General features: G+C 42.6%; 4 protein-coding genes and 1 long non-coding RNA gene across 6 annotated transcripts; 4 read left to right on the top strand and 1 right to left on the bottom strand.

Moving 5' to 3' along the window:
- Window positions 1-11,982: 11,982 nt before the first annotated feature.
- LOC134462252 (high affinity immunoglobulin epsilon receptor subunit gamma-like) lies at window positions 11,983-20,913 on the bottom strand. Its single transcript, XM_063215177.1, has 6 exons — window positions 20,795-20,913; window positions 16,292-16,383; window positions 15,273-15,302; window positions 13,580-13,612; window positions 12,646-13,070; window positions 11,983-12,378 (listed from the first exon to the last, which is right to left on the bottom strand). Exons 1-5 carry the CDS (start codon window positions 20,847-20,849, stop codon window positions 13,008-13,010), a joined length of 273 nt encoding a protein of 90 aa, XP_063071247.1. The 5' UTR covers window positions 20,850-20,913; the 3' UTR covers window positions 11,983-12,378; window positions 12,646-13,007.
- A 7,751-nt stretch (window positions 20,914-28,664) lies between these two features.
- Window positions 28,665-29,792, top strand: LOC134462250 (gamma-crystallin M2-like). The gene is made up of 3 exons (XM_063215176.1): window positions 28,665-28,676; window positions 29,089-29,331; window positions 29,514-29,792. Exons 1-3 carry the CDS (start codon window positions 28,665-28,667, stop codon window positions 29,790-29,792), a joined length of 534 nt encoding a protein of 177 aa, XP_063071246.1.
- Window positions 29,793-38,742: 8,950 nt separating this feature from the next.
- Window positions 38,743-40,905, top strand: LOC134462251 (uncharacterized). Its single transcript, XR_010037503.1, has 4 exons — window positions 38,743-39,786; window positions 39,891-40,122; window positions 40,224-40,484; window positions 40,725-40,905. It is a non-coding gene; the product is annotated as an uncharacterized LOC134462251 (long non-coding RNA).
- Window positions 40,906-41,618: 713 nt separating this feature from the next.
- LOC134462249 (gamma-crystallin M2-like) lies at window positions 41,619-43,332 on the top strand. The gene is made up of 3 exons (XM_063215175.1): window positions 41,619-41,653; window positions 42,626-42,868; window positions 43,042-43,332. Exons 1-3 carry the CDS (start codon window positions 41,642-41,644, stop codon window positions 43,318-43,320), a joined length of 534 nt encoding a protein of 177 aa, XP_063071245.1. The 5' UTR covers window positions 41,619-41,641; the 3' UTR covers window positions 43,321-43,332.
- A 9,806-nt stretch (window positions 43,333-53,138) lies between these two features.
- LOC134462248 (gamma-crystallin M2-like) lies at window positions 53,139-57,879 on the top strand. Of its 2 annotated transcripts, XM_063215173.1 has the most exons (4): window positions 53,139-53,180; window positions 54,321-54,323; window positions 57,176-57,418; window positions 57,601-57,879. In XM_063215173.1, the coding sequence occupies exons 1-4, from the start codon at window positions 53,139-53,141 to the stop codon at window positions 57,877-57,879; spliced, it is 567 nt and encodes a 188-aa protein (XP_063071243.1). The 2 variants fall into 2 exon arrangements, with proteins under 2 accessions (XP_063071243.1, XP_063071244.1); XM_063215174.1 differs by lacking the exons at window positions 53,139-53,180; window positions 54,321-54,323 and adding an exon at window positions 55,891-55,902.
- Window positions 57,880-65,423: the final 7,544 nt, after the last annotated feature.

Raw genomic sequence — 65,423 nt, 5'->3', positions numbered from 1 at the left:
GTGGTGTGCTGTGCTGTGCTGCGTTCTTCTCTTTTCCTCCAGGTAAGCTGCAGTAGAGGCCTAATTTGCCTGGTGAAGTGGCCCACTTCAGCTTATAAGATTTGAAATGAAATTAAATTAAATTAATTGAGTTGAATTGAATTGAATGGAACACCACTGGGTTGAACTACACATACTGTAAGTTGGCATATAAGGTGGAACTAGGCCTAAATCATCAGTCAAAAAGTCACTTGTGGACATCTGACTCCCGCAGTCCACAACATTTTCCACAGACACTATTCTATCCAACGACTACTCACCTGACAATAAAAGAGTCAAAACACTCACACAAAGACACCACATCTTACACTGATACTACAGTTTGTTGGATTGCAGAAGGTAATTATAGAGCAGCAGACAGTCAATCTAGTTAATAGGCAAAGGAGGATTCCCCGCTGAAAATCCAGCATAGCCATGCAATCTCCCTGACATACTTTTTCATAGTGGTAGAAGTCCCATTGGAAATATAGCTCAATAACTTTCATACAATCGAGCTTTGGGAGACTTACGTCAAGAAATGACAGCCCAAGGATCTAATCTAGGGTTGTCCAGGCCACCTACCTGTAACCAGAGTTGACAGACTGGGAGGTTTAGGATGACCATTTAAGGGTGAAAATGCCTTGAAAATGTTTTTCCTGTAGATTTATAACCCTAGAAATCAATTACATTTTGTCTTAATTGGATGACATTTCATGCCTCCAGGCGGTTTTTGAGCATTTATTGAGCTGGCTGCAAATCATCATTCACATCTCATCTGGCAACCCTAGCAGTAACAAAACCGTATATAACCGACAGGTGTCACAGTGACCTCATTATAACTCGTTAGACATGTCACTCACATGCATGACACAAGTATGGCATAACGTGACCTAGATATGCCATGCTAACCTGAAGAGAGAATGTAGCCTAATCATTGAGAGTATGATGAGCTTAATGGATTCTAAAACCAAACTTTCAGGTGGATCATGGGAAAGCACTTGTAGCTCCAACAACGGGACAGAGGATTTCTGGAGAAACAGAGGTGCAGTTTACATTACACCGATTCCGTATCGCTTTTTTTTTTTCAGTTAAGCCAGCGAGCAACAGCATGGGAGTTGCAAAAAAGGAAGCCCTCCTGACTGACATGGACTGATTAGTTGTTGTTGTTGATTTTTGTTGTTGTTGTTTTCAAAGCCTGCTGGGCCATATGAGAAAATCAGATAGCCCTGCTGGTCTGGAGCTTCACATCCCGGCTTGGTTAGTGACACCGTGAGCTCCTAACGAAGCGAGATCATTATGCCAGTTAGCTGGACTGGAAGCTACTTTGGGCCAGAACAGCACAGTAGAGCAGAGCACATTGCAGTAGATGCACTAAGTGGAGGCCTGAGCCAGATACTAATTAAAGGCCTGGGAATAAGAGCAGAGGAGGAGAGGAGGAGAGGAGGAATGGAGGATGTGGGCAGAGGAGGGGTACCGGGTGGGGAGAGAGAGAGAGAGAGAGAGAGAGAGAGAGAGAGAGAGAGAGAGAGAGAGAGAGAGAGAGAGAGAGAGAGAGAGAGAGAGAGAGAGAGAGAGAGAGAGAGAGAATGAGAGAATGAGAGAGAGAGAGATGTGGCCGGTTGGTAGAAAGGATGGAGGATCATGAGATTGAGGAGGATGTACAGGAAGAGAGAGAGAGAGACACAGACAGAGACAGAGAGAAAGAGAGGGATTGAGGAGGGGGTGTAACTGTGTTAAAGCCAGCTTTGGACAACTCAAACACTCCAGCATGTCTATTAAGTGACACATCTCTCCGGCAGCTTGCCATGGAGACGAAATTGGCACTAATCTGAGGGAAAAGTGGCACTTAATGGAGTGGAGGAGAAGAAGACAGAAGACAGGAGCCAATCAAGTGAAAACCAAAGAGGCACACACATATGCTTGCCAAACTACACTTCCTTTCCTCAAGCAAACTGATACAGTAAAGAGACAAATAGCCATGAGAGGATAGCTTTAAGTATATGAAAAGAAAAGTACCACTGAGTCACTGTTAGTTTCTCACCCTCCAAGGGCAACAGCTTAGGCCACATAATGAGGCCAATTACAGGCCATGGTAGTAGTGTAGTGTAGGCTAGATAATATTAGATGAAGATGCAAGATCACCCATGCAATGATTAGCTGTTGTTTACTCTTAAAGATGCTATAAGCTAGGGCTGCTCGATATGAGAAAAATCAATATCACGATTATTTCAGTCAATACTGATAGACGATATTTCTTTTAAAGACAAATAATGGTGCTGAACCATTCACAATCTTCCCTCCCTTCAGCAGTGTGAGTGGAGGCCATAGAGAAACACTAAGTGGTGTTCTGCATGTGTGTTGGGTAGCAAGACTGCTCTGCGCTCGCAATGGCTCAAGTGGATTGGAATGTATTGCTGTCAGCGTAACCTACCTTTTGGCAGTATAGACAAATGACAAAAATGTTGTTTCAAATCGATATTGTAAAATTTGATATTGTTTGACAGCAATATTGATATCATAATATGATTTCACAGCCCTACCATAAACCCACCACAATTTTTCAGGCAATTTTCTTCACAATTTTTCAGGCACTTCCCAACTGAATGTACTACCTACTCCGAAATGAGTAAGGCTGAGTTCAAACAATCACAACAATCACTATCGTCACCTCACCAGCAATCATGCTCCATCATCATGGATGGAAAAACTTTCCATTCAAGACTACCCAAACAAAAAAAAGGCAATCAGGAAGAAAAGAAAACAACAGCCCAGGTTGGTTGGTTGTTTGGTTGATTCAGTAGGTTGGTTGCGACGCCTTTCTTGTCACTGTGAATTCCCGTTCCTGGCACAGGAGGGTCCCTGTGACTCAGAGAAGATCAGTGACTGCATAATGAATGTTACAAGCAGGCGAGGCGAATCCTGCTGGTCACATCACAGGGCCCAGGGCTGGACTGGCCATCTGGCATAGTGGGCATTTCCCGGTGGGCCCTGCACCCTTGTGAGCCCCTATTTTAAGAAAAATATATTTTACATTTCTGAAAATAGGGGCCCACGAGGGTGCAGGGCCCACCGGTGAGTCAGTTATGCGCCGCTAATGATGAGGGGCCCCTTTAAGCCAAAAGCGCCCGGGCCCCATTTCTCCCCCAGTCCAGCCCTGACAGAGACTAAGGCCTTGGAGATCACAGGAGAGAAAGGCAGTGAGGCACATAGTAAACGGAAGAGAGGAGGCAGTCAGATAACCGTCTTGTAGCCTCCATCTTCTTTTTCTCATGCGTTGGATCGCAAGGGACGAGCGCCGATCGAATCTAATCGTATCCGACATCACAGCTTTGAGGCCCTTAGTCATGAAGCTTTTTGGGGAGCCTTGGGCTTTGGCTGGTTTGCTGTGATCTCTCTTCTCTGTAAACAAAGCTTCTAAGGGGAAGGAACATTAAGTGATAGCAAATCAAAAAGTAGTAGTGATTAAAGTCATGTTTCTCAAAGGGGGATCTACAGCCCCACCAGAGAGTGGGGGTTACGTGGGGGGTTTGGGAAGGCCCATCAAAGTGAATGGAAGCCCTCACATCATTCTAGAAAGCTTGTCAATAATCATACAGCATAATCAATAATAGGGCAGGGGCAGGCCGGGTGTCGTTTTTGGAGACGCAGGAGTATTAATCCTATTGCATATTGCAAATATTGCATTTCTTCCGGCCGGGCCTACCAGCAGAATATTTCCCATAACAAGAAAGCTGACATGTTTCTGTGCAGCAAACGATTAGCTTGCACCTTTACCTGGGGAACAGGAAGAACCAGAGCTAAAACTTGGCCTACACAAGGAAGTCAGAGGTTATTACGGATGACTGCGGTCAGGGTCAAGCTCTACTTCTTGTGAGAAGCTGAAGTTACAGAAAAAATATGCAAGAAACATTGCCCCTTGGGTCCTTTGGTTCGGCCATTTCTCAACCCTTCCCAATAAAAGCCCCCCAAAAATATGGGTACTTAAAAAAAGAAAAAAGGATACTTGTGCTACTTGGCCTTGCTATCTTGTATGATATCAGTAGGAGGGTGGCCATCGAACACGCACAATTAGTAATGGAAACGGCAAAGTGGAAAAAGTGCTTGACTGGAGATGGCTGGTTGCTGCTGGCAAGTGATGAAAGGCTCAAGTTCAACAGTGAATCGCTGTGATGACACTGGAGGCAAAGCTGATGATCTACTGATAGCACAAGTATTCACACACACCCCTCTGACTATAGCATTCCCTTTCAAGACACAAGCAAGCCTATGGGGGAGGAGGAGGAGGAGGAAGAGGACGAGGGAGAGAGAGAGAGGGAGTAGGAGGAGGAGAAGGAGGAAGAGGGGGAGGAAGAGGAGAAGGAGGAATATGAGGAGGGAGAGTGGGAGGAGGAGGAGGAGGAGGCCTTTGAAAGCAAGAAGAAGTGTGTAAAGGAGTAGAGGAAGGCTGTGGAAGCAGGAGAACAAGGAAGTCATGCTCACGCTAGACCAGTAGACCGCGACCAAGATAGACGCTCCTGTACTGTTAGGACGCTAATTAGGATACTACGTTGGATCTGGTGGAATCTGGTTTTCAATGAAAATTCAAATGAGCTTTACTGAAGCCATCTGAAGATGATAAGATATGGAGAGAGACTTGTAATGACTGACTGACTGACTGACGAATATTTTATTTGCAGGCTACCTCCATAAAGTGTATAGGAATAAACCTGTAATAAAGCTGTAAGAGATGGGAAAGCTGGCTTTTGCCACAGTGTTGTTTAAGGCTGGATGCTGACATGTTAATTATGACCTGATATGAAAGTAGGGGTGTAAATCAGTCACGATCAAATCAAATCAATATCGATTTCTTAGGCCAGGGTTTCCCAAACTGGGGTGCGTGCACCCCTGGGGGTGCGCGGCCAGCCACAAGGGGGTGCGCGAGCTGAATAGAGCAATGGCTGAGATGTGTGTTTTTATACAGAATTAATGAACATTACGTGGTTTTTAATTGTTTGGTGAATTGTATTCTGGGAGGATCCATCTGAAGTATAATTTATAACTCCTAGAACTGTCATGCAACACGTTCCATTGTGATTGGAAATTAGGGTTGCCCAAAATGTGCGGCTGTGCAACATTCGCTTAGGGGGTGCGCGAACCACAATGAAATGAAAAAGGGGGTGCGCAGGGGAAAAAAGTTTGGGAATCAGACTTAGGCCAACGATTCGATTATTTTCATTACTTAAGAATGCTCCACTGGCGACAATATTCTGAGGATGATGGAAATGATGATGGCTACCGTTGGTGTTAATATTATTATAATTATTATTATGAATCCCAGAGGGTGCTCCAACCCAAAAAGTACCAAGAGAATCCTCACCTATGCTGTGAAGTCAACATGGCTCCTAATTTAACACAACACTGACAACATGCTGCGTCCTTTTGACACCCTCACAGAGATGCTCCTGAAAGCAGCATCACTGTAATTAAGTGGAAGTTTAATAAAATGGTTGCCAGGCTGGCTTTGTGTTATGTTATAACAGTAGGTTATTTTAAAAAGTGAGAAACATGTCAACTTGCAGAGACTGCTAGAGATTTGGATCCAACTCTTATCACAAAGCACGCAGTTATTCTTCTTCGCTTGTCAAACAAAACATTTCAAGAGCTTTACTTGGCATAATGCCTGTAATCATTTCTGTAAAAAAACTCATAAATCCAAAATTACTATGGCAGGGAGAGGGAAGGAGAGTGGGAGAGACAGACAGAGACAGAGTGAAAGAAAGAAAAGGATGAGAGAGGGGGGAAACTGTATATTGAATTAATTAGTGTAAGTTCCCGAGCAGCAGTGTGTTTGCTATGGGTGGCTTCTTAACTCACAAGGCCTTCCCTTGGCCTTTGGGGCTGAACAGACTCCAGAGCCTCATGTGTACAGCTGTGTTAACACTCAGGGCTGAACAGAGAGAAAGAGAGAGAGAGAGAGAGAGAGAGAGAGAGAGAGAGAGAGAGAGAGAGAGAGAGAGAGAGAGAGAGAGAGAGAGAGAGAGAGAGACCTAAAAAGTCTGGACAGAGACCCCCCAACAAAGTGCAAACTTACTGTACCAAGACACAGGCCAAATATACTGTACATGGGGACTGAAAATAGAACATTAAAGCAATTACATCATTCACATGAGTTAGTTTAAGTTGCGCATTCACAGCCACCGTGGAGTTTCAATGATTCTCTCTCTGTGCATTTGGTTTGTGAAACTGCGCTGCAAACTATGTGCCGCAATTTTAAGTTAACCATTTAACTTCGTTTAGCGACGAGTTTTCTAATATCGCTTGAATTTCTTCAAAATGGCCCAGGGTGTGTGTCCAATTATTCAAAATAGTGTTTGGATCCTGACAAAATTGCAAGAGGGAACACCATATGAATACCAAGACACAGGGACCTAATTGAGGAGGCAGACATGACATCTATCACAGTAACAAGGAACAATTCACACAAAAAATACGAGATATGCAGTCTGCGAGCAATTTAATTCTATTTTTCACTATGGCTAAATTGCCAACAATATTCAGCTTGCTCCATTCTCCTCACACCAAGGCACCATCCACAGGCATGTGACACAATACAACACTGCCATCTAGAGGTGAAAAGTAGGCCTGAACTGTCCAGCTTTAATTTTATAAAATCTAATCTAACCTGAGGGCATTGATGAATACAAACTGTTTCCTTAAGTTTGAAGACGTCATTAATAATCAATCTTGTTGAGAGATCGATATGGCAGCTGGCTTCAACAAACTGGACTGTGTCCTTAGACTCCAGAGGGTTAATAAGGCTATAAGCGTACTGTTAAACTAGGCATTGATGGAAACAAATCCTACGTATTCTCATATTTTTCCAGGGCTTAACTACAAGCTGGGCCTGAACTCTCAGTCTTCTCAGCTCTCCTCACCTTCACTTCAAGCTTCTGGCAGCTAGTTTTATGGGGGGTGGCATGTTGTTCGAGTCCAGACAGGGTAATTTCCCAGTCCTGTCCCATATCTCTCTCCTGCTCATTTCCTGTCTCCTCTCACACTTTTGGTGCATCTCTAATGCTGAGCTACCTTTAGCTCAGTGGTCATACTGTGCTAAAGTGATCATACTGTGCCTTGTAAAGTGGAGGAGACACCCTCACACTATCGCCAAATGATTACCACAGTTCTAAACTGGGCGCTGAACCCCATATAAAACATAGATAAGAGAGTGAAGCGAAGGACAACACTCTTCAGATTTTTCTTTCTTTATTCGCCTACGAACATTTCTGGCAGAGCCCTTCTTCAGTGTGTAATGGCCCGAAAAGTTCATAATTGAATAAAGAAAGAAAAATCTGAAGAGTGCTGATGTCCTTCACTTCATTCTCTTATCATACTGTGCCTCCCATGCTGAACTGTACCATTAACTGGTAGGTCGCGGGTTGGAGCCCTGAGTGGCGAACTACCATAGGATGGCATTGGTTACGGTTAAGCTTACATCAGAGTATAGAAGAGAAAACACACACACACATCCTACTGCAAGCTGGTATTGTCCGTTAATCATTCAGGTTATTGCTCAGATTGTCATCATGTTCAGTTGCTGCAGTTGAGGTGGCCATGGTCTGAGTCAGTCAGCCACACACACAAACACACACACACGCGCACACACACACACACACACACACACACACACACACACACACACACACAGAGTCTTAGGTAATTGATTGAAGCTTCAACCAGTACCTAGTATAAGGAGGCCTTTCATCAACGTGAGCTACATACGCCCTTGCACCCAGACGTAAACCCATAATGCACGCCGTACCACCAGTGGCACGCTGTAATAGCCATTGAACGGTAAATTACCATAGTACTACACTGCTATGACAGCCTTAGGCTAATGCACTATGACTCGATCATTGCCATTCTAGTAGGCGTTAGCACATTTTTAACACATATTTTAATGGGTTGAGGTAGCCCAAATAGAAAGGGTCATTGCAATTCTGTAAGTCTCTAAGAGAATAACCAGACTAGGGCTGGCTGGCGATACACATTCCTATATTGCCAATTGTCTTGATGTGCTGTGGGATGAAATGATGGACAGGTGAGGTGACCTATGTTGCTGTCAAAACTACATTAGGCCTACTATTAGCCTACAGCTGATGCGAGCAAGTCATTTTACAGGGTATTTGATACAGTCCCTAGTACTGTGGGTTTAGGTGTCTTGCTCAAGGGCACTTCAGCCATGGATGGGGGTGTAGGGAGAGGTAAGGGTGGGATTCGAACCTCCTGCATTAGGCCACGGCTGCCCCACTACTCTTTCATAAATCACACATAACGTTTTACAGTAGGCCTAATAAAGTTGTCATATTGAACAAAGTGAAATAATAAGGTAGGCTAAAACAACTGTTCTGCACACCTGCATTCTTTTGAAAATATTTTCATATGACATGACAAAGATTTCCAATACTTTTTTGATGATGACATCCCTTGAAAACGCACTGTCGGACTCTCACCTTTTTTGGATCATCGTAGAAAACCCCAATGGTGTTGAGCTTCGGACCGAGCTTGCTACACTCTGTAAAGAGCGCCCCACAGTCTTTGTACGGTCCTTGCTTGTACTTGTAAGCGATCGTGATGTTTCTCATTGGGGGTGAACCAGTCTGGATGTTGATTTTGAAGAAAAGGCCAGAGTACATCACGTACACGACAGCCACCAGCAGCAGACATAGTAGTGAAGTGCCGATGGCTCCAAGTAGTTGCCATCCTGTCCAGTCGTACATGTCTCTCAGTGGTTATTTACAATGGAGATCATTTAGTCACAGGCACGGCGTGCTCCACTGACCTAAATCTGAGTAAACCGGTGGAATTAACCAGCGCTACGTGTTAATTCAATTACTTATTCAGGGGCTAGCGAGACTGTTGTGAACTGCCTTGGCACTCTGGAAGTATTTGCCTGACTAAAAACGTTATCATTAAACAAGCGTTGAAAAGGCTAGTTACTCAAAATTGGACATGAAGAGCACATTAAAACAGCGATGTGCCTTCTGGAGTCTGGTACAAATGTTTTTCCATTCATGTATGCCGACAGTTCAACTGAATGAATCGGACAATACTTTTCCTCCAGCTGTGACTGAAACAACAAAACATTGCAAACCAAAGTTGATTTCACTTCCGGTTAGTCTTGGTTTTCCATAATAAAAGTGCATAATAATCTATTTATAAGATTAGAGAGATGATACCACGCTTAGTAATAAAGTAATAATAACGTGTTACAGTTTTTCTCAATTGGTTTGGCACATTTCTCATATCAAAATAATTCTCAAAAGTTAAATTGCGCAAGTCAAAAAGTCAGTTCGGTTTCAGCAAACTGCTTTTGTCCATGCAATTAATTGTGAACAAACAATGCAGGGTTTTTTCATAGATAATCAATTGCTTTTGTAATGTTACTAAAAAAATATTTAAAAAAAAACATTTAGGCCCCATCACTTATTGTCTAGGGCTATAATATGATCTGAATTGACAAATAATAACCTATTAAGATCAAAGGGTGTAGGCCTATCATACTTAGGCCTACCTGACTCTTGCCATCGTCGCCGAACGCAGCCAGATGATGTAAATCAGTTTACTATCATACCGGTAGGCCTACATATTTTTTTAATCATTAAAAAAAAAAAATCGTTTTGGTGCCCATGTAAACTCATTAAGGTATTGATTAATGTCTCAATCAAGAAGTTTGGGTTGGGGGTGCACGACTTTTTGTCTTGGGCACAGGTGGGGGTGCTTTAAGAACCACTGCACTAATCAACCAGTGTGGTGAGACCACTGTCACAACCTTATTTAAATCTCAGGACTGTGGGAGACCCTCAATTTGACCTGGGGGTGGTAGGCCTATATATATGTATGTATATATATGTATGTATATATATATGTGTGTGTATATGAGTGATTCTCTAATTCGCCTACACTTTTAAGTCCGTGGATTTTATTTGGCAATTCCACTAACTATTAACTGCATCCAATGATGTTTTGGACATTAGAAAACATTTATCTTTCATATAATACAGAAAGTGTAGACATAGCATTATTTCCCTCAGCAAGAATGAATATTTAATAGGCCTACTGGTTTTGGGCGTTTTCATGCCGTCCTGTTTTCCAAATGTCAGATTCAGTCTTCATATTAGCATGTAAAGAAACTTGTTTTGCCCAAGACGATCGCAAATGTTGATTCACAGTAATCATCACAATATGACAAAACTGTCAGAAAGACCACTGTCCTTTCCATTATACATGAAATTTGCCATTTTGTGTGTGTCCACGAAAACTGTGTTAACCGTGTCACGGTCTGAAACCTCCTCCATAAATCAGTAATGGTTTGGTCTTAGGCCATACGAATAACATCACATGATGTCATAACCTCTTTGGCAGGATACGGGAAGACTTTTTGGTAAATTTTGAGCTCCATCCTTCCATAATTTAATCCATTCTTTTTCATGTTCTCATAGCGGGAAAATTGCCTGTCAACTGTGTTATCAACATATTCATAAGAATCTGAATTAGAAATCACATGTAGAAAAACACAGATAAAGCATGCAGATACATGAATTGATTAAGGTGTTGTGGTGGAACTTCTGAGGTCCTCAGTTAGCACAACACCATAAAAATGGCTGAAATGTCAACGGTGTTACCGTCAATGGTGTTACAATTAAGTATGACAGTCAGGGTTGCCAGATGAGGCTGATTTCCAGCCCAAAAAATGATCAAAATCCGCCCTAAAAACCCGCCCAATTCTATTGATTTATATGGCAGTGGGAAGGTTTTTCTGATAGATGCCATTTTTACCCGCACACGGCCATCCTAAGCAGCCCAATTGGGCGGGAACCAGCCCAATCTGGCAACACTGATGACAGTTGAGGAGGAGTATGTTTTTGCCAATTTATATCCATATTGACAGACAAACAAACAAAATAATTTGTGTTCTAGGGAGATGGGTTTGTCTGCTCTGTTTTTTCTCCTAAAAAAGTGCCGACTTGTTCCCCTGCACTGTTGACCGTAACACAGTTGAGTAACACGGTTGACTATTTTGAAAGTGTTTTTGCGCTATTGATCCCTTATGTGTTGGAAAAATCCTATGAACATACACTAGGAATTATCTCTGGAGAAGGAAGTCTTATGTAAGGAGGGTGACTATATTCAAATCAGACGTTACAGGGATTTATGATGAAAAATGTGTCAGTCTGTATCACAGTGACTCATAAAATCCTACTTATGAAGCTCAACAATCACATTTTCTATATCAGTTGCACAGATTAATGACAACATTACTGCTAAGGGACATAAGCACTTTCAAACATATATTGTTTAAACTCTGTAGTATTTTTATATATGTTTGAAATGACATAGTATTTGTCCATAACACTGTTGACAAAATAATTAAGCAAATGTTCACTTTCATTAGAGTATTTATCAAATGATTTAAGATTAAGCTTGGCAATTTGTTTGTTTGGAAACTTAAATATATACACTATGTAAACATCTAGGTCATTTAGTTGAAAAAAAATACTGATAATTGACATTTTGCTTTTGCCAAAAGCGTAGGGGAATCGTAGAATCACTCATATATATATATATATAGTGAAAAAGTTTTCCTGCATTTGGTTGCACGTAGCAGCTGTAGTCTGCAGTCGCCATCGAAAGATTTCGGCCAAAGTGCAATAATTCACTGGATTTTTTTTTTTCAATTCAACACAGAGGACTTGACTTGGTCATTTTGGTTTGGGAACTATTTTCCGGTGCTGAGAAATCACAGCCATTGCACACACAATGGAACATCATGGGAACCCCCCACCCCCCACTTTGTGTGTGTGTGCGCGTGTGTGTGTGTGTGTGTGTGTGTGTGTGTGTGTGTGTGTGTGTGTGTGTGTGTGTGTGTGTGTGTGTGTGTGTGTGTGTGTGTGTGTGTGTGTTTGTGTGGTAAGAGGAAGAGAAATGTGAAAAGAGGAATGTGCTCTTTTTATTCCTCTTCAGTCATAGAAATCACAGCATGACATATTATGTTCATACAGTACCATAGGCCTATGTACAGTCCAGAAGGGCACAAGGTCAGGCAGAATACAATCATTGCATCTGATATAAATCCAATGTATATATATTTATATTGAAGAAAGTTTGGTTTACTGCTCAACTTCCTCAGACATGGGCCTGCAGAGCTCACAAAAGCACACACACACACACACACAAGGATAATACACAAAAAGCTCTCTCTCTCTCTCTCTCTCTCTCTCTCTCTCTCTCTCTCTCTCTCTCTCTCATATGGCACAACAAAGAGCTGGAAATGTGAATGTGCTATTTACTTTTACTTCCGTGTTTACTTTTACTTCACCAGTCCTACTTCCAATACCTCCTCTTAATGTATGTTCTCTACAAGTCTTCTGTTGTCCAGTCTTGCACTTTAAATGTCTGTATGAGCAATGTCTACGTCCATACTGTCTATGTCCATGTATGAGTACTGTCTATGTCTATACTGTCTATGTCCTTACCTAGATTAGTCTATGTCTGCATGGGAGAGCAAGAAACGCAATTTCAAATTCTTTGTATGACCAGTGCATGTAAAGAAATTGACAATAAACTTGACTTGACTTGACTTGACTTGACCTACTGCTTTTGCTTATTACTTATTTCAAAAAGTGCTGTAGAACTTGTCACAGAACAATGGCTGCCACGTTTGGAGGTCTTTTCATTTCTGACCAACACATTACTGATGTTAGGGTGAGGCCAAAGAACACATTGTTATGTCATGCAATGGCAAACTGAGCCATACACTTAAAATTGCAATGAACAGAAATAACACCACCAACAACAACAGATACCGTACGTCTATAAGAAATAGAAAAACAATACAATAAAAAATGAGAGCATGTGGATATGGATGTCATTATAAAAGGTTTCATGTTATGGCACCAGACGCATGTCAGTCTGTTTAGGGCAGTTGCAGCGCCTGTCCAGGTGAGGGCGCTTCAGGCCTTCTTGTTGGGCACCTGGATAGACTCATAGGTGTCCTGAGCACGAGGGGTCAAGTCCTACCACAGGGGAGAGAGAGAGAGAGAAACAGAGACAGAGACAGAGAGAAACAAAAAGATCAGATGATTGATAAAATCATGGTGCACATAAAGTATGTCAGAAAATTCTCATACATCCAGGTGATATTAATCGTAGGAGTCTAGCTATATGAACTACATGAACATTTCAAAGACACTGATGAACCTGAACGTGTGTGTGTGTGTGTGTGTGTGTGTGTGTGTGTGTGTGTGTGTGTGTGTGTGTGTGTGTGTGTGTGTGTGTGTGTGTGTGTGTGTGTGTGTGTGTGTGTGTGATTATTATTATCAATATGTTTAGTCTAACTGCACATTGGAGGCTGGTCAAACGCAATTTCAAACTCCTGTGCTAACCTTGTTAGGCTACATAGATTTTTGACAATGACGAAACCGCTTGGTGGAAAAGATCGTATTGTCCTCAAACTCAAAGAAGAAGTCCAGCTATTATTTTCAGTGTGGGTGACTTTGGAAGGTGAAGAGGCCTCTTTGCTTACCTGGTAGATGCCATCCCCTGCACCAGCGCTGCCCTGCCAAAACAGCAAACAAGAGACTCAGAGAAAAGAAGGCACAATGCTTACCATGGACATGTATACACTACAACGGTGGCTTACCATGGACATGTATTGTATACGACAACAATGCTTGCACATGGACATGTATAGGCTACTATAACAATGCTTACTATGGACATGTATATACTACAATGGTGGCTATGGACATGTAGGCCTATTGTAACAATGCTTACCATTGACATGTATAGGTTACTACACCAATGCTTACCATGGACATGTACAACGGTGGCACACCATTTGTTGGTGGCACACCTGGTTGACACAGTCCAGTATGTTCCTTTTTAGGACTATTATTACCGTGTGTGTGTGTGCATGTGTGCGTGTGTGCAATGGGCGCCATGCGGCAGCCTCCAGAGCTGGTGTGTGAATGTGTTTGTGTGTGCACATTTTGAAAGCTCTTTGAGTCAACTTCATAGTTGTAATACTGTGCTATGTAAATACACGTTATATTGTTGTATTTTATAGTAAATCTATGTGTGCAAGTCAATCTAAGTCCTGCTCCTGTTCTTCTCTGTGGCCTCTGGCCTACTGCCTCAGTTACTATACTGCCAAAGGCAAAGTGAAGCAACTACACATTTTGTAAAAAAAAAAAAAAAAAAGTTCAGACTGAAAATGGAATTCATTACACCTTTTTATCTTTTGAAAAAGCCTTATGGTCCCATTTTAGAGATATTGTTGAGTCAAATGTGCAGTAACCACAATATCCAACCTAATACCAAAGCTTTGAAGGATTTTTTCCTCACTTCCAATGTTGGCATAATTACTGCATTTTGCCTTTGTTGCTTGGCTCAATAGTTTCCCTGCTTTAACCAGCACAGGGCAACATGGGAGTGACATTGTTCTGTTCAACATCCCAGTTGCAAATGAGAAAACGACCTTTGAACTATGTTTTTGCAAGATTTTTGAAGAAAAACGTGACCAGGCCGGAGGCCCTAAATTACAGGAGGACAAAGATTGGCTTGTGCCCTACATGTATCACCCTTAGATGTATGGCATTCATTATGTCTAAAGGTTGAATCACTTTTTAAAGTTTTTTTGTTTCAGACGTGTAAAAGTTTTATCTTTCACCTGACATGTTTCGACGGTGAGTCCGTTGAAACACCTCAGGTAAAAGATACAACTTTTACATGTCTGAAACAAAGAACTGATGTGTCAGTGTTGTTTCCAATGATATCTAAACAGCATGTTGCTAAATGTTACCCCTGTCCTCCATGTTATTTGTAGACAGACAGACAGGATGACAGATGCACGGAAAGTGTTCCTCTTTCTGCCTCTATAGCCTCAGCATTCATCCCCCCCCCCACACACACACACACACACACACACACACACACACACACACACACACACACACACACACACACACACACACACACACACACACAACCGCGATACACATCGCGTCATACACAGGGCTGGCGCTAAAAATGTTTTATTTCACTTGACGTACTAATTCTGTGGGCCTTTCAGGTGGTGCTGACACCCTCTAGACACACACACACACACACACACACACACACACACACACACACACACACACACACACACACACACACACACACACACACACACACACACACACACACACACGCACACACGTTAAATGTTATCATACCCCTGGTTTTCCACCTCTTTCCGGGCGCATCTATGGGCAGAAAAAGATACAATTAATAAAGGATCTACAGCAGCTACTGAGGCATTTAGAACACATACACATATATTCTACCGGGACAAAGAAATTCTAGGTTGTTTCGTCCGGAGGCGGTATTACGTGCCTACGTCACAATAGCTATGCGCGTCCTTGTTGGCGACGACGTTTGATTCGTCACCATGACAACCGTCCATACCGTCCCTAATCTTAACCCTAAACCTAACCTTAACCCTAAACCTAACCCTAACCTTAACCCTAAACCTAACCTTAACCCTAAACCTAACCCTAACCCTAACCCTAACCCTAACCTTAACCCTAAACCTAACCCTAAATCGCTTGTTGGGAACTAGTGAGTCCCAGTGCAGTGCCCAATACAGTTCGGCAACGAGGACGTGCATCACTAGTGACGTAGGCACGTCCGGACGAAGTACCCTAGTTTTTATGAGTCCCATATTCTACCACTGCCACTGGAGCCCTTTGAGGAGTAAGGTCCCGTCCGTCCCCCAGCCCCCCCACCCCCACCCCTCTAGAATTATTCCTGAGCATTCTATAACTCCCATAGAAGTCTGTGTTAACATTCTACAGAGTATTTGTGACATCACAGTAAGAACTCAACATTCTAAACACATGCTGTATATTACATTACATTACATTACATTTGGCAGATGCTTTAGAACTAAAGCGACTTACAAACGACGACATAATCGTAGCCAACATCATTAGCAGATACAAAGTGCAGAGGAAATACACAGAATAACAAGTGCAGATGCAAGGAAGAGGTGTATGCAGATGCAAAGAAGGGTTGTATTATGTGATGATACTCCTCAAAGGGTTAATAAAACTATGCATGCTAATGAAGGACATGTAGCCTACTTTAATGCAGCTAAACATAGAGGTGATAACAATGTCACACAAACAGGAAATTAGTCATACACTGTAGGCCTATATGAGATGTGAACACACACACAACAAAGCTATCTTACCCTTAGACGAAAGTAAAGCACTGTAAGCACAATGCCATACAGGACAAGGACAGCATCCAGAATGTAACACAGTTTTCCATCCTCCAGTCCAGCTACACACGCACGGACGTACAAACACGGACGCGCGCACACACACACACACACACACACACACACACACACACACACACACACACACACACACACACACACACACACACACACACACACACACACACACACACACACACATACACAATTTCTTTATTTATTTACAGTTTCTGGTTAATGTACAATGTTACAATGTTTTCAGACACCTTCATTTAATAAAAGTAGGCCTACTCTACTCTACTCTATACATTATTGTGTTATAATAAAGTTGTACTTTTTATGCTATCTATTTGTAAACCTTTGTTCATGTTGTGGAGTTAGCCAGTCATGCCACTGCAAGCTGTAATCTAGGTCAAAGTGGTGTACAGTATGTGACGAATAAACTACTCTACTGGACTGTCTCTATGAGTTAAGTACACGTAGCCTCTTATTGCAGATGAGGTCGCTGGCGGGCCTATTCACTATTTGCTGAATATACTCAACAGGCCTACGTCATAACAACATTGCTATGACAATACAGATAGCCTTAAATAACAGATTAAGACATAGCCATTACAATTTTGGTGACAGTAAGGTTATTACATATAGGCTCTGTGTTAAGGGGTTGAATAAAATCATCACATGTGAGCGTGTGAAAGACTTGATGTGCAGATATTCACAGCAGCACTTATTAACCACACGTCTAGTTCCTCTCATTGCAAGTCAGCACACTGAGCTACAGTATGCTATTCACATCTCTCTCAAGACCGCTAGCTTATATAGCCTGACTGTAGCATGGCTGGATTGGCCATAAGGCATGCAGGGCAGTTGCCCGGTGGATTGACGATGATTTTGGACTGGACTGCCGTACACAACAAGAGTGCGGTAACTGCGTATCTGATCAAAATTGAGTTTGCATACTTTGAAATACCTCCTCTGTCTTGTGTCAAAAACTGTGGTCCAACATTGTTCCATCTCAGAGAAAAATCATGTTGAAAGTGCAAAAACTACAAAAAAAGGAAGTTATTGCTGTGTTTTGGTTTGAAGAGGTGTCAATTAGAAGCCAAAAACACAGTAAGTCACGTGTATACTGCACTTTCCATTGAAGCAGTGGTTTGGGAGTAGACAGTAATACACGCCAAGAATGCAGTAACTACATTTTTGTGGAGAACGACATGCATGTTGTTGTATGTTTTTTTCTGTGCGTTCATAAGTTTCTATCCTAAAAAAGTATTACATGGAAGTGTCACCACCACTTTAACGACAACACAGTTGTCTAGCCAGAAAGGAAACTTTGAAGCCTTTTTTCTCAGTTTGCCAGGAATCGGAGTTACTGCGTTCTTGTTTTGTACGGCATTGTTCCTCCCCTCAATGTAGTGGTATCAATGCACATGCCACTATAGTTGACGTCTCCGAGTCATATTTAAATGTTAATTTTGGCTGTTGTGGTTAAAATAGCTCGTAATAGATGGTTAAAATAATTGACGCAGGCTTCATTGTCTCTGTCAATGCCTGGCGGACTGGTCTTGACTGAAAGTGCCCGGCCTGATTTTTTTTTGGTCACAGCCCAGCCCTGGACTATAGTGACTCATTTTGCGCAGCATCACGGTTGAGCCCATGCAGGCAGGCTCACCTCAGCCCAACCTGAGCGGGGGGCAAGCGCTATTCAGACATACCGCTATTCAGACATACCGCTATTCAGACATACCGCTATTCAGACATACAATTATTCAGACACCAGATATTCCGTAGGGTTAGGAGTTAGGGTCAGGGTTAGGGTCAGGGTCAGGGTTAGGGTTAGGGTTAAAGGAACTGCATGCACTCTCCCTAAACTGAAAAAACCTGAGCAACGTAGCACAAACCACAGAAATGGCAGATTTCGGTGGGAAACGTGCCAGTATTCAGAAAATAGACATCAATGTCTGAATAGCGGCATGACTACATAGCACCAGAGACGGTTAGAATGAAAGAATCTTTGATAGCACCATGTAGCCACTCAGAGCATCTATCTCTCTTCCTACCTCCACATTAACTCCAACAAGGCCCTTAGTGTTGCTCTTCTTTATGTTTTGCGATCAAATTTTTTGTTTTCATTTCATTTCATTTTCAGACATAGGACTATATAGACCAGGGGAGGAGAGGAGAGGAGAGGGGGAGAAAGAGGGAAGGAAGTTAGGCCGTAAAGGACGCACAGCCAGTTAAACACAGCAATTGCAATTAGCAATTGTGTGTGTGCGTGTGCGTGTGCGTGTGCGTGCGTTAGACCTATGATTTTTGGCCCAGGCCCGAGCCCGAACCCGAACCCGAGCCAATTTCGGGTCGGGTCGGGCCTGAAATGTCACTCATTACGTTCGGGTAGGGTCGGGTTCGGCTTCTCTATCGTTGACAGTTTTTTTTTTTTTTTTTTTTTTTTTTTTTTTTTAAATAAATAAATAGGCTATGTAGGCTGTGCGTTAATAATATTCCACGTCAGTTGATAATCCAGCAGTGCAGTGCCTGCTGCTAGAATGCACGCGCTTTCCCTCGCCTCTCCCTCCCATCACAGTGCGCTGAGGCATTTCGGCCGTGTTTTGGCCACGAGAGACGCGTGGTCTGCAAAAAACAGAGGTCGCCTCATCAACCCGACACATACTGTAGCCTAATAAACTCTTGCAATGGCAATTCAAGAACTCCTTCATTCCTGTTCTGCTGCTCGCGTCGTTGTTCTTCTTTGTCTCGCTGTCTCTCTCTGTGAAAGTGCCGCGCTAGATTTTTAAGGTCGTACTGCTGCTGTGGCTTATGGCCCAATGATCAGCCGGTCAAAATGACGGACGCCCTTAAAATTTTCCGCCAACTCTTAAAAAAAGCGTCAATGATGGATTATCGCTTAATGTAACCTCTGTGCACTGCAGTGCAGCATACACAGAAATATAAAAGATGGCCTGCATGTTTATACAGTCTATTTAACTTAGATTTCGTAACAAAATACTTTAATGGCTTTAATTTAAGGGCTTTGATTTGTTATCATAGATCACCCCTCCTTATAAATAAAATTTTAAATTTCGGGCTTCCCTCGGGCTCGGGCCTACACATCCAATAATTAGTCGGCCTCGGGCCGGGCCCGGCCCAATTCCCATGGGCCCATGTCGGTTCGGGCTTGGATTTTTTTACCCGTTCTTACCTCTGGCGTGTGTGTGTGTGTGTGTGTGTGTGTGTGTGTGTGTGTGTGTGTGTGTGTGTGCGTGTGCGTGTGCGTGTGCGTGCGTGTGTTGGAGGGTGGGGGTTGGGGGTTGTTTCTTTATCTATTTATTTTTGTCATATAGGCAAAATCCCATGTTCAGGGGGGATCTAGCATCTTTTTCAAGGAGACAGCAAGTTTGAACCAAGTGTCTAGTCTTTGATGCAACATTAGCCCACGCCTACACCTACACCCTCCCCCCACCCCTGTGCATCTATGGTCAGCACAGCCACACAAAAGGGAACTAGAGCACCACAGAATGAAACCAGATGAACTTCTGTGTGTCTCATTTCCTTACCCCAACAACAATTGCTAGCTGGCCAATGCTGGTCAGTTGTGGTTGCTGTTCAATGTTGTATATAGTACACGTTTATGATAGATAGGCAGTCATTTCCTGTGTTGTGTCTCAGCCCTTTATCACACAAACTGTTATCATCACACAACAGTTATCACACAAATATCCACAAATGAGCACATACAAATGTATTGGACAGTTTTGATCATATATCCCTATATCGGTTCATCTAATATCACACTGACGGACCAGGACATGGGCCTACGTTGGCATCCCCAAGTGGACAAACACACACACACACCACACACACACACACATACACACACACACACACACACACACACACACACACACACACACACACACACACACACACACACACACACACACACACACACACACACACAGAGGCGCATCTTGTCACCAGGCAAGGCAGGCAGCCGCTTGGGGCCCCCAAGCCTATAGATGGTGAATAACAGCTTTATGCTAACAGACTTTAAACTACAGTAGTGACGATTTGTTGTGAATGTTCAGTCTATTGAATTTTCGCTTGGGGCCCCAACTTACCATAGAATCGCCTCTGCACACACACACACACACACACACACACACACACACACACACACACACACACACACACACACACACACACACACACACACACACACACACACACACACACACACACACACACACACACACACACACAATGTGCAGTGGAAAACTAACATACACTAACATACACACATACACATGGCAGCAGAAAGTACAATCAGTGGTCACACACACACACACACTACCGGAGGGCTCCGTGTGGGGTGTATGGGAGAAGGATTGGATCAAGAACCCGAAGCTGATTCTGCTCACATTAACCGTCTTCACACACCTCCTCTCTGACTGATCAAGAAAAGAAAATACTTACCAGAAACGCCGTGGACGTAGAGGGATAACAACACGATGACCCCTGCCAGCTTCATCTTCACTGCTGATAAGATTGTGAAGGACTGACTAGCTGTCTGTTTGTGCGTATGTGTGTGCGTATGTGTGTGTCTTCTGCTTTCAGGAAACTGTGGCTGCAAGCTTTTAACACACCCCTGGTCACGTCACATCCAACACACACAAGAGGGGAACAGGAACATGAGGGTGTTATATAGGCCTACTACTATATTAAGTTGAGTGTACAGTATATATGCCAATGTTTGTCAATAGGCCTCTATAGTTTTCTGTGTGTGTGTGTGTGTGTGTGTGTGTGTGTGTGTGTGTGTGTGTGTGTGTGTGTGTGTGTGTGTGTGTGTGTGTGTGTGTGTGTGTGTGTGTGTGTGCGTGCGTGCGTGCGTGCATGCGTGTGTGTGTGTGTTTGTGTACAATACATATACAAATGATATGCATATGTGTCTTCATGTGTGCATAGGCCTACTTGTATTTGTGCATATAGTATTTCTAATTACTATTAATTTTAAAACTAATGATTCCTACCTACTGTGTGTTAGGGCTGCATGAAAATGGAAAACATAATAATCATGATTATTAATCATGATTATTAGACATGAAATAAACAACTGAATTCCGTACAGAATGTTATTTAAAATCACATAATGAAATATAACCAAGAATGTATTATATAAGGGAAGGACAAAATAAAACTGAATTGTGATAATTATGTAAAAGGCAATAACATGTAGCTTAGGTGGGCCCACATACTTTTGGCCTGAAATACCAGCCTGACATCATGTCCTGGCTTCAAGGACTCCCGAAGGCATGTCACTACATTGCCCCCTGTGCAATGGTGATAAAATCGTTGCAGCCATGTTAATCTGTGGCAGGGCCGCTGCCTGCCAACTTTGACTGGGCCTCGGGACAAAGTAATTTTCACCCAACACATAATATGTAATGAGGACCGAATTCTGGGCCCCCTTTCTATCTGGCCCCGGGCAACTGACACGTCCAACACCCAATGCACCACCCCCCACCCCCACCCCACGCCGGCTTCCAAGTTGTGTGGGAGTGCTTACGTGTAAAAGGTCAGAAAAAAGGAACTAAGCACAACTGGTGTTACCAAATCTATTATTATCAAATTTCAATCTCACTTTCAGTAACTGCTATTTCATGTATGACATGTCATTCATTAGGTTTCATTTGCTTTTAGGATAAGTTTGCTCTACCATGTTATGGTCAACGGCCTGAGGATGAACACTAATTGTATGTTAGGCCTTGAGCCAGGACCCAAAAATTGACCTCTCGCAATCGAACAGGTGGGCAAGTTCTAATCTGTTTTTTTTACTTCTTGGACATCTCAAGTAAACAGTTTGGTATGATAACCATTGCAAATAGGTAGCTTATTGGTAGTTATCATGTGTTGAAATGGTGGACCAGTAAAATGGAAATGTGAAAATCGGTATTGTGGTTCTTTGCTATTATGTAGTTTGTTGACCACACAGGGTGCTTGAATTACCTCAGGGATGCTTCCCCTTCTATTAAGACCCTACAGGGGTTGTTAGACCACACTAATAGGCCTAATAGAATCACCTCAGCAATATGTGAATGACAAAATGTGATAAAAAGGATAACATATGAAATCCGTTTTTTTATTTTTACTTTTTTACTTTTCCCCCAACAGCAAAGCAACACCAAAAACATAATGAATTAACACATACTAACATGTGACAACCATATACTGTACATTAATATGGCATGATAACCATTGTAAAGAGGTAGTTAGTGAAAGATCATGCGTTGAAATGGTGGACCAGTAAAACGGAAATGTGAAAACTGTATTGTTGTTCTTTGTTATTATGCAGTTTGTTGACCACACAGGGTGCTTAAATTTCCTCAGGGATGCTTTCCCTTCAATCAAGACCCTAAAATGGTTGTTAGACCATACCAATAGACCTAATAGAATCACCTAAGCAATATGTGAATGACAAAATGTGATACAAATGACATATGAAATCTGTTTTTTTTTATTATTAAACTTGTCCTGCAATAGCAAGAATAACACGAACAAACACCATGAACAAATACACATTAACCATATTAAAATAAACTAAAGAGCATTATTTCAGTCCTCAAGATCTGACTCAGTCCAGTAAGCATCTGTAAATATGTCAGCATGATTATCCTCTTCATGCTGATATATGCATGTCTGAAGTTTTTAGAGGGTTGTGCATTTTGAGCTTCTTCTCAGACATTGGCAATCCGACAGTTTACATTGATGGCTGCACTTGCAAGACATCAGTTGTAGCGCTGCCTCAGGTGCTGGAGATTGCCGCATCCACTGTATTGAGCTGGTCATTTTCATAGTTGGCCCAGCCATGGTCAAGTGGGCTTGGGATTTGTGGATGCTGCTGAAGACTTGCTCTCAAGATGCCAGCCTGATAGTTGGCAAACATAGCATGCATGAGGAGGCAGTCCTCACATGGTGGAAGTTGGCCTGATTTACACTCCATGCTGAGTGCAGAAAAGCTGGTAGCGGGTTGTATTTATGTTCTACGTATTTGTCGATGCTATGTAGAGTTGGCACCTAAATGCTTCATGAATACATCCATGGACAGCTCCAAGTCCTGTCCCAGCTTATGAAAAACTGCTTGAAAGAGCTCTGATCTCATCGTGAGCTTTAAGGCTCTGAGCTTTCCACGGCCTGCACTGTCCTTTTGTGTTTTTATGATTATTTTTTGTATTTACTTTACATTATTTTTCTATTGTAGCCCTAGCCTCTTCCCCCTTACATTAGATAATGTGTATTTCATGTTAAGATATTCCCTATCAAATAACCTGATGGCTTGGTAGTACTCGCACTGGGTACAAAGTAGTTCAAGAAAACTGTCATGTAGTGTACCCCGGCTGTCATGTGGTGTACTCCGGCCGGCTGGCTTTAACGTCCCTCTGTTATAACCGTATTGTCACCAAATGGTAATGGCCAAGTCTCAATCGGTTACCTAAGACTTCCTGCATTGTTAGCAATGTTGTTCTAATGTAGTTGAGTGTTTTCAGCTAAGAGTGAATTGGCTTGTTGCCAGGCCCATTTGCAGTAGGAGGCTATCAGAGATGGAAAGAATACTAAAAAATGTAATTAAGTAAAAATATTGAAATACCATTACTTCTCAAAGTAGAAGTAAAATTACCTCTTTAAAAATCTACTTGAGTAAAAGTTTAAAAAGTACAAAAAAAATGTAATTTGAGTAAAAGTTAGTTTTCAGTTTGTCTTTCTATCGCTGTCCTTAAATAGCACCCTTCATGACCTCTGTCTATCTCTACACAAGTCATCTTCCAATAACCTGGCGATAGTGACAACAAAATGATGTGTGACCTGGTGTGGCAAAGTTGCAGGCCTAGGGTCATCTCATTGATACAATAGCCCATTACTCTGAATTTAGGGGTCTGGATTTCATTGTGTTTGGGTCTGGGATCTTCAATTTCAAAGGCTGGGAAGCCTACCAAAGGAAATAGTCTGGTGGATTTCATTTAATTCCATGTTGTGAGATTACATTAATGAACAAGTTTTGTTAATAAATAATAAGACTGTTTTCAGGCTGCGTTGCTACTCCCTCAGATCTAGTCCCTGGAGTGTGCTCTACTATTCTCAGCCAGTCGCTTGCAACTCTATTGTGTCCCACCGTCTGTGGGCTGTCGGACTAATGGTATGGGGCCGGCGGGCCCTAGATAGTAATCCAATAGATTAGTCCAAAATAGATAATTTATGGTAAATGGTAATAACACACAATTTCCCTTCATGTCTGACAGATTTTCCCCTTTATTTCCATTTTGCCTTCCTCAGTACTCAAGGTAGATGTGAGTAAAATACTTGGGCCAAATTGTAATTTGAGTAAAAATAAAATCACCCATTTTAATAACTACTTTAGAAGCTACAAGTTATACATCAAAGTACTCAATTACAGTAATTTGAGCAAATACAATTGCTGGAGGTTATAGAACTTAAGTATGAGATGGCCCCTTGTCAGTATATCAGGAATATACACATCACCACTAAAAGTGTATAGGTCATTTCCTCACACATGTGTTATGTTTAAGCATGCATGTACAAGAAAAGGTATTGTACAAACTTGAATTGATGTCTATCTCTGATATTGTCTAAAGGGTGCCTCGTACTTAAGTACTACATATTTCTACTTAAGTGTTTTTGTGAAACTCAGCCGAAGACGATATTATAAGAGTTACCAGCAGGGACAGCCAGATGAAGGTAGATATTTGAGCAGAAGGAGACAAATGCAAGCAGATAAAGCTCATAGAGTCAACTCCATCTGTCAGGCACAGACACACAGCCACTGCCACACCAACACACATGCACATTATTTGTTTTCTCTGGGTTAGGCCTATGTGTGGAATGATCAAAATTTGAGAATAGCATAACATATAAATCTAGAAACCACCACTTATTTTCACATAGTAAATGTACTTTCATTACCAGACACTGAAGCAGTAACTGTAAGGGAATGCAGATTGATTGTTAATAATCGTGAAACATGTAATCTGTTATTCCCTGTTACTGGCCTGCTCTCTGGACTCTTCATACAGTATGTTGCTTTGAAGGTGGGGTGATCCTTCACCCCCACTAATTTCAGTGCAGAGCGGGTCGGTCTGTTGATTTGGGACTTTACTTTTATGGTTAGATTTCCAAACCCAAGTGATTGTATCATAGGCATGCACAGACTTGGTGGTGCTAAAGCACCTGCCCCTTCGCAGTATTGGACGAAAAAAAGGCCCTTTTTGAAAGTTCCCTTTTTATTTTGTCACAATGTGTTCCATATTGGCATGATCATCTACGGTAGAAATTCTTGAGATCAAAAGCATGTGACAATTCCCCCTGATATAATATAGTTTATAATACAAGGAATCTAACTTATGTCTCAAGGGCCGTTTACGGCCCCTGATGTAATTTTAATCTTTAATCTTTAATCTTTCCTTGCTTTGTAAAGAACTCTTAGAAATTTCATTTGCAATACACTTAAGTTGTTTTCAGGGGACCTAGTGGAGGTGGGGTCTGTTGTGAAGGTGCCCACCTTCAATATAGGCCTAAACTGCAGGGGGAAATCCTGATCTGTGTTCATAGTGCAGCCTTTTATAAAATTTGAAGTGGCCCACGAATGAAAACGGCTCCCCACTCCTGCTCTAACCTAGCAAGGCAACTGGAAGTTCCACACGCCCCCGGCCCCCACCTTGAGCACCTGCCCCCAAAAATGTCTGTGCATGCCACTGGATTGTATAGTGTAGTACACTCTCAACAACAGCATGGTACAAAAAGTTACTTTATCCTCTCCAAACACCCTTAGTTGATGTAAAAAGTGAAGTCTCTGCTTCATCAAATAGATCTTTCTCTACATATAAAATTCGAGTGTGTCTGTAAATTAGTTCACATTTAAATACATTACACTTTGTTTGGATAATGAAACATAACGTTTAAGGAAACTTGTAATACAAAACCCACCTGTATTGTAATGTACTGGGAAAATTGTGTGGTGAGGCATAGAGGCATTATTTTTTACCGAATCTACCAGTATTTTCACTCTTGAGAAATAAACCCTCATTTTTAAATGAAAAGTCAGTGAAAATGGGGGCCTGAACTAAATTAAGTGGGAAATATGTGTAACGTGCCCTTTGAACTATCCAAGAATTTTGTATAACATCTTTTCCTATAAATATATTTATCTCACAGTAATTTTTATGTTCAATTTATCAAGATATTAACAAATTAGCCTAGGCGTTTTTAGTGTAAAATGGTTCAAATAAGAAATGCATGATAAATATGATAAAGCTACTGTTCTGCAAAGGTTATCATACCAATTCATAAACTGGACATATATAGCAATAATAAAATACCAACAAGACTTTGCCCACCCTTTCGATTGCGATCGGTGGTCTGGCTCATGGACTATGTGACGTGTTGGGGTATGTTGTTTGTTATGGGTACTGCTGCCAAACAATTGCACATACTGTACAAATGACGCTGTTGCTACTCCTATTACAACAGCATTACAGCACTACACTGGACATGCCCTGGTCAGTCACCACATAGTCAACTAGAAATACACTCAAAGAGTGCAGACCGCCACATAGGAAGCTGTTTGATAGAACATTTGACTATGTTACACCCCATTTTTATTTTTTAAGTCTTTCAGCCCTCTTTTTGTGGCGTTGGAAACTGGAATGTCAAAATTCGCCCTGTCTCGCAATTCAATTTACAGTCACTGGGGGCATCTAGTTAGAAATGGTGAAGAATCTTTATTTAAAAAAAAAAAAATAATAATAATAATGATAAAAACTGGTTCCGGATTGTAATCCAGATGACCACCAAAGTTGAATCACTTTTGGCATTTCCAACAACTCCACAAAGTTTCATCCAAATCCGTTCATAACTTTTTGAGTTATCCCGCTGACAGACAAACAGACAGACAGACAAACAAACAAACCAACGTGACCGAATACATAACCTCTTTGGCGGAGGGAATGAAGATCTATGAGAGGTAGCATTTCTGTGATCAGATGCACAGACACTCCATCATGTACTGCCTGGTTAAACTAATATAAACTATTTTAAAACTATAAATACTAGGCCTACTAGGCTAAGGGATAGTTCCTTGTGCTTCTGTTTTTTCATCTGGTGCATCAACGGGGGACAGACAGGTAATCGTGGAGAGAAGACACCGGAGCAGCACAGATGAGATTCTTTTCTTTTTTTTTTAAAAAATCAAGTGCACAACTAAAGGGACTAATGTTTTAGATGGATAAACCATCTTCATCAGAGTCTGTGGACCCATGTGCTTGAATAAAAAAAGAATTTAATCTGTGCTGCTCCGTTGTCTTCTCTCCTGTATAACTTCTGTTTTGTCAGCCTCAAAAATGATTGTTTTCGTGGCATACTTCCATATCAACTACATGTGTCTGTTTCTCTGAATATGTACAGAAAATCTTTTTAAAATGCTGACCACATGCTTTAGGAGTATTAACATAATAAATAATAAAATGTTCATCCTACGTTCCATGTTTACAATGTCAGTAAATGGTAGGGGACAAATAAAGTGAGTGAATGAACATAATATGTATCTCCTTGCATTAAAGGGTTATGCCACTATTTTGGGACTTAATACCGTTAAAATCGTTGGCTGCTACAGCATGCTACACGGATCCATTGACTTTCACTAGCTTAGCAACATGCTCCCTCTTTTAACTTGTCTAAAAGCAAGACAACGGCTTACATGAAAAATAAGACACTTTACCACCTTTATAAACCCCAGCCAACGATTTTAACGGTATTAGGCCCCAAAATAGTGGCATACCCCTTTAAACATACATCAAACAGTCAATAGCTACATATTAAAGGTGCACTGCACTGTGTAATATTTTTAGTAGATAGATGTTTAGCTACAAAACTCACTACATGTGATAAAAAAATTGCCAAAATTTTGAGTTCTCATTATGATATCATAAGGACTTTGCGAGATTTTTTAACACTTCTATGGGAGCTGTAGAGTGTTTGAGTAACATTCTAGAAGAACTGGGGGGGGGGCTTTACTCCTCAAAGGGTTAATATTCCCATACATCCCCACTGCACAAACACACAATGTATACCTAAACAAACCATTTTTGCTGCATACTCAATACATAGTCATAACCTTTAACTGCTTTGAAAACGCGGCCCAGTACAACATGACTGGGGTGATGACTCAGGGCTTTGACACAAAGGTAGGCTACAACAAATGGTGGGAACCAATGGCCAGTATAAAAGCTGCCAGAGGTGAATGTAGTGGCAAACCAGGTCAGACTCAACAGCTGCAAACATGATGGGCAAGGTAAGTGCTATTAGTGAAGATAACAGTAACATTTATTTTGTCATTTGCTACCTGTTTTGCTTGGAAGTAGATGTGTGCTGTGGTAATGGCATCAGTAAATTAACTTTAATGTTTTTAAGTGGTCTTTACCTGTAATACAAATGGTACATATAAAATCAGAAGACAAAATAGGCTATCAATTTTAGGTTAACCACACTCAGAGAAATTAAAGTATCACTCTGTACCTAAGAGGGTGCAAAGTTTGTCACCGGGCCAGTAGCTTTTTCTGGAAAAATAAATGAATAAATAGTAATCTGGGGACCAATGTAATAGCAGGGTCAAAACTACTAAGTTTGGTTCCAAAATGGACACTTTAAAGTGAATACACAATTGAATAATCTGAATAATAACAAAAAAATGATTGTCTCTGTAGGTGACCTTCTACGAGGAGAGGAACTTTGGGGGCCGTTCCTGGGACTGCAATGGAGACTATGCTGATTTCTCCTCCCACCTCAGCCGCTGTGGATCCTTCAGGGTGCACAGTGGTTGCTGGATGATGTACGACCAGCCCAACTACATGGGAAACCAGTACTTCATGAGGAGGGGCGAGTACCCTGACTACATGAGCATGTGGGGTTGGAACAACTCCATCAGATCCTGCCGCTTCATCCCCATGGTAAATACATGGCTAAATAGAAGTACATTTTATGAAATTGTTTCTCTGACTTTTGCTTGACTTTTGATATGAGTGTTGAGTATATAACGTTTTTTAATAACACTTATGATTATAAAGCACAGCTGCTATTATGGGTGTGGGACTCCTTTCTAACCATGTCTGATGTCTACTTGCACTTACAGTACAGAGGAAACTACAGAATGAGAATCTACGAGAGGGAGAGCTTCGGTGGTCAGATGCACGAGTGTATGGATGACTGTGACTCCATCATGGATCGCTACCGTATGAACCAGTGCATGTCTTGCCATGTGATGGATGGCCACTGGCTCATGTATGAGCAGCCCCAGTACAGAGGCAAGATGTGGTACTTCCCTCCTGGAGAGTACAGAAACTTCCAGAACATGGGATACCACAACATGAGATTCACCAGCATGAGGCGTATCATGGATTCTTGGTACTAAAATGCCATTCAATTGTATTGGGGGAAAAGTTTGAATAAAACTGTTTGAATGAAAGCTTGACTTTATGTCTTTTTGTCATACAGATTCTGTCACAGGGATGAATTTAAAAAAATAAAGGTGATGCTGTTGGTCTTTCATATCCATCTATATCTATATCATACAGTGCACAGCCATAATGAGTAGCAATATTTCAAGCAGGGCTATGTTGCAGATAGGCCTATTTGTCCAACAGCACCATCTGCTGTTTATAATAAGTAAAGCAAATTTCCCTGCACCTCAAAAGTAGGCAGAGAGAGACGGGGTCGGGGATATACTTTTTTCACGTAAAGAAAAAGACATTGTGACATGTCTATGCAGTGACACTGTAATCTCTCTGCTGTAATAGTGAGCGTCACAATGGTGCGGCAGGGAATGGAACGCCCTCGCGTGTAGTTGCTGAACCGCAGCCAGATGATGACAATCAGAGACTTATTGCACAGCTGGCAACAAATAATTTGACAGGCTGCTTCGTCTGATCATGTTTACCAATTTCAGGTATGTAAATATCGAGCAGTGTTCTGGAAAGTCACCCCGGTCCTTGGGCAACATGTTCAAATTATATTACAAAATCAACTTAAAAATTGCTCTTTAGTGAATCACTCATCTATATGATGATGAAAAAAACAAATGTGATAGACATTATTCTTCGCCGGACACCAACGTTAACTGAATGCTGACGCACCAGGATGCTGCGTGCAGTGCTTAACATCAGTAAAAGTGCACATGTAGCCAACGAAATCCTATACGAGGGAATAGCAAAGGTGAGCGAAAAGATAGCTGTAAGGAGAATGAGACTTGCAGGACATTGCCAAAGGCACCCAGAACTGCCAGCCAGCAAGCTGGTGCTATGGGAACCACCACATGGGTGTCGGTTAAGAGGACGTCCCACACTAACACTACAGGCCTACTCAAGAAGGTAGACGCCGGAGCCCAGAGTGCCAGCGAACTGAAAAGATGTATGGAGAATCGGGGTGATTGGAAGCAACGAAGGCTCGTCTGAGGACGCTGGCTAACGTTGTTTGGGAATCTGGCAAATGACGCGCAATTTCAAAATTCAAGCTTAGGCTACGAAGATGATGACATATTTTGGGACATGATGGGACATATTTTCGGACAAAACGAAAACAAAATAAGCGTATCACGTTGGCTTTATAGGCCTTCTAAGTAATGGCCGATGTGACAAAAGAAATTAGTTTGGCGACGTGCATGCGTAATAGGGAGATTCTAAAAAGTACCACGCAACACTATAGGTTAGAGGTCGGCCTTAAAGGGACACTCTGTGAGATTTTTAGTTGTTTATTTCCAGAATCCATGCTGCCCCTTCACTAATGTTACCTTTTTCATGAATACTTAACACCACCATCAAATTCTAAGTATTCATTATGACTGGAAAAATAGCACTTTTCATACATGAAAAGGGGGATCTTCTCCATGGTCCGCCATTTTGAATTTCCAAAAATAGCCATTTTTAGCTGCAAAAATGACTGTACTTGGACCATACTAGAATATATTTGTTTATTACTTAGTAAACTTTAATGTAAATATCAAATTTGGCAATAGGCAGCCCAGTTTCAATGAGTAGCATAGTTGCAGTACCTTTTTTGACCATTTCCTGCACATGGTGTACCTTTAATGGTGACAAATCTATCAACCGACATTCCCCTCCAATTCCTTTTGATGGTTCAACAATGGGCAGAACGTGTTTTTTTAAAAACTGTAAGTTACTTCATAAGTAAAATGGGATGGTAGGTAGGCCTACATTAGATTATGTAGCCTTAAAATCCATACAAATGCTTAAACATTCAAGATATACTTTAGTGCTCTATAAAATAATTCCTAGTATGATTAGGCTACTATGGCGGCTACATGGTCCGGAGGTGCAAGCTTGTTTTTCTTTGGCTTAGTTTAGGCTATTTAATCTCTAATTCTTAGGCCTGCACCTCAATTCAATACAGGTGCAAGCTTGTTTTTCTCCATTTTTTGAGCCCAGTCTCTTGGAAAATCAACTGTATGCTTTGTGGTCCTACGTGATAGCCTCATTTTTTGTGGGCAACACGCGCTGTCTTCGAGAGTGGGTGACAGAGAGGGCGAGAGAGAGCGAGTGAGAGAGAGAGAGAGAGACCACCCGAGCAGCGTGCATTCTGGGAGGGGAGCGCTGTCGTTGTGTCAGCTTCATGCCATGTCTCCCTTCCTCCAACATTGTCCCTAACCTTAACTCTAACCCTAACCTCAACCCTAAACTTAACCGTAAATCACTTGTTTGAAATGTTTGATTACCGTCGTTTCCAGTTACCTTCACTCACGCTCGATTGTTGACGTCCGTTATTCTTCCCCCCAGAACCAAACTACCCCAATTGTCAGTTCCCCCTTTCGTCACCTAACCACGAGAAACGAGGCTATTCGTAATGGCACCACGAGGCTTGAAGTTGATTTTTTTCAGTTTTTCTCGTAAAGACTTCACGAATGGCCCAAGTAACGGTTGGTTTTTTGTAGGCTTATTTAATCTACACAATTACATTCGGTTCAATTAAGCAATAGCATACACTGGCTACACTTTGGTTAATTGGTTCCATAACATTTAGTCAACATTATCATATATATACAGATGAATAAATTGAGTAGGCTATTCTGGTGTTGTGTAACGCCCTGCACAAGGATAACACCATGGTAAGTTTACAGTGTGGATAAAATATGCAAAGCATCTTGGGGGAACAGTTATCCTTCTGATGAACAGGGACCAATAGTCAATAGATTGCTTAATGACCAGATTGCAAACTGTGTGTAATTAAGAAGTACTGGGATATGACTATTTTACATGATGGTAATTTTACACGAATGATAAGGAAGTGCGATGGCAAGAGAACACATTGTTGATAATGTGTGTATGTAACCAGTCTATGATGGCTATGGGCAGCCATGGACTAATGGCAATGGCTGTTCTTGGGACCAGGTTTCAGGTTGGAATTCAATGGCTTAAGTGTCAAATTTGCATAAAAGCGGGAGCTAAATATGACAGTTTAGAACTTTAATATTCATAGTGTTATAAACTTAACCTGTATATGAAAAAAAAAAACCTAATTATTATTACAACATGTACTAAAAATTGATTTACAACATGATCAAACAGAATGGTGCTTTCTCATTGGAGGGTGGGTGGTATGCCTCAATTTTCTTCATTGGAACTAGAGTCGAATGCATGCTTGGCGGCTTCAATCCCTTAGCCTATGTACTGTGGGTTCAGACATTTAGTTTCTAATTAAAATGCAACATTATTCACAAACATCTATTTCTCTTTTAGGATTTGGAAAGACTGAGAGGAGAGGAGAAGAGAGAGAGAGAGAGAGAGAGAGAGGAAGAAAAGGATAGGAAAGAGTGAGAGACATGATAGAAGAGGAGGAGGTGGAGATTGAAGAGGAGGAGGAGGGGGAGATAGAAGAGGAGGAGGAGAGGGAGATAGAAGAATGGCTCTCCGGTCTGACAGCAGAAGATGAAGAGCTAGGGAGAAGAATAAGAGCCATGGTGGAGAGAAATAGAGGTTGGGCGAGGAAAAGTGAAGCAAGGCATCACCGGCTTGAGACGCTCGTGAATACTGCACAGGAAAACTTGTACAGGAAAACGAAGACAGGCGACTGGCGTAAGGCACAGGCACAACCACAAGCACAAGCAGAGGCGGAGGGATACTGGGAGCACAACGCTAACTTGGGCACGGAGACAGGCGATTGGCGTAAGACACCGACAGAGTCAGAGCACATCGCTAGACTGATGGAGGAGATGGAGCTGAGGCTACAAGAACTAGAAAGGTTGCTCTCAGTAGAGCAGAAATTGATGGAGACACCAGCACAGTGCACAGGCACTCAAATGGCAAGACATCCACATGCACTCAAAGAGATAGAGGTAAAAGAGATGGAACAACAGATGCACAACTTGGAGAATGGATGGTGGGAGTGGAAAGTGCAGGGTAAGGAGCAGAGGATTCAGCAGCTGAAGGCAGAGCTGAATGCTGCTAAGCTGCGGGAAAAGCACATGGCCAAGGTCATCCAAAAGAAAGACAAAGAGTTGAGGGAACTGAAACGAAAGCTTAACAAGACAGAGGTTCAAGAAAAAGAAAAGCGGCTTCAATATATGATCAAACCTAACTCCAGTTGTAGCCGTTGTTTAAGGCTTGCCAAGGACTCCAAAGGCACGCTGCTTGATAAAGTTAAAAAGCCTTTAATAAGATCGGCTCACGTCTTTCGACATGTGTCTTCTTCAGAAAAAGGGCTGACCAAAGTGGCCAAGGGTGAAAGGGAGAGGGTAACGATCAAGAGTGATGCCGGACGACAGGGTGAAAGTTTGACAGACGGCATGAAGAGCTCAGAGTCTGAGGCAGAGTGTAAGGAACAGCCATTAGCAAGGCAAAGTAGCCAGAGAAATGCAAGCAAGCAGAAAGTGAATGGAAAAGAGCCAGTTACCGGTAAGACTTACCTCAAAAACTCAGACAAACAGAAAGCAAACCCAGCACAAACCAAAGTAGCCAAATGTGAAGGGGGTAGAGTAAAGAGGCAGAAAGAAGAAGGACATTGTGAGACCATGGCCAGTAACTGTACAGAGAGTGACAGTTTGTCAGACGGGTCAGAGAGCTCAGACTCGGAGGCAGAGTGTGAAAAACAGCCATTAGTAAGGCAGACTAGCCAGAGAAATGTTAACAAGCCGACAGCGAATGGAAAAGAACCAGCTACCGGTAAGACTGGCCTCAAAAACACAGACAAACAGAAAGCAAACCCAGCACAAACCAAAGTGGCCCAATGTGAAGGTATGGTAAAGAGGCAGAAAGAAGAAAGTTTGTCAGACCGCTCTGAGGCAGAATGTGAGGAACAGCTGTTAGCAAGGCAGACTAGCCAGAGAAATGTTAACAAGCCGACAGCGAATGGAAAAGAACCAGCTACCGGTAAGACTGGCCTCAGAAGCACAGACAAGCAGAGAGCGAACCCAGCACAAATAGTGGACAAGGAGACTGGCTCAGGAAGTCCGCACTTACAGGAAGCAAACAGGGAACAAACAATATCAAGAGAGATTACCCAAAGCAATCAGCAGAGCAGAACCGAGCAGAAAGCAAGCAGAACAGAAGACACAAGTGAGAGGTGCCCCCTAAGAAATGTGGACAAACATAATGAAAACAAAGGGCAAATGGTGGAAAGCCAGACTGCAAGCACAACAATACACAAACAGTTTGAAAGGCAAAGTGAGAGCAAGAGCGGTAAAAGCACTAGTGAGTCGACAGATATGCACAAGATGAATCATGTAGTGCAACAAACGCTGGAGCAACAAAGGACTGAAGACAAGAATGGTAAGCCCACGGAAGCCACTGAAAATACAAAACAATTGATTCATCAAACCCCCAGCATTGCACTGGTGCCATCACCTGCTCGTACACCTTCTGGCTCACCTGCAAGTTCCCAGGAGAAGAGGAATCATGTCATCACTGTTGTGGTGTCTGCTCCGATGGCCAGTGCAGGGACAGGAGTCCATCACTATCAGAATCAGAGCCAGAACGGCACGAGATCAGCATCAGAGCAGCATGAGAGGAAGCTGAACTCTAGAATGGACACAGAAGGGCTGGCAGTTCACAGTGGCATCAGCCACCCCAGTGGCCAAGGAGGCACCAATCCCTCCAGTGGCCAAGGAGTTACCAATTCCCCCACTGGCCAAGGTGGCATCAATCCCTCCAGTGGGCAAGGAGTTACCAACCCCACCAGGGGGCAAGGAAGCACCAATCCCTCCAGGGGCCAAGGAGGTACCAATCTGTTCAGTAGCCAAGGAGGTACCAAGCAGGCCTCAGCAGATACACCACAGAGGAATGAGGATCAGGAAAAGGTGAAGTCTCAGAATCAGCATCAGAATCAGAATAGGGATCTTCATCAGGGTAAGGTGGAGACTCAGAATCTTCATCATAATCAGAATCGGAATCATCAGAATCAGAATCCCCATCAGATTCAGAATGTTACGCGTGCACAGCCGACTAAGGCGACCAAAGACATGGATAAGGAGGCTAAAGAGGAGGCGAGGGGCAGCAGGGAGCAGGCCAAGGTGCAGATGGTGACGGCGAGGAACGCACAACAGCCGACCCACGCAGAGAATCTCAAATATGTGCAGCAGCAGCTGATGATGAAGTTGGAAAAGGCAAATGGTAAAGAACAGGCCAGGGCCAATACAATGAGGGCCAGGGAGCAGGCTGATGTTCATACACTTAAGACCAACGAACTACCTGAAGACAATACAATGAGGAGCAGGGAACAACCTGATGATGTGAGAACCAGCAGACAGACTCCAGTGCAGTTGGCAAGTCATGGGCTACCGACAAGGGCAGAGAAGGAGAAGGATGAGAAGAGTGCTAAAGCAGAAACGTTGGAAGGTACTATGCTTTTTATACTTCCTTTACTTACCTTTACTTACATTTTATTGTATTTTATTTTAACTCTCCTTCATTGTATATACTGTATCTATATATTTTTCTCTTCTCATATACTACTATTGCCTAATCAAATTGTTGCCTAAAGTATTTCGTGACTGTCTTGTCTGTGAAAAGCGTTGAAAAATATATGTTTCTTTCTTACTCACAGGGCCTACTCCAGCAGAGAAGATGGAGGACAGAGTGCCTCCTAAACCATATCAAGAGAGAAACAAGGATGGAGCTAATGTGCAAAGGGTGGACCACTATTCCACTCAGATGGGGAAGGCAATCCATGACTATTCCGCTCAGATGGAGAAGGTAATCCATGACTATTCTGCTCAGTGTGCTGCTAGTAGCACTAGTGCTAGCGCTGCAACTACTACTTCTGCTCAAGTGGAGAAGGTGAAGGTGCAGGATCCTCGTACAGTGGACTGGGACAGAGTTATGGAGAAGATAAGCTACCTGGAGAAGGTGGGACATCGCCCATCTCAAGCTACGGCACAGGGTGAGGCAGCAGACTCCACAGAGCAGAGCCCGTCAGGGACAGGCGACAACGCTCCAAAGAAGGGCAAGGACGTAGTAGATAAGATGTTCTGCTGGGTTAACAAAAAAGTCACCAAGCGCTATCAAGACAAAATCGAGAGGACATACGTCAGAGAGGAGAAGGAAGGACACCATCTTTATGGTAAGAAAACCAGCATTTTAATTGAACTTAAAGGAACAGTCCACCCTTTTTTTGATTTTCACATATTTGCAGTATTTCCAAGCATTATTCATGAATGTGTATATCATTTTCTTCTCAGTTTTTTCAGTACTTCGATTGGATCAGAATTATTATCATACCGTAGCATAATCACTGGACGTGAATGGAGGGATTAGCATCAAGCCACAAATGATCACAGGACATTATTAAATAGCTGTTTTTCACTCTGGTGAATTTTACATCAATTTTAAAGTACTTTATAAGTACATTTGATGATGTTTTGTTTGCCCCCATAGACTTGCATTGCTATGCTTAATTTGGCTATACTGTTAAACTAGGCAATGGAAACACATAGAAGAAAATTATATGCACAGTCATGAATAATGCTGGGAAATACTGCAAATATGTGAAAATCAAAATAGGGTGGACTGTTCCTTTAAATCTCATTACCAATCACGTCCTTTAAAAGTGATGAAGTGGAGAAGTGGAGTAACCATACTGATGTTCTTTTGTCCTTATGTCTGATTAGCGCTTTATGATGGCCCCGTATCACGAGCAGACCGAGAGCAGGAAAAACGTCACAATCTGCAGGTGGGCCTGAGTGACTGGAAAAGAGTAGAAACGTCCATGAATAAATGGGCTGCTTACAAAGGAGCGAAAAAGATGAAGGCAGAGGAGAAAGCGGCGGCTAAGAAGCAAGAGGACGAGGAAAGGAAAAGGAAAATAGAACAGAGCCTACAGGAACTGGATAAGAAGCTCAAACAACGCGCTACATCAAGTAGCAATCAGGTCTGTAGCCTGCTCTTTGTATTGCTTAGATTTGTGTGCTCTATTGACTTAAGTTAATCTTACTCATCTCACTTTTATAGAGAGCAACTCCACCACCAACTTTCAACTTGAGAAAGAATGGTTTTAAAATGAGAAAACAATTTTTAGTTAACAGAGTTTGCTGGACAATTAATTGACAAATAAGTTAAAGTGATAACTAATGTTAATACTGTTTTTTTGTCACTAAGCCAAAACCAATATAACAAAATAATAGACAAACGAGAATATCGTAATGTGATGTTAAGAGACCATACCACTGTCATGGGATGTTCTTTCAAACATACAAGCATGCAAATAGAAATTATTGATTCCTGAATTGATTTATTTATTATTACAGGCCTAAGACTCAACAGGGGATGGGGGGATTAGGAGGTATGAAGAGGAGATTACAGATAAAAAAAGAGGAGACGAGAAGAGGAGAAAAAAAAAGAGGGGGGCGGGGGTGTAACGACAGGAGATTGAAGAGAGGGGGAGTAATGTGGAGCAGAAGGTGGAGATGAATTATGAGGAGCAGTCTGAAGAGGAGGACATTACATATGAGGAGAGGGGGGGGTAATGACGAGCTTGTTAAGGAGGAGTTGAACAATGAGAGGAGCAAACTGAAAGGGGGGGGCGCAATTAGAGGGAGGAAGAGAGGAGGAGTAATGTGGAACAGGTTAAGATGGAGGTGAACTGTGCGGAACAGACTTAAGGCTTGTGGAGGAGGAGGTGGAGAATTACGGCACTGCTAATTGGCAGTAAGGAGGAGGAGATAGAAGATGAGAAACGTTTTAAAGATGAGGAGACAACTATGATGAGACAATTAAAGAGGAGGCTATTGAAAATGATAAATGGGGTAAAGAGGAGGAGATTGAAGATGAGAGATAGAGGAGGAGGAGGAGGAGGAAGAGACTAAAGAAGGGGGGGAGTGATGAGGAGAGATTGAAAAAAGGAGGAGCAAAGCGAAGCAGGTGAAGATGAAGGTGAACTGTGCGGAACAGACTTAAGAGGAGCAGACTAGAGGATGAGGAGACGACTGGAGGAGGAGGTGGAGAATTACAACACTGCTAATTGGCTAATTGGCAGTAAGGAGGAGGAGACTGGAGATGAGAAATGGAATAAAGAGGAGGAGACGACTATGATGAGTCGATTAAAGAGGAGTAGAAATGGGTCAAAGAGGAGGTGATTGAAGATGAGAGGTGGTTTAAAGAGGAGATTGAAGATGATGAATGTGTTAAAGAGGAGTAGATTGAAGAGGAGAGATGGCTTAAAGAGGACTATGGAGAAGGAGGCAACAATGATGTGTCCTACAGCGAGTCCAGAGGAAGACAAGAGGTACTGATGCAAAGGGGAGGAAGAGGAAGGGGCGGAGAGGAGGTCTGGGGAGGATGACGGCCAGGGCCGCCGACAGCTTTGGCCGGGGCTGGAACAAAGTCGTCTGAAGGTCCCACTCATCCAATACACGTAATATACTGAGGACCCAAATCAGGGCCTCCCACTCCCTGGGCCCAGGACAACTGAACCCTTTGGGGACAATGACAGCAAATGGAACATCTGGATGAAGCTTTGTAATGACTTGAGGCCATTCTTGGAATCTTGGAGTTGGCCAGAGAAGACTAAAGAAGAGACGCAGGCTGAGGAGGAGGAGGAGGTGAAGGATGATGAGAGGGAGATGAATGAGGAGGTGAATATTAGGAGCTGGCTGAGGAATGAGGAGGTGAATATTAGGAGCTGGCTGAGGAAAATGAGGATTTTGCAAAAGTGCAGAATATGAAGATGAAGTGCACCAATTTTTCTTAGTTTTTCAAGACAACTCATAACAAATTAAACATGGATTTTACTAGAAATGAACTAGAATGACAAGGCTGAGCGTGCAGGTGATCTGGAGTAGGCTACATGTGTGGAGAAGACTGTACATGGAGAAGACTGAAGCTTAGCAGGTTATGGACTCTTGCCATCTACACAGGGAGAGGGTGTTGCAGAGGGGAGAAGAAAATGTAAAGAAGACTTACCAGGTATGTACTGAATTTATTTGTATATTTTTTTTAATTTCGCCTGATTCATGGCAAGTGTTGTGGAATGTTCCCTGTACTAAATGAAATGTTTTCCTTTTTTTTAGTGAGCAGCCTACTAGCGAAGGAGAGGAGCTGGCTATAGTGAAAATGATGGCTGTGCTAAAGTGTAGAAGATGAAGAATGGTATGGTTCGAATGGATGCGTAACGTAGTAGAGGCCTGGAGTATAGGCTATAATGTGGAGAAGACTAGGGCTGAGCAGCAGGTTGAGGAGCCTTGCCATCTACACAGGGAGAGGGTGTTGCAGAGAGGAGAAGATGTAAAGAAGACTAACCGGGTCTGTACTTTATTTATTTCATTTACTATCATTATCATTTTTTAATTTTCGCCTGTTGTGGAATGTTCCCGGTACTAAATAAAATGTTTTTCTTTTTTTAGTGAGCAGCCCAAGTCACACCAAGCTGACTAGCGAAGGAGAGGGGTGACTATGAGGAGCTGGCTATAGCGAAAAAATGAGCGTTGTGCTAAAGTGGAGAAAATGAATGGCAGGACGGGAATGGATGTGACGTAGTAGAGGCCTGGAGTATAGGCTATAACGTGGAGAAGACTAGCGCTGAGCAGACGGTTGAGGAGCCTTGCCATCTACACAGGGAGAGGGTATTGCAGAGAGGAGAAGAATATGTAAAGAAGACGAACCAGGTCTGTACTGTTTTCATTCATGTTTTCATTCATTCATTCATTCATTGATTCATTCATCGATTCATCCATTCATTCATTCATTCATTCATTCATTCATTCACTCACTCACTCACTCACTCACTCACTCACTCACTCACTCATTCATTCATTCATTCATTCATTCACCATTTATTGCATTTGAGATTCATGTCAAATGTTGTGGGTTATTTTTCATACTAAATGAAATGTTTTCCTTCTCAGTGCTCAGCTCAAGACTCCACGGCTGCTGACAACTTTGGCCAGGCTGGGGACAAAAACAAAAAAGAGGGACTCCGATCCAATACAGTATAATAAGGACCCAAGTCTGGGCCCCATTTTTCCCCCTGGGCCTGGGGCAACTGACCCCTTTGTCAGAATGTCCGGTGTGCGCTTTAGACATCCGATTTCCTTATCTCCTTTTTGTTCATTCATTAAATCAAATACAGCACACCTGTTGCATTCTCTTTTTTGCCAAAAGGGAGATTAGCAGAAAGTATTTGAAGTCACTGACAAATATTTCTACAATGCCAGAATATTAAACATTTCATCTTACAGTAAACCACCTAGATTAAGATTATGGAAAAGAGGAACTTCTGATAAATGAAGCTATGAAAAAAAACATTTCATGCCACTTAGAATTTAAAGGTGCACTGTGTAATATTTTTAGTAGTTTATTTCCAGAATTCATGCGGCCCATTCACTAACGTTACCTTGCTCATGAATACTTACCACCACCATCAAATTCTAAGTAGCCTATAGCCCCTGGCAGAACGTATGGAATCACCTATCATGGAGGATGTTCATTCAGTCGTTTTAATTTTATAGAACAAAAAGATGGATCACAGACGCGACACAACACTGAAGTCATTTCAAAGGGCAACTATCTGTCAAAAGAAATCAGGAAAATCAGTTTTGTTAGTAAGTAATTGTTACTTTTTTAGAGCATGCAGAGAGAAAAAAATATGGAATCACTAAACTCAGAGGAAAAAATATGGAATCATGAAAAACAAACAAACTGACTCAGGGCTTTGAAACAAAGGTAGGCTACAACAAATGGTGGGAACCAATGGCCAGTAGGCTATAAAAGCTGCCACATGTGAATGAACTGGCAAACCAGGTCAGACTCAACAGCTGCAAACATGATGGGCAGGGTAAGATACTGTGCTTTCTGTGATTCTAGTGAAGATAACAGTAACATTTATTTTGTCGTTTTCTATCTATTTTGCTTGGAAGTAAATGTGTGCTGTGGTAATGGCATCAGGAAATTAACTTTAATGTTTTTAAGTGGTCTTCACCTGTAACACAACTGGTACATATAAAATCAGAAGACAAAATATAATTTTTAGGTTAAATACACTTAGAGAAATGAAAGCATCACTGTGTACCTAAGAGGGTGCAAAGTGTGTTACCGGGCCGGGACCTTTTCTGGAAAAATAAATGAATTAATAGTAATTTGGGGACCGATATAATAGCAGGGTCAAAACTACTAAGTTTGGTTCCATAATGGTTATGAGACAGACCTTTAGTAAAATGAAATTATAGGCCTACCTGAAGGTACAATATTTTAAAGGAAACTAAATGAATACACAATTGCTTTGCAAAAGTAATACGTTTATACAGACTAAGGTGTCCAGGTAAGACTACTTCTCTGTATGATCAAATCATTTATATGGCTTCAAATCATTGAAGCAGTATGAAATTACATAGGTAAATGGCTCGTTTATCTTGTATAGTACTATGCCTTATTCGATAGCTTGAGAAGTTTTAATTTCTTGGTCAATTGTAAAACACCGATGTCATAAAGGTTGGAGCAGGCTCCACCCAACATGTTTTTCTTCCTTTGAGAGTGCTGACCAAAATATTGTTAAACTGAAAAATGAGAAAAGGTCGCACCATGCATAGATTCTTTATTATTACACAGACACGTTTCAGCGTTCTGAGGAAGGCAGAACGCCGAAACGCGTCTGTGTAATGATATAGAATCTATTAATGGTGCCACCTTTTCTCATTTTTCAAAACACCAATGTCAACAATGACGTAAATGTCATAATGACATAGATTAGGGCAATTCATTGTCAACTACTCTGGTCTGAATAATAACAAAAAGATGATTGTTTCTGTAGGTGACCTTCTACGAGGAGAGGAACTTTGGGGGCCGTTCCTGGGACTGCAATGGAGACTATGCTGATTTCTCCTCCCACCTCAGCCGCTGCGGCTCCTTCAGGGTGCACAGTGGTTGCTGGATGATGTACGACCAGCCCAACTACATGGGAAACCAGTACTTCATTAGGAGGGGCGAGTACCCTGACTACATGAGCATGTGGGGTTGGAACAACTCCATCAGATCCTGCCGCTTCATCCCCATGGTAAATAAATGGCTAAATAGAAGTACATTTTATGAAATTGTTTATCTGACTTTTGCTTGACTTTTGATATGAGTGTTGAGTATAAAACATATTTTTAATAACACTTATGATTATAATGCACTGCTATTATGAGTGGGATTCCTTTCTAATCATGTCTGTACTTGTACTTACAGTACAGAGGAAACTACAGAATGAGAATCTACGAGAGGGAGAGCTTCGGTGGTCAGATGCACGAGTGTATGGATGACTGTGACTCCATCATGGATCGCTACCGTATGAACCAGTGCATGTCTTGCCATGTGATGGATGGCCACTGGCTCATGTATGAGCAGCCCCAGTACAGAGGCAAGATGTGGTACTTCCCTCCTGGAGAGTACAGAAACTGGATGAACATGGGATGCCACAACATGAGATTCATGAGCATGAGGCGTATCATGGATTCTTGGTACTAAAATGCCATTCAATTGTATTGGGAAGAAGTCTGAATAAAACGTTTTGAATGAAAGCTTGACTTTATGACTTTTTGTCATACAGATTCTGTCACAGGGATTAATTAAGGAATTAAAGGAATAGATGTTGTTGGTCTGTCATATCCATCTACATCTACATCTATCATAATGAGTACACCCCTGTTGAAAACGAACATTTTGACCAATAGGCTATTTCAACCAGGGCTCTGAAGCGGTTCAAGGAACGAAAACAGAAAATGACTGGAATTCTACGAGGAACAGAAACGGAAACGAAAACAAAATGGTCTTCAACTGTTCCGGAAGAGAAATGTTCTTCTGAAATCCACAAAACCGGTTAATAACGGTTCGCTGCCCGCACAAAAATAGACTTGATAATTAACTCCATTGCGCATGGTCATTGGTCAGTGGGTGCGATGGATACAATTTCCGTACTCCCTTGCGCATGGTCAGTGGGGGCAACACCATGATATATAATTTTTGGCCAAATTAACGGCAGCTGTTGGTCAGCAGTAATTGCTGGGGGTAATTAAGGACAGCTGACAAACATTCACGCTGTCCTATGACCTGTTCCCAACTCTGACCCTCGCGGAAGTGGCATTGCATGCTTCCCTGATGCTTCCAATACTGACCGTAGAAGAAGAAGAAAATTTCCGTACTCCCCTCACCATCATTTCGTACTACGCTGTTATGACGTGAGTAAGCCCTCTTATCTCAAGTCTCTTTGGTGAAGACCAAAGAAACTCGACACAGAAGAACAATCTCTGGGGGGGAAATGCATTGGCCACGGTGTAGTACGGGGGCGTTGCCTGAGGACACAAGTGGATGGAAAATTAACTCCCTTGCGCATGGCCATTGGTCAGTGGGTGCGATGGATACAATTTCCGTACTCCCTTGTGCATGGTCAGTGGGGACGACACCATGATGGATCATTTGTGGCCAAATTAACTGCAGCTGTTGGTCAGCAGTAATTGCTGGGGGTAATTAAGGACAGCTGACAAACATTCATGCTGTCCTATGACCTGTTCCACAGTTCCTATGACCTGTTCCTGCTTCCCTGATGCTTCCAATACTGACCGTAGAAGAAGAATAAAATGTCCGTACTCCCCTCGCCATCGTTTCGTCAGTAAGCCCTCCTGTCTCTTCTCTCCTTGGTAAAGACCAAGGTGGTAGCCCATAGAGTATTATTAGACTAGAGGTGACCCCGCCCCCTTTTCACGGCAATCCGTGGCAGCCATGCTTTAGAGGTAGACATGAGAAATGGAAATTAATGGCTCACATTTGTAAAAAAAAAAAAAAAAAGGCTTAATAATGTGACAACAATAGCTTTTTAAATATTTAGGGGGGGCTTTTTTGGCCTTTATTGTTATAGGACAGACAGTGTGAGAGCAGACAGGTAATGATGACTGGGAGAGACAGACGGGGCAGGGTCGGGAAATGACCACAGCTGCACTCGAACCCGGGTCCCCGTGGGCAATGTAAGCCCAAAAGTCGGGGGCTTAGCCGGTTTTTGACAGAGGAGGGCGTGTTCTCCATTGAGTTGCATTGACTAAAGGTGCCTATACTAGGCCTACCTACACAAGATGGTAGGCTCAGGCTGCATGTGCCGTTTACCAGTGCTGTAGCGAATTGCTGTGTCACCTCTAGTCTAATGTGTGGTAGCCTATGTGCAGCCACTGGAATGAGCATGGACAGGCCCTGGGGTTCTACGTTGCGAATATCTGTCCAACAGCACCATCTGCTGTTTATAATAAGTAAAGCGAATTTGCCTGCAACCCAAAGGTAGGTAGAGATGGGACATTTTTCATGTGAAAAGAAAAGGACATTGTGACATATGCAATGGTGGCACTATAGTAACAGCAAACAGGAAATAGAAAGGGGAGTGAGCAGGGTCATAAGGCATGGGCGGCGCTATTAAGAGGCTAGGGGAAGCTTAGCTTCCCCAAACTTGTCATAAGAAATAAATAAAATGAAAATTTAAAATCACGTTTTTTTATATCCAGCGATGGAGTGTCGGCACACACAAGGAAACTAAACGGGGGTTTCCTGCTGAAGTGCCTATCCACCTTGTTAGTAGATCTAGCTTCGTTGCGGCGATGTCATGCTGCGGCCAACCAATCAGGTGTCAGTTCTACTGGCTCGTGTTTTATGAAATGAAATCTGGAATGTTTAATATCTCGATAAAGCAGTGACCTCTGGAATAAATTGGGATTCCATTCCACTACATTTCATTTTTAGATCATTCGTTTTTTTTCCCACCAGCCATAGGTCACAATGTTGACATTTTCCTCTTTAGAATTCGTTATTCAACCACACTACAGGTATCTATCAAATGGATAGCCTATTTGGCGAATTTAAATGGATATGTTGCCTCTATCTTCAAGTAACAGGAATTAACAGGACAGAATAAGGTAGGAAATCCGTTTTCCCCCCCTGATGTGCTTGCCGAAGCACTAAGTTTACTATTTGGTGGCAATGTTGTTGTCAATGTTGTTATCGATGTAGTTGTCTTTGTCTTCCGTCTAACTAGCCATCACTTCAAAGCAGCACCTGTGCTATCCTGTCACCAAGCTAACACCACTGGTGTTAGCTTGGTGACATACACCACTTTCAAAAATGCACACCTTTCCTGAATTCATGGTGGGCTGCCAGGGTGGTTTAGTTACCATATGTAATGTGATGTGTAGTTTCGCTTGTGTTTGTTGGGCATCTGCGTGTGACTGGAGTGGCCAGTGTACAGTGCGAGGCAGCGAGAACGGTGTCTGGCTGCGCAAGCTACTTAGTAAGCTAACATTTAGCTCCACTAGACAAGCTACATCCAATATAAATATTAAGCTAACTACAACCATCTGGAAAATGTAGCGAACTACATTACACGCTACTTCAACTAGAAATTAAAAATTACAGCATATTTGTATTATTTGAGCTGCAAAACTGACATCTGAAGACAGCCTGTTGGATATGAGAGCCCCATATGATATTTTTGGGCATGGTACGGTCAATCAGCTGGCTTTTTGCTCCCCTGTCTCCCCCCATGTGTGCGAATTTTGCCTCGTCATTAGTTTTGCGAGTTTGATTGCGAGTTTTGATACCGGTCTGATGGTAGAGTGACCTAGCGCATGAAAATGTCAATAGAAACAAAGGTGTGTACAGTCGGGTGTATGATTTGATTGCTCGAGACATTTTTGGAGACATAGTTCATGGTCTGGCAACTAGCCGTCTTCCTCTCCTGCCTCCAGTGTGTGTGTGTGCGTGCGTGTGTGTGCCTGTCGCGTTTGAGAGTTCCATTGGCGCACGAGCATGAAGACCCAGTAGTTGCGCATGGAAATGTTCCGTTTTATTTGTTCATCATTTTGTTTCAACATCATAATGTCATGCAGATAATAAATGAAAAGCCGCGGTTAGGGTCTCGCGTGGCGACTGATACAGTGCCCCCGGACCCTCCTACCACAACAGTTTCTCCGATGACGTTTGCCCCCCCCCCCTTTTTTTTTGTTTTGTTTTTTTTGTTTAGCTTCCCCAAGAGTCTTGCTGTAGCGCCGCCTATGTCATAAGGGTTACCATGGTAATAGATCTATGATCGACATTCCACTCCAATTAATTTTCATGATTTTACAATGGACAGAACATGTTTTTTTAACGCTACTTAAGATGGGATGATGCATTAGACAAGATAGGCCACCTTAGTACTCTATATAAATATATATATCACATCAAATTCCTAATATGATTAATAGTCATGGTACGGAGGTGCACGCTTGTTTTTTAGGCTATTTCATCTTTAATCTTAGGCCTACATCTCAATTCAATGCAGGTGCAAGTTTGTTTTTCGTAGGCTTATTTAACCTCCACACTTCAATTCAGTTCAATTAAGCAATACACTGGGTAGGCCTACACACTTTGGTCCATTGGTCATCCATAACATTTTGTCAACATCCTTTTGGGTAGTGTCACAAAAGAAGGAACTGATGAATAAATTGAGCAGGATATTGTTCTGGTGTCCTCTAGCCATACACAAGGATAAGACCTGAGGTTGTTTACAACTTGTATAAAGTATGCAACAGTTAGGGCAATCAGTTATGATGAACAGGCGACCAATAGTCAACTGGGAGCTTAATGACCAGGGGTGCGTCTCCCGTTAACGATTGTTAATGGCCTGAGTTGAAGACTGATTCTACGAATGTTCTTAGATTTTCTACAACTCTCTTGTTTCCCAACGATCATTGCACGTGAGCGCCCGTGCACAGCCTCTACGATTATTCTTGGAGTTGCTCCTGAGGGCCGCTGTCTACATCTGTGGTGCTGAAGTAGGCTACTTATGTTTGCCTTGGAGTGAAGCGCTCAGTCATTATCTCCAAAACCACTGACAAAATACAAGGCATGTGTTAATGTCATTCTGTCAGACTTTACACCGGAGCAAACTGACTGACAGAGCTGACGGCAGGGCACCCCAATAACCATTGGCTCCGAGACTACATATAGCGCATAAAGTGGTATGTTCAAAATTAATCTAAAATAATCAAGTGCGCATATTACTAGTTCCAAATTGGGATTCGCAAAGTTACAATCTTCAACGCGGTTTCAAGGCTCTGCCAACAGTTGGGACTCGGGAGAATTTTGCATGTGAGCCTGCTGTTTAGGCTTTGTGCCATTGTGTAGCAGATGTTCAAATGTGCCTTAGCTTTTTTGTGGGATATTTTCAACGGGGAAAATTAAAACTAGCAATGAAACTTAAGAGTCGAAGCTTGCTCAGCGGAACCAATCCCCTATACTGTATGTACTGTGGGATCAGACATTTAGATACTAATATGAATTTAAAATGTGACATTCAGACACCTTTATTTCTCTTTAAGGATTTGGAAAGACTGAGAGGAGTGGAGTGGAGAAACGAGAGAGAAAGAGAGAGAGGAAGAACAGGAGGGAAAGAGTGAGAGAGATGCTAAAAGAGGAGGAGGGAGAGATAGAAGCAGAGGAGGAGGGGGAGATAGAAGAGGAGGAGGCGGGGGAGATTGAAGAGGAGGAGGAGGGGGAGATAGAAGAATGGCTCTCCAGTCTGACAGCAGAAGATGAAGAACTAGGGAGAAGAATAAGGTGGAGAGAAATAGAGGTTGGGCGAGGAAAAGTGAAGCAAGGCATCACCGGCTTGAGACGCTCATGAATAGCGCACAGGAAAACTTGCACAGCAAAACGAAGACAGGCGACTGGCGTAAGGCACAGGCACAAGCAGAGGCGGAGGGACACTGGGAGCGCAACGCTAACTTGGGCACGGAGACAGGCGATTGGCGTAAGACACCGACAGAGTCTGAGTGCATCGCTAGACTGATGGATTAGATGGAGCTGAGGCTACAAGAACTAGAAAGGTTGCTCTCAGTAGAGCAGGAATTGATGGAGACAACAGCACAGTGCACAGACACTCAAATGTCAAGACATGCACTCAAAGAGATAGAGGTAAAAGAGATGGAACAGATGCACAACTTGGAGAAAAGATGGTGGGTGTGGGAAGTAAGGAGCAGAGGATTCGGCAGCTGAAGGCAGAGCTGAATGCTGCTGAGCTGCGGGAAAAGCACATGGCCAAGGGGGGTCATCCCTACGTTCCCCGGGTCCTATGTTCCCCTCTACCGGGGAACATGGGACCCTTTTTTCAAAAAAGGGTTCTATGTTCCCCTCTGCTTCCAAGTAGACTGCTGCCACATGGCAAAGCGCAGGTTGCTGTTGCACCTCTGACAGGTTAGGTTTAGGGATAGTTTTGGTCAGGGCACAAATTTAAAACTCAGAAACATTGCATTACTGACAGGTTAGGTTTAGGGATGGTTTTGGGAAGGGCACAATTTGAAAACTCGGAAACATACAATGTGGGGAACATAGGACCCTTTTTTAGAAAAAGAGTCCTAAGTTCCCCGGTCCCATACAAAGACAGCTCCCTGCCAAGGCCATTCAAGAGAAAGACAAAGAGCTAAGGGAACTGAAAAGAAAGCTTTACAAGACAGAGGTTCAAGAAAAAGAAAAGTGGCTTCAAGATATGGTCAAACCTAATTCCAGTTGTAGCCATTGTTAAGTGTTGCCAAGGACTCCAAAGGCACATTGCTTGATAAAGTTAAAAAGCCTTTTAAAAGATGTGCTCACACGTTGCAACATGTGTCTTCTTCAGAAAAAGGGCTGACCAAAGGGGCCAAGTGTGAAAGGGAGACGTTAACGGTCAAGAGGGATGAAGGACGACAGGGTGAAAGTTTGACAGACGGCTCAGAGAGCTCAGACTCTGAGGCAGAGTTTGAGGAAAATCCATTAGCAAGGCAGAGTAGCCAGAGAAATGCAAGAAAGCAGAAAGCAAATGCAAAAGAACCAGCTACCGGTAAGACTTACCTTAAGAACACAGACAAACAGAAAGCAAACGCAGCACAAAGTAGCCAAAGGTTAAAGGTGAAGAGGCTGAAAAAAGAAGATATGTCAGACCACTCAGAGAGCTCAGACTCGGAGGCAGAGAGTGAAAAACAGCTGTTAGCAAGGAAGTCTAGCCAGATCAATTTGATGAAGCAGAAAGCAGACAAAAAAGAAACTGTTATTGGTAAAACCTGCCCCAGAAACACCAAGAAACAGAAGGCAAACCCAGCACAACTGGTGGCAAAGAAGACTGGCTCTGGCTGTACGGAGAGTGAACGTTTGACAGACGGTTCGGAGAGCTTAGACTCAAAAGCAGAGTGTGAAAAACAGCCATTGCCAAAGCTCATTAGCCAGAGAAACGCAGACAAGCAGAAATCAAATGCAAAAGAAAGAGTTACCGGTAAGCCTTTCCTCAGAGAATTCAGACTCTGAGGCAGAATGTGAGGAACAGCTGTTAGCAAGGCAGACTAGCCAGAGAAATGTTAACAAGCCGACAGCGAATGGAAAAGAACCAGCTACAGGTAAGACTGGCCTCAGAAGCACAGACAAGCAGAGAGCGAACCCAGCACAAATAGTGGACAAGGAGACTGGCTCAGGAAGTCCGCACTTACAGGAAGCAAACAGGGAACAAACAATATCAAGAGAGATCACCCAAAGCAATCAGGCCAAGGAGAAAACAAGCAGAACAGAAGACACAAATGGGAGGTGCCCCCTAAGAAAAGCTGACAAACAGAATGAAAACAGGGTAAACGGTGGAAAGCCAAACTGCAAGCACAAAAATGCACAAACAGTTTGAAAGGCAAAGTGAGAGCAAGAGCGATGAAAGCACAGATGAGCAGACAGACATGCACAAGGTGAATCATGTAGTGCAACAAACCCTGGAGCAACAAAGGACTGAAGACAACAATACTCATCCTATCCACAAGAATGGTAAGCCCAAGGAGGACACTGAAAATGCAAAACAATTGAACAACAACCTGCATCCAGTGACAAGGAACCTATCCCGAGAACTCTTTCACCCTGTCGTTCAAGCCAATGTCAAAGGCAAAAACAAATATCTGCCATTTAAGTCTTGTGGTGATAACGGTGGCGGTGGGATTCATCAAACCCCCAGCACTGCACAGGTGCCACCACCTGCTTGTACACACTCTGGCTCACTCGCAAGTTCCCAGCAGAAGAGGAATCATGTCATCACTGTTTTGGCGTCTGCTCCGGCGGCCAGTGCAGAGACAGGAGTCCATCACTATCAGAATCAGAATCAGAGCCAGAACTGCACCAGATCAGTATCAGAGCAGCATGAGAGGAAGCTGAACTCTAGAATGGACAGGGCTGGCAGTTCGCAGAAGCACCAATTCCCCCACTGGCCAAGGGGTTACCAATCCAACCAGTGGCCAAGGAAGCACCAATTCCACCAGGGGCCAAGGTAGCACCCATCTGTTCAGTGGCTAAGGAGGTACCAATTCCCCCACTGGCCAAGGTAGCATCGATCTCTCCTGTGGCCAAGGAGGCATCAATCCCTCCAGGGGCCAAGGAAGCACCAATCCCTCCAGGGGCCAGGAAGGTACCTATTCCACCAGGGGGCAAGGTAGCACCAATCTGTTCAGTGGCCAAGGAGTTACGAGCTAGTAGCACGAGTGCTAGCGCTGCAACTACTGCTACTGCTCAAGTGGAGAAGGTGAAGGTGCAAGACCCTCGTACAGTGGACTGGGACATAATTACGGAGAAGATAAGCTACCTGGAGACGATAGGGCATCGCCCATCTCAAGCTATGGCACAGGGTGAGGCAGCAGCCTCCACAGAGCAGAACGCGTCAGGGACAGGCGACAACGCTCCAAAGGAGGGCAAGGATGTAATAGATAGGGTGTTCTGTTGGGTTAACAAAACAGTCACTTAGCGCCATCAAGACAAAATTGACAGGACATACGTCAGAGAGGAGAAGGAAGGACACCATCTTTATGGTAAGAAAACCAGCATTTTCATTGAACTTAAATCTCATTACCAATCAAGTCCTTTAAAAGCCATGAGGTGGAGAAGTGGAGTAACCATACTAATGTTCTTTTGTCCTTCTGTCTGATTAGCGCTTTATGATGGCCCCGTATCATGAGCAGACCGAGCGCAGGAAAAACATCACAATCTGCAGATGGGCCTGAGTGACTGGAAAAGAGTAGAAACGTCCATGAATAAATGGGCTGCTTACAAAGAAGCGAAAAAGGTGAAGGCAGAGGAGAAGGCGGCGGCTAAGAAGCAAGAGGATGAGGAAAGGAAAAGGAAAATAGAACAGAGCCTACAGGAACTGGATAAGAAGCTCAAACAACGCGCTACGTCAAGCAGCAATCAGGTCTGTACTCTTTGCATTGTTTAGATTTGTGTCAACTGTTGACTTAACTCTTAACTTAACTTTAACTTAACTTTACTCATCTTCTTTTTATAGAGAGCAGCTCAAGCACCAACATTCAACTTGAGAAAGAGTGGTTTTAAAAAGAGAACATTGTTTAGTTAACAGTTTTTGCTGGACAATTAGTTGACCAACAAGTTAGTGATAACTAATGATGATACAGATTTTTTTGTCACTAAGCCAAAACCAATATAACAAAATAATAGACAAACAAGAATATCGTAATGTGACGTTAAGAGACCACACCACTGTCATGGGATGTTCATTCAAACATACATGTACAAGCATGCAAATAGAAATTATAGATTCATGAATTGATGTATTTGTTACTACAGGCCTAAGACTAAACAGGGCATGGGGGGATTAGGAGGTATGAGGAGGAGATTACAGATAAAAAAGAGGAGACAAGAAAAAGACTAAAGAAAAAAAAACGGGAGGGGGGGGTGTAACGACGGGAGATTGAAGAGAGGGAGAGTAGTGTGGAGCAGAAGGTGGAGATGAGCTATGAGGAACAGTCTGAAGAGGAGGACATTACAGATGAAGGGGGGGGGGGTAATGATGAGCTTGTTTAGGAGGAGTTGAACAATGAGAGGAGCAGACTGAAGGAGGGAGGCGCAATGAGGAGGGAGGAAGAGAGGAGGAGTAATGTGGAGCAGGTTAAGATGGAGGTGAACTGTGCGGAACAGACTTAAAGAGGAGCAGACTAGAGGATGAGGAGGAGATGACTGTGGAGGAGGAGGTGGAGAATTACGACACTGCTAATTGGCAGTAAGGAGGAGGAGATAGAAGATGAGAAACGTCTTAAAGATGAGGAGACAACTATGATGAGTCAATGAAAGAGGAGGCTATTGAAAATGATAAATGAGGAAAAGAGGAGTAGATTGAAGATGAGAGATAGAGGAGGAGGAGGAGGAAGAGACTAAAGAAGGGGGGAGTGATGAGGAGAGATTGGAAAAAGGAGGAGCAATACAGAGCAGGTAAAGATGAAGGTAAACTCTGCGGAACAGACTTAAGAGGAGCAGACTAGAGGATGAGGAGACGACTGGAGGAGGAGGTGGAGAATTACAACACTGCTAATTGGTCAATTTGGCAGTAAGGAGGAGGAGACTGGAGATGAGAAACGGCTCAAAGAGGAGGAGATCGAAGAGGAGAAATGGGTCAAAGAGGAGGCGATTGAAGATGAGAGGTGGTTTAAAGAGGAGATTGAAGATGATGAATGTGTTAAGGAGGAGGAGATTGAAGAGGAGATATGGCTTAAATAGGACTATGGAGGAGGAGGTGACAATGATGTGTCCTACAGCGAGTCCAGAGGAAGACAAGAGGTACTGATGCAAAGAGGTCGGGAGGAAGAGGAAGGGGAGGAGAAGAGGTCTGAGGGAGATGACGGCCAGGGCCCCCGACAGCTTTGGCCGGGCCTGGGATAAGGTCGTCTGAAGTGCCCACACATCCAATACATGCAATATACTGAGGACCCAAATCGGGGCCTCCACTCCCTGGGCCCAGGACAACTGACCCCTTTGGGGACAATGACAGCAAATGGAACATCTGGATGAAGCTTTGGAATGACTTGAGGCCATTCTTGGAATCTTGGAGTTGGCCAGAGAAGACTAAAGAGGAGACGCAGGCTGAGGAGGAGGAGGAGGAGGTGAAGGATGATGAGAGGGAGATGAATGAGGAGGTGAATGTTAGGAGCTGGCTGAGGAAAACGAGGATTGTGCTTAAAGTGATATCGTCCCATTTTTGGAAATAAGCTTATTTTACACCTCCCCTTAGTGAGTTAAATAATAGGGTTTTACCGTTCTCCTGTACTTTCAACCGTTCTCGGGATATGTCAGTGCAAATTTTACCTCCATGCTAGCAGTTAACATTGAGTCCTATGAGACCAGCTTGCGAACTGGTCTCATAGGACTTAATGTTAACTGTTAGCTTGGAGGTAAAATTTGCACTGTCATAGGCTGAGGCTCTCAAGGCTGAGAGTGCAGGAGATCTGGAGTAGATTAGAACATGGAGAAGACTGAAGCTTCGAAGGTTATGGACTCTTGCCATCTACTGTACACAGAGAGAGGGTGTTGCAGGGATGAGAAGAATATGTAAAGAAGACTAACCAGGTATGTAATTAATTTATTCATATATATTTTAAAATTTCACCCGAATCATGGCAAGTGCTGTGGAATATTCCCTGTACTAAATGAAATGATTTCCTTTTCTTTAGTGGGCAGTCCAAGTCATACCAAGCTGACTAGCGAAGGAGAGGGGTGACTATGTGGAGCTGTCTTTAGCGAAAATCAGGGTTGTGTTGTAAAGTGGAGAAAATGAAGAATGTCAGGGCAGGAATGGGCGATACATACCGTAGTAGACATCTGGAGTATAGGCTGTAACGTGGAGAAGACTAGGGCTGAGCAGACAGTTATGGAGCCTTGTCATCTACACAGGGAGAGGGTGTTGCAGAGAGGAGAAGAATATGTAAAGAGGACTAACTAGGTCTGTACTGGTTTCATTCATTCATTCATTCATTCATTCATTCATTCATTCATTCATTCATTCATTCATTCATTCATTCATTCATTCACAGTTTATTGCATTTGAGATTCATGTTGTTTTTCATATTAAATGAAATGTTTTCCTTCTGTCAGTGATCAGCCCAAGTCTCCAGGGCTGGGGACAAAATCAAAAAAGAGGGACCCCGATCTGATACAGTATAATAAGGACCCAAGTCTGGGCCCCCTTTTCCCCTGCGGGCCCGGGACACTGACCCCTTTGTCAGAATGATGGGTGCGCTTTAGACATCCGGTTTTCTTATCTCTTTTTTGGTTTATTCATTAAATCAAAATACAGCACACCTGCATTCTCTTTTTTGCCTAAAGGGAGATACATTTTAGCAGAAAGTATTTGAAGTGACTGACATATTTCTACAATGTCAGATATATTAAACATTTCAGTAAACCGCATAGATTATGATTATGAGAAAGAGGAACTTCTGAGAAATTAAGCTATGAAAAAAAAACATTTTATGCCACTTAGAATTTAAAGGTGCACTGTGTAATATTTTTAGTAGTTTATTTCCAGAATTCATGCGGCTCATACACTAACGTTACCGTTTTCATGAATACTTACCACCACCATCAAATTCTAAGTACAACCCCTGGCAAAAAGTATGGAATCACCTGTCATGGAGGATGTTCATTCAGTCGTTTAAATTTTATAGAACAAAAAGATGTATCACAGACACGACACAACACTGAAGTAATTTCAAAGGGCAACTACCTTACCTGTATCTAGCTTTAAGAAACACCAAAAGAAATCAAGAAAATCAATTTTGTTATTAAGTGTTACTTTTTAGAGCATGCATAGAGAAAAAAAATGGACTCACTCAACTCAGAGGAAAAAGATATGGAATCATGAAAAACAAACAAACTGACTCAGGCGTTGAAAAGGGTTTTTTTTTACTCCCTGAGGAAGGCCGGACGGCCGTAACATGCTAGAATTTTTTGTTAAAGGTTTATTGTAACCAAGCCATGGAATAAAGGCTTTTTACTTTTGACAGAAGAGAGTGCCTTGGTATTTTTTCTTTTTCAATTTCTACATTTGCCCATCCAAAGAGCACCTCAAAGAGCACCTTTTTGAGTCCAGGAAGCGTTCTTACAACAAAGACTTTTTGTGAAACTGACTCAGGGCTTTGAAACAAAGGTAGACTACAACAAATGGTGGGAACCAATGGCCAGTATAAAAGCTGCCACATGTGAATGAACTGGCAAACCAGGTCAGACTCAACAGCTGCAAACATGATGGGCAAGGTAAGATACTGTGATTCTAGTGAAGATAACAGTAACGTTTATTTTGTCATTTGCTATCTATTTTTCTTGGAGGTAAATGTGTGCAGTGGTAATGGCATCAGGAAATTACCTTTAATGTTTTTAAGTGGACTTTACCTGTAACACAAATGCTACATACAAAATCAGAAGACAAAATAGCAATTTTAGGTTAATTACAATTAGAGAAATGAAAGTATCACTGTGTACCTCAGAGAGTGCAAAGTTTATCACCCGGCCAGTACCTTTTCTGGAAAAATAAATTAATAAATAGTAATTTGGGGACCAATATAACAGCAGGCTCAAAACTACTAAGTTTGGTTCCAAAACAGTTATGAGACAGACCTTTTGTAAAAGTGAACTTGTAGGCCTACCTGAAGGTACAATATTTTAAAGGACACTTTAAAATGAATACACAATTGCTTTTCAAAAGTAACAAGTTTATACAGACTAAGGTGTCCAGGTAAGACCACTTCCATTTCTCTGTATGATCAAATCATTTATATGGCTTCAAATCATTGAAGCAGTATGAAATTACATATAGTACTATGCCTTATTCGATAGCTTGAGAAGTTTTAATTTCTTGGTCAATTATAAAACACCAATGTCATAAAGATTGGAGCAGGCTTCACCGAACAAGTTTTTCTTCTTTTGAGAGTGTTGACCAAAATATTGTAAAACTGAAAAATGAGAAAAGGTCGCACCATGCATAGATTCTTTATTATATAGAATCTATTAATGGTACAACCTTTTCTCATTTTTCAAAACACCAATGTCAACAATGACATAGATTAGGGCAATTCACAAAATAGGCTATCCATTTAAGATTAACCACACTCAGAGAAATTAAAGTATCACTCTGTACCTAAGAGGATGCAAAGTTTGTCACCGGACTAGTACCTTTTCTGAAAAAATACATGAATAAATAGTAATCTGGGGACCAATGTTATAACGGGGTCAAAAGTACTAAGTTTCGTTCCAAAATGGTTATTAGACAGACCTTTTGTAAAATGTTTTAAAGGACACTTTAAAGTGAATACACAATTGCTTTGCAAAAGTAACAAGGTTATTAAGACTAAGGTGTCCAGGTAAGACCACTTCCATTTCTCTGTATGATCAAATCATTTATGGCTTCAAATCATTGAAGCAGTATGAAATTACATAGGTAAATGGCTTGTTTATGCTAGTCTTGTATAGTACTATGCCTTATTCGATTACTCTGGTCTGAATAATAACAAAAAGATGATTGTTTCTGTAGGTGACCTTCTACGAGGAGAGGAACTATGGGGGCCGTTCCTGGGACTGCAATGGAGACTATGCTGATTTCTCCTCCCACCTCAGCCGCTGTGGATCCTTCAGGGTGCACAGTGGTTGCTGGATGATGTACGACCAGCCCAACTACATGGGAAACCAGTACTTCATTAGGAGGGGCGAGTACCCTGACTACATGAGCATGTGGGGTTGGAACAACTCCATCAGATCCTGCCGCTTCATCCCCATGGTAAATAAATGGCTAAATAGAAGTACATTTTATGAAATTGTTTATCTGACTTTTGCTTGACTTTTGATATGAGTGTTGAGTATAAAACATATTTTTAATAACACTTATGGTTATAAAGCAAAACTGCTATTATGAGTTTCTAATCCTTTCTAATCATGTCTGATGTCTACTTGCACTTACAGTACAGAGGAAACTACAGAATGAGAATCTACGAGAGGGAGAGCTTCAGTGGTCAGATGCACGAGTGTATGGATGACTGTGACTCCATCATGGATCGCTACCGTATGAACCACTGCATGTCTTGCCATGTGATGGATGGCCACTGGCTCATGTATGAGCAGCCCCAGTACAGAGGCAAGATGTGGTACTTCCCTCCTGGAGAGTACAGAAACTTCCAGAACATGGGATACCACAACATGAGATTCATGAGCATGAGGCGTATCATGGATTCTTGGTACTAAAATGCCATTCAATTGTATTGGGAAGAAGTTTGAATAAAATGTTTTGAATGAAAGCTTGGCTTTATGACGTTTTATCATACAGATTCTGTCACAAGGATTAATTAAGAAATTAAAGGAATATATGCTGTTGGTCTGTCATATCTATCTACATCTATATCTATCATAATGAGTACATCCCTTTTGAAAAGTAACATTTTGACCAATAGGCTATTTCAACCAGGGCTCCGAAGCAGTTCAAGGAACGAAACCGAAAACAAATGGAATTTTACGAGGAACAGAAAACAAAATGGTCTTCAACTGTTCCGGAACAGAAACTTTCTTCTGAAATCCACAAAACCGGTTAATAACGGTTCGCTGCCCACACAAAAATAGATTTGATATGCCCGACAAATACTTCCAGAACAATATCAATGAACGCTATTTTACGTTCCGAAGCGGTTCAGGAATGAAATGTTGGTGGCGGGGCCCAAGAACGCCTGAACCATTCAGAACGGAATGATTGAAACATAATTTTGTTTTCAAGCCCTGATTTCAAGAGGAACACGAGTTATTTCCAAAATGATATAGATTAAGTTTAATACAACATCTGTTGAGTTTACAACAGAAAAGGAAGGTCAATAGTATAACTTAAATGACATATTTTTCAATTTTTCTGAAATTATGCTGGTGAAAAAGTGAGTAGGCTACCAAAGAAACTCAACAGAAGAACAATCTCTCGGGGGGGAAATGCATTGGCCACGGTGTAGTACGGAGGCGTTGCCTGAGGACACGAGTGGATGGAAAATTAACTCCCTTGCGCATGGTCATTGGTCAGTGGGTGCGATGGATACAATTTCCGTACTCCCTTGCGCATGGTCAGTGGGGGCGACACCATGATGGATAATTTGTGGCCAAATTAACTGCAGTTGTTGGTCAGCAGTAATCAGGGCTCTAAATTAACACACGCCAACCCGCCAAATTCGCGTGAATATTCATTTTGGCTAGTAGAGAAAATGATCTATGCGCCAATTTGGCTGGTAGCGCCCGACTGGATTAAATATGAACGTCTAAACCGCTGCTTCTGAGAACCCAAAGACGGCAATGTTTCCTACATTACCCATGGACACTAGCCTACCGTCATGATGTAGCCTACAACCATAGGGAGGGAAAGTAATCTCATCGCCCCCTGCTGGCAACGTTCCAACCCCCTGCAACAAATGAATGTTTTTTTTCTTTGAAAAATTACATCTCGGCCCTGACGACGAAGTAGAAGTAGTGGCAGTCATATGATGGGCATGTTGGCCCGTTTTATCGAATCAGGTGGTAAAATGTTCGGTTTTTCACTGATCTGAGCTGATTTTAATATTCTTTAAAAAGCTAATACAGAACTACACTGAGTGGCATGTGTGGCTTGTTTACTCCATGTAATTAGCATAGCCAAATTAGCATAGCCAAACATGAGCCAGAGAGGTGGTTACTCGTCACCACAGAAGCCATCATATCTACTAGAGAATTTAAAACCATACCAAAATGATCGCGTGTATATATGTGTAATAAGAAGACAATTTGGAACTCATAGGATTACAAGAATGTGAAGATATGCGAAGAACTTGCGTTCGTTCGCGTTCATTTGTTTCTCTGTGTTGTCAACGAGGCGCGAAGCACAGCATGCTGGGAGCTGTAGTCCGTTTCCGACCAGATTGGCACAATTTCTATTTTTCTTAAAAGGGCAAAAAATGACTTAAGATTTTCACAGGTAGTAGTTCATGCTATTGTGTACGCTGAAAAATGTGTCTGGTGTTATAGTTCCAAGTCATATCTTTGTGGGATTTTTTTTAAAACTTGTCTATGGGAGTTTCAATAGGATTACCCTGGTGCTTGGAACGTAACCGCTAGGATCGCTGTTTTCCACTTTCCCTCCCAATTGGTTAGTCATTTAATCACAGTTACGTAGCCTCGCGCCTATTGGCTAACTACATCAGAGCGCGCACCAGAGGGAGCCACTGCTTGTTTGAAGAGCAGAGGGATTTTAAAAGAGTCGCGCGGCTCGCGCTTAAACCAGTTTCTATATTAGGACTAGCGTTGGTTACTTCTGCGCAGAGATGTATAGCAATGAAGTAAAAGTAACGAAGTACTGTACTTAAGTACTAAACTGCAGTATCTGTACTTTTTTGAGTAATATTTTTTTCCTCATACTTGTACTTTTACTGCACTACATTTTTCTGATGAAATTAATACTTTTACTCCGATATATTTTTCATGTGCTGCTTTCGTTACTCGTTACTCGTTTCTATGCCCGAGCGCTAGATGGCTCTGTCATCACCAGATATGAGTGAACGTGTTCGCGGTCAGTGGGCGATGCAATGGTAGGGAAATAAAAGCAGATCGCATTCTCGCGCATGTCTTTTGGCGCGGTCAGTGACGATCAGTTGGCATTGACACTGGCATGTTGGCAAGATGGATGAGGTAGACGAGGTATCGCCATAACAAACCATAATGGTATTTGCACTTCATAAGAGACTTATTGTACATAAACCAAATGCTATTCAAACTTTTGACTGACTTTTTTTCCCCCATTTTTTTAATGCAGTACTTTTACTTCTATTTCTACTTTTTACTCAAGTAGCAACACATTTTGAATATTTTTGTCCTTCTACTTGAGTAAGGTAAGGAAAGGTTACTTTTGACTTTTACTCAAGTCATTTGACAAGATGATACTGGTACTTCTACTCCACTACTTTTCTCCAGTAGGCTACTTTATACATCTCTGCTTCTGCGTTGTATATTTTGTGCGGGTGATAAAGAATGTGGTAGTGGTTACAGCAAAGGTACTGTGTCGGTGAATGCACGTAGGCTAATAGAGACGTTAAATCGAGTGGTGTGGTGGAGCGTATGCGAGAAAGACAGATGAGGAGAGCTGCCTGTCAATTTATGAGCGTAGCTGTCAGTCAGAAGTAGTCTGACATTTTCTAAATCCCGGCTAAATTGCATGGAGTTGCTGATACGTAAGGCCCACTCCATCGGAAAGAAGGGCATACCTTGCATGGACATGCGAGTGCGTGAAAAAAAAGAATTAACAAAAAAACTACCGACGCTATGGAAGTAAAAAAGAAAGCGAACATTTCCGTGACATGGCGTAATCGCTACTTGTCATGTTGTTGCGCGTGGAGCTCCTAGAGGAAATTAAGGTGTCTAGCAGGCTGTACATAAACACACAAGGCATCATAGGCCCTACACTTTATTGCACAACGTGTGTGCGCGCGCGTGTGTGTTCTCTTCTCTCCTCTCTTCTCCTCCGCTCCCTCTCCTCTGTGCATGCTCCATGATATTGCCAGTATGTTGATGGTATGCTGTGTTTGTGTGAGGATTGTATAGGCTTGGTTTGAGGGAGGGTTTGTACTGTTAGCTGTAGGCCTATTTGGTAGTGCTATGTTAAAGGTCTGGCATATGTGATGTGATTCACTTTTTTCAGTGGAAATGGAGGAAAAACTAATTAAATGGATTGAATAATAAAAAATAAACAGAAGTTGAAAATTGTTTTTAAAATGTAGGCTACAGCATATATAATAGTAGGTCTATGTAGGCCTATCTTTATCTGTGTTGTGGAAATAGTTGAATAAATTTTTTTTAAAAACCATAACGCATAGTTTATTTTGGCAAGATAAAAAAATTTGCTATTTGAACTTCTGTTTGGCTGATAAGAAAAAATATCTTCCAGCCAAATTGGCTGGTGGTGGAAAAAGTTAATTTAGAGCACTAGCAGTAATTGCTGGGGGTAATTAAGGACAGCTGACAAACATTCACGCTGTCCTATGACCTGCTCCACACTCTGACCCTCGCGGAAGTGGCATTGCATGCTTCCCTGATGCTTCCAATACTGACCGTAGAAGAAGAATAAAATGTCCGTACTCCCCTCGCCATCGTACTACTGTTATAACGTCAGTAAGCCCTCCTGTCTCTACTCTCCTTGGTAAAGACCAAGGTGGTAGCCCATAGAGTATTATTAGACTAGAGGTGACCCCGCCCCCTTTTCACGGCAATCCGTGGCAGCCATTCTTTAGAGGTGGACATGAGACATGGAAATGAATGGCCCACCTTTGTCAAAAAATGCCTAAATAATGTGAACATGTTCATCAACACACTATATAAGGACAATAGCTTTTTAAGTATTTTTTTTTGGGGGGGGGGGGTTTGGCCTTTATTATTATAGGACAGACCAGAGTCCTGCACCGGGTCGGGTACCCACGGGTACGGGTAAATAGTTGCCCAAATGGGCGGGGTTTTATTCTCGATTTTATTCTATTTGGGGGTCGTTTCATATGGCGTTGCTTCGGATTTGTAAAACAAACTTTTCCGAAGTAAAAGCCACCCCTGTAGCCGTGCGAATCGGGATACTGTCTGTCAACAATGTCAATTGCTAACTAGTTCTAATGCAGCCCAACTAGTGAAAAACTGTTCAGTGGGGTTTACTTTGCCGTGCCACGAGAATGGAGGAGGGGAAGGGAGTGAGAAATATTTCTCGTCACGGACGCACAGACTCCCTCTTCCAGTGAATGTGCTGCTGGACGTTCAGAGGTGTACACTCGACAGCATTTTCAAGCTATTGCTCCCCCCTGGTGCTGTAGGTGGAAGGCCACTGTAAATAAGTATTGAACTCTTTATGATACGTCGGCGGAATTTAGGCTACATGTTTTCAAGGGATGACGGTGGGAGTCCATCAATCAAATGCACATCCCTAATTTAGATTTATCTATCTATTTTACCTATTTTTGATATCACCGCAGCCGTTATGACATCAGTCACGTCATGCCTACTTTCGATTTGAAGTAGTTTTTCACGGGCACGGGTGGGTAACGGGTAGAATATTAACGGGTCCGGGTGGGTACGGATTTAACATTGAAATTACCATGGGTTTACAGGTGGGTGGGTAATGCACTGCACGGGCATGGGTGGGTCCGGGTATAAAAAAATGGACCCGTGCAGACCTCTGGGACAGACGGTGTGAGAGCAGACAGGTAATGACTGGGAGAGACAGACGGGGCAGGGTCAGGAAATGACCCCAGCTGCACTCGAACCGGGGTCCCCGTGGGCAATGTAAGCCCAAATGTCGGGGACTTAGCCGATTTTTGACCTGTGCCGAAGAAATCATCACCATCATGCTTCAATGACTACCGTCCTGTAGCACTGACGCCCATAATCATGAAGTGCTTCGAACGGCTAGTCCTGTCACACATCAAAGCCACCCTACCCCCCACCCTAGACCCCTACCAGTTCGCATACCGAGCCAAGCGATCCACGGAGGATGCAATTTGCTCTGCCCTCCATCCAGCCCTCACCCACTTGGACAATAAAGACTCATATGTGAGAATGCTGTTCATTGACTTCAGCTCAGCATTCAATACCATAATACCACAACAACTCATCAGAAAACTGGACAAACTAGGTTTCAGCACCTCCCTCTGCAACTGGCTGCTGGACTTCCTGATGCAAAGACCACAAGCAGTACGGGTAGGGAACAACACCTCGAGCACCCTGACCCTGAGCACGGGGGCTCCGCAAGGTTGTGTTCTCAGCCCCCTGCTGTTCACGCTGCTGACACACGACTGCACAACGACCCACAGCACTAACCATCTAGTGAAGTTTGCGGATGATACAACACTGGTGGGCCTCATCACCAAGGGCGATGAGACTCACTACAGAGAAGAAGTAGACCTGCTGGCCAGATGGTGCAAAGACAACAACCTCCTGCTGAATGTCAACAAGACCAAGGAGATTGTTGTCAACTTCCAAAGGGTCCAAAAACAACTGCCACCACTGACCATCGACGGCGATGCTGTGGAGAGAGTGAGCAGCACCAAGTTCCTTGGAGTGCACATCAGCGACGACCTCTCTTGGACCACCAACACTACATCACTGGCGAAGAAGGCCCATCAGCGTCTCTACTTCCTGCGCAAACTAAAGAAGGCAAGTGCTACACCCTCCATCATGACAACATTCTACAGAGGAACCATAGAGAGCGTCGTGTCCAACTGCATCACAGTGTGGGGAGGAAGCTGCACGGAGAAAAACAGGAAGACACTCCAGCGTGTTGTGAACACAGCGAAGAAGATCATTGGAGTACCACTCCCCTCCCTGCAGGACATTTACACCACACGCCTCACCCGGAAAGCACTGATGATCATCAAAGACACAAGCCACCCTGCACACAAACTGTTCAGCCTCCTGCCCTCTGGAAAGAGGTACAGGCGCCTCCGTTCCCGTACCACCAGGCTGGCGAGCAGCACAATGCACCAAGCGATCAAGATGCTGAACACTCAACCCACTCTCCCTCGACTGTCAGCCTCTAGCCAGCAAGGCCACTGACAACCCCCCCCCCCCATCCCCCACCACCATATCTGCGACTGAACATTCCACCTGCACTACTATACTTGTGACTGAACTTTCAACCTGCACTAACTCAAAACATGCTCACACACACACACACACACACACACACACACACACACACACACACACACACACACACAAGCACACTGCACTTTCTGCACTAAACCCAAATATACACACACTGACACACACACACACACACACACACACACACACAGACACACGAACACACACACAAGACGCACACCGCACCTTCTACCTGCACTAAACACATACACACACACACATACACACACACACACACACACACACACACACACTGCTGCTGGTGTACTTGACAGACCTTTTTTAATATTTATTTTCTTCAAAATGCTACTATTACCATGTCAGAACGCTATAAAGGACTTTTTTTTTAGGAAAAGCACAAAAGCACAACAAATACCTCTTAATGTATGTCCTCTACAAGTCTTCTGTTGTCCAGTCTTGCACTTTAAATGTCTGTATGAGCACTGTCTATGTCCATACTGTCTTAAGTCCATGTATAAGTACTGTCTATGTCTATACTGTCTATGTCCTTACCTAGATTAGTCTATGTCTGTATGGGAAAGCAAGAAATGTAATTTCAAATTCTTTGTATGACCAGTGCATGTAAAGAAATTGACAATAAAACCTACTTGACTTGACTTGAGGGCGTGTTCTCCATTGAGTTGCATTGACTAAAGGTGCCTACTAGGCCTACATACACGTAAGGGATAATTGACAACACGGTGTGCGTCTAACAGGAAAAATAATGCATACCTAGGTGGTAATGCACCGTTACACCTCGGTGTGCATTATTTTTCCTGTTAGATGCACACCGTAAAGTCAATTATCCCGCTTTTATTATATGGTTGTGACGTCATCGGTCGAATGCTCCATTCATTTCAACGGGGCTCCCCAACGTTCGCACGTCTGTTATTTTTCGATAACGGACGGGTTGGTCTATAACAGACCGCTGTCAATGGCAACAAGACTTTTCACTGCTAAAGCGACTTTTCAACAAGACTCTAATCTGCTGCTGTGATAGACAACACCTGTTGTCCTGGCTACCTAGCTGTTCGCGGTGTTCCACAACGGCACTGTTTTGTTTTGCGCAGCAACAATCTTTTGACATTAAAAACTATAATAGACTACACATT

This window comes from Engraulis encrasicolus, chromosome 14 (genome assembly GCF_034702125.1).
Source record: "Engraulis encrasicolus isolate BLACKSEA-1 chromosome 14, IST_EnEncr_1.0, whole genome shotgun sequence".
Taxonomy (NCBI): domain Eukaryota; kingdom Metazoa; phylum Chordata; class Actinopteri; order Clupeiformes; family Engraulidae; genus Engraulis; species Engraulis encrasicolus.
This window is presented reverse-complemented; position numbering and strand designations above follow the sequence as displayed.

Excerpts from the sequence above, each read along its gene's own strand:
- LOC134462249 (XM_063215175.1), top strand. Across the intron at positions 42,869-43,041 it reads CCTGCCGCTTCATCCCCATG|TACAGAGGAAACTACAGAAT; the intron begins GTAAATAAATGG and ends TTGTACTTACAG.
- LOC134462250 (XM_063215176.1), top strand. Across the intron at positions 29,332-29,513 it reads CCTGCCGCTTCATCCCCATG|TACAGAGGAAACTACAGAAT; the intron begins GTAAATACATGG and ends TTGCACTTACAG.
- LOC134462252 (XM_063215177.1), bottom strand. The coding sequence starts at position 20,849 with ATGAAGCTGGCAGGGGTCATCGTGTTGTTATCCCTCTACGTCCACGGC. Across the intron at positions 16,384-20,794 it reads CTACGTCCACGGCGTTTCTG|CTGGACTGGAGGATGGAAAA; the intron begins GTAAGTATTTTC and ends GTGCGTGTGTAG. Across the intron at positions 13,071-13,579 it reads CAGGGGATGGCATCTACCAG|GACTTGACCCCTCGTGCTCA; the intron begins GTAAGCAAAGAG and ends CCCCTGTGGTAG.
- LOC134462248 (XM_063215173.1), top strand. The coding sequence starts at position 53,139 with ATGAGGAGACGACTGGAGGAGGAGGTGGAGAATTACAACACT. Across the intron at positions 57,419-57,600 it reads CCTGCCGCTTCATCCCCATG|TACAGAGGAAACTACAGAAT; the intron begins GTAAATAAATGG and ends TTGCACTTACAG.